The following is a 72,089-nucleotide window of genomic DNA, read 5'->3' on the forward strand; positions in this document are numbered from 1 at the left end:
CATTTCATTGATCCGATTTCTTTCGTAGGGTCATAAAATATTCGATGGAGGTCACCAGGACCGAAAATATGGTCAGATTCTGTGAATAGCCCCATAACTGACGGTGTAGCTACCCCTTTGACCGTAGTAGCAAAATTTCAAACGAGCCATGGGAAGTCTCTAGGGACATTTCAATGAACCGATTCTTTCGTAGGGTCATAAAATATTCGAAGGAGGTCGTCAGGACCCAAAATATGGCCAGATTCCCTGAGTAGCCCCATAATCAGTTTTTTCGAGCAAACGGTGAACCTACCCCTTTGGCCGTAGTAGCAAAATTTCGAGCGGGCCACGGGAAGACTTTTGGGACATTTCATTGATCCGATTCTTTCGTAGGGTTATAAAATATTCGATGGAGGTCGCCAGGACCGAAAATATAGTCAGATTCTGTGAATAGCCCCATAATCAGTTTTTTCGTGCTGACGGTGTACCTACCCCTTTGGCCGTATTAGCAAAATTTCGAACGGACCCTGGGAAAGCTATAAGGACATTTAATTGATCCGATTCTTTCGTAGGGTTATAAAATATTCGATGGAGGTCGCCAGGACTGAAAATATGGTCAGATTCCGTGAATAGCCTCATAATCAGTTTTTTCGTGCTGACGGTGTACCTACTCCCTTGACTGTAGTAGCAAAATTTTGAACGGGTAACGAGAAGGCTCTAGGGACATTTCTTTGATCCGATTCTTTAGTAGGGTCATAAAATTTTCGATGGAGGTCACCTGGACAGAAAATATGGTCAGATTTCGTGATTAGCCCCATAATCAGTTTTTTCGGGCAGACGGTGTACCTAACCCTTTGGTCGTAGTAGCAAAATTTCGAACGGGCCACGGGAAGGCTCTTGGGACATTTCATTGATCCGTTTCTTTCATAGGGTTATAAAATATTTGATGGAGGTCCCCAGAATCGAAAATATGGTCAGACTCTGTGAATAGCCCATAATCAGTTTTTTCGTGCTGACGATGTACCTACCCCGTTGGCCGTATTAGCAAAATTTCGAACGGACCCCGGGAAAGCTATAAGGACATTTAATTGATCCGATTCTTTCGTAGGGTTATAAAATATTCGATGGAGGTCGCCAGGACTGAAAATATGGTCAGATTCCGTGAATAGCCTCATAATCAGTTTTTTCGTGCTGACGGTGTACCTACCCCTTTGACTGTAGTAGCAAAATTTCGAACGGGTAACGAGAAGGCTCTAGGGACATTTCTTTGATCCGATTCTTTAGTAGGGTCATAAAATTTTCGATGGAGGTCACCTGGACAGAAAATATGGTCAGATTTCGTGATTAGCCCCATAATCAGTTTTTTCGGGCAGACGGTGTACCTAACCCTTTGTTCGTAGTAGCAAAATTTCGAACGGGCCACGAGAAGGCTCTTGGGACATTTCATTGATCGGTTTCTTTCGTAGGGTTATAAAATATTCGATGGAGGTCGCCAGGACCGAAAATATGGTCAGATTCTGTGAATAGCCCCATAATCAGTTTTTTCGCGCTGACGGTGTCCCTACCCCTTTGGCCGTATTAGCAAAATTTCGAACGGACCACGGGAAAGCTATAAGGACATTTCATTGATACGATTCTTTCATTGGGTTATAAAATATTCGATGGAGGTCGCCAGGACTGAAAATATGGTCAGATTCCGTGAATAGCCTCATAATCAGTTTTTTCGTGCTGACGGTGTACCTACCCCTTTTGCCGTAGTAGCAAAATTTCGAAAGGGCCACGAGAAGGCTCTAGGGACATTTCATTGATCCGATTCTTTCGTAGGGTCATATAATATTCGATGGAGGTTACCTGGACCGAAAATATGGTCAGATTCCGTGAATAGCCCATAATCAGTTTTTTCGGGCTGACGGTGTACTTACCCCTTTGGCCGTAGTAGCAAAATTTCGAACCGACCACGGGAATTCTCTAGGGACATTTCATTGATCCGATTCTTTCGTAGGGTCATATAATATTCGATGGAGGTCGCCAGGACCGAAAATATGGTCGGATTCGGTGAATAGGCCCACAATCAGTTTTTTTCTGGCTGACGGTGTACCTACCCCTATGGCCATAGTAGCAAAATTTCGAACGGGCCACGAAAAGGCTCTAGGTACATTTCATTGATCCGATTCTTTCGTAGGGTCATAAAATATTCGATGGAGGTCGACAGGACCGAAAATATGGTCAGATTCCGTGAATAGCTCCATAATTAGTTTTTTTCGGGCTGACAGTGTACCTACCCCTTTGGCCGTATTAGCAAAATTTCGAACGGGCCACGGAAAGGATCTTGGGACATTTCATTGATCCGATTCTTTCGTAAGGCCATAAAATATTCGATGGAGGTCGCCATAACCGAAAATATGATCAGATTCGGTGAATAGCCCCCATAATCAGTTTTTTCGGGCTGACGTGTATCTACCCTTTTGGCCGTAGTAGTAAAATTTCGAACGGGCCACGGAAAGGATCTTGGGACATTTCATTTATCCAATTCATTCGTAAGGACATAAAATATTCGATGGAGGTCGCCATAACCGAAAATATGGTCAGATTCGGTGAATAGCCCCATAATCAGTTTTTTCGGGTTGACATGTACCTATCCATTTGGCCGTAGTAGCAAAATTTCGAACGAGCCAAAGAAAGGATCTTGGACATTTCATTGATCCGATTCTTTCGTAAAGCCTTAAAATATTCGATGGAGGTGGCCAGAACCGAAAATATGGTCAGATTCGGTGAATAGCCCCATAATCATTTTTCGGGCTGACGTGTAACTACCCCTTTGGCCGTAGTAGCAAAATATCGAACGTTCCACGTGAAGGATCTAGGGATATTTCATTGATCCGATTCTTTCGTAGGGTCATATAATATTCGATGGACGTCGCCAGGACCGAAAATATGGTCGGATTCGGTGAATAGCCCCACAATCAGTTTTTTTTCAGGCTGACGGTGTACCTACCCCTATGGCCGTAGTAGCAAAATTTCGAACGGGCCACGAAAAGGCTTTAGGGACATTTCACTGATCCGATTCTTTCGTAGGGTCATAAAATATTCGATGGAGGTCGACTGGACCGAAAATATGGTCAGATTCCGTGAATAGCCCCATAATCAGTTTTTTCGGGCTGACGGTGTACCTACCCCATTGGCCGTAGTAGCAAAATTTTGAACGAGCCAAGAAAAGGCTTTAGGGACGTTTCATTGATCCGATTCTTTCGTTGGGTCATAAAATATTCGATGGAGGTCGCCATGATCGATAATATGGTCAAATTCCGTGAATTGCCCCATAATCAGTTTTTTCGGGCTGACGGTGTACCTACCGCTTTGGCCGTAGTAGAAAAATTTCGGACGGGCCACGGAAAGGATCTTGGGACATTTCATTGATCCGATTCTTTCGTAAGGCCATAAAATATTCGATGGAGGTCGCCAGAACCAAAAATATGGTCAATTTGGTGAATAGCCCCATAATCAGTTTTTTCGGACTGACGTGTACCTACCCCTTTGGCCGTAGTAGTAAAATTTCGAACGGGCCACGGAAAGGATCTTGTGACATTTCATTGATCCGATTCTTGCGTAAGGCCATAAAATATTCGATGGAGGTCGCCAGAACCAAAAATATGGTCAGATTCGGTGAATAGCCCCATAATCAGTTTATTCGGGCTGACGTATACCTACCCCTTTGGCCGTAGTAGCAAAATTTCGAACCGACCTCGGGAAAGGTCTAGGGACATTTCATTGATCCGATTCTTTCGTAGGGTCATAAAATATTCGATGGAGGTCACCAGGACCGAAAATATGGTCGGATTCGGTTAATAGCCTCACAATCAGTTTTTTCGGGCTGACGGTGTACCTACCCATTTGGCCGTAGTAGCAAAATTTCGAACCGACCTCGGGAAGGCTCTAGGGACATTTCATTGATCCGATTCTTTCGTAGGGTCATAAAATATTCGATGGAGGTCGCCAGGACCGAAAATATGGTCAGATTCGGTGAATAGCCCCATAATCAGTTTTTTCAGGCTGACGGTGTACCTACCCCTTTGGCCGTAGAAGCAAAATTTCAAACGAGCCACGGGAAGGATCTAGGGAAATTTAATTGATCCGATTCTTTTGTAGGGTTATAAAATATTTGATGGAGGTCTCCATGACCGAAAATATGGTCAGATTCCGTGAATAGGCTCATAATCAGTTTTTTCGGGCTGACGATGTACCTACCCCTTTGGCCGTAGTCGCAAAATTTCGAACGGACCACGGGAAGGATCTAGGGACATTTCGTTGATCCTATTCTTTCGTAGGGCCATATAATATTCGATGGAGGTCGCCAAGACCGAAAATATGGTCAGATTCCGTGAATAGCTCCACAATAAGTTTTTTCGGGTTGACGGTGTACATTCCCCTTTGCCGTGGTAGCAAAATTTCGAACGGGCCACGGGAATTCTCTAGGGACATTTCATTGATCCGATTCTTTCGTAGGGTCATATAATATTCGATGGAGGTCGCCAGGACCGAAAATATGGTCGGATTCGGTGAGTAGCCCCATAATCAGTTTTTTCGGGCAAACGGTGTACCTACTCCTTTGGCCGTAGTAGCAAAATTTAGAACGGGCCACGGGAAAGTTTTTGGGACATTTCATTGATCCGATTCTTTCGTAGGGTTATAAAATATTCGATGGAGGTCGCCAGGACCGAAAATATAGTCAGATTCTGTGAATAGCCCAATAATCAATTTTTTCTGCTGACGGTGTACCCACCCCTCTGGCCGTATTAGCAAAATTTCGAACGGATCACGGGAAAGCTATATGGACATTTCATTGATCCGATTCTTTAGTAGGGTTATAAAATATTCGATGGAGGTCGTCAGGACTGAAAATATGGTCAGATTCCGTGAATAGCCCCATAAGCAGTTTTTTCTGGCTGACGGTGTACCTAACCCTTTGGCTGTAGTAGCAAAATTTCGAACGAGCCACGGGAAGGATTTAGGGACATTTCATTGATCCGATTCTTTCGTTGGGTCATAAAATATAGATTGAGGTCGTCAGGACAGAAAATATGGTCAGATTCCGTGAATAGCCCTATAATCAGTTTTTTCGGGCTGACGATGTACCTACCCGTTTGGCCATAGTAGCATAATTTCGAACGGGCCACGAGAAGGCTTTTGGGACGTTTCATTGATCCAATTCTTTCGATGGGTCATAAAATATTCTATTGAGGTCGCCATGACAAAAAATATGGCCAGATTCGGCGAATAGCCCCATAATTAGTTTTTTCGGGTTGACGGTGTACCTACCCTTTTGGCCGTAGTAGCTAAATTTCGGACGGGCCACGGGTAGGTTCTAGGGACGTTTCATTGATCAGATTCTTTCGTTGGGTCATAAAATATTCGATGGAGGTCGCCAGGACCGAAAATATGGTCAGATTCGGTGAATAGCCCCATAATCAGTTTTTTCAGGCTGACGGTGTACCTACCCCTTTGGCCGTAGAAGCAAAATTTCAAACGGGCCACGGGAAGGATCTAGGGAAATTTAATTGATCCGATTCTTTCGTAGGGTCATTAAATATTCGATGGAGGTCGCCAGAACCGAAAATATGGTCAGATTCGGTGAATAGCCCCATAATCAGTTTTTTGGGCTGACGGTGTACCTTCCCCTTTGTCTGTAGTAGCAAAATTTCTAACCGGCCTCGGGAATTCCCTAGGGACATTTCGTTAATCCGATTCTTTCGTAGGGTCATATAATATTCGATGGAGGTCCCCAGGACCGAAAATATGGTCAGATTAGGTGAATAGCCCCACAATCAGTTTTTTCGGGCTGACGGTGTACCTACCCCTTCGGCCATAGTAGCAAAATTTCGAACCGACCACGGGAATTCTCTAGGTAAATTTCATTGATCCGATTCTTTCGTAGGGTCATATAATATTCTATGGAGGTCGCCAGGACCGAAAATAAGGTTTGATTCGGTGAATAGCCCCATAACCAGTTTTTTCGGGCTGACGGTGTACCTACCCTTTTGTCCGTAGTAGCAAAATTTGAACGGGCCACGGGAAGGATCTAGGGATATTTTATTGATCCGATTCTTTCGTAGGGCCATAAAATATTCGATGGAGGTCGCCAAGAAGGAAATATGGTCAGATTCCGTGAATAGCCCCACAATCAGTTTTTTTCAGGCTGACGGTGTATCTACCCCTATGGCCATAGTAGCAAAATTACGAACGAACCACGAGAAGGCTCTTGAGACATTTCATTGATCCGATTCTTTCGTAGGGTCATAAATTATTCGATGGAGGTCGCCAGGACTTAAAATATGGCCAGATTCCGTGAATAGGCCCATAATCAGTTTTTTCGGGCTGACGGTGTATCTACCCTTTTGGCCGTAGTAGCAAAATTTCGAACGGGCCACGAGAAGGCTCTAGGGACATTTCATTGATCCGATTCTTCGTAGGTTCATAAAATATTCGATGGAGGTCGCCAAGAACGAAATCATGGTCCAAATCCGGGTATAGCCCCACAAATAGTTTTTTCGGGCTGACGGTGTACCTACCCCTGTGGCCGTAGTAGCAAAATTTCGAACGGGCCACGGGTAGGTTTTAGTGAAGTTTCATTGATCCGATTCTTTCGTAGGGTCATAAAATATTCGACGGAGGTCTACATGACCGAAAATATTGTCCGATTCGGTGAATAGCCCCATAACCAGTTTTTTCGGGCTGACGATGCACCTACCTTTTTGTCCGTTGTAGCAAAATTTTGAACGGGCCACAGGAAGGATCTAGGGATATTTCATTGATCCAATTCTTTCGTAGGGCCATAAAATAATCGATGGAGGTCGCCAAGACCGAAAATACGGTCAGATTCCGTTAATAGCTCCACAATCATTTTTTTCGGGCTGACGGTGTACATACCCCTTTGGCCGTAGTAGCAAAATTCGAACGGGCCAAGGAAACGATCTAGGGACATTTCTTTGATCCGAATATTTCGTAGGGTAATAAAATATTCGATGGAGGTCGCCAGAACAGAAAATATGGTCAGATTCGGTGAATAGCCCCACAATCAGTTTTTTCGGGCTGACGGTGTACCTACCCCTTCGGCCAAAGTAGCAAAACTTCGAACCGACCACGGGAATTCTCTAGGGACATTTCATTGATCCGATTCTTTCGTAGGGTCATATAATATTCTATGGAGTTCGCCAGGACCGAAAATATGGTCTGATTCGGTGAATAGCCCCATAACCAGTTTTTTCGAGCTGACTGTGTACCTACCCTTTTGTCCGTAGTAGCAAAATTTCGAACGGGCCACGGGAAGGATCTAGGGATATTTTATTGATCCGATTCTTTCGTTGGGCCATAAAATATTCGATGGAGGTCGCCAAGACCGAAAATATGGTCAGATTCCATGAATAGCTTCACAATCAGTTTTTTCGGGATGACGGTGTACATACTCCATTGGCCGTAGTAGCAAAATTTCGAACGGGCCACGGGAAAGATCTAGGGACATTTCATTGATCCGAATCTTTCATAGGGTCATAAAATATTCGATGGAGGGCGCCAGAACCGAAAATATGGTCAGATTCGGTGAATAGCCCCATAATCAGTTTTTTCGGGCTGACGGTGTACATAACCCTTTGGCCGTAGTAGCAAAACTTCGAACGGGCCACGGGAAGGCACTAGGGACATTTCTTTGATCCGAATCTTTCGTATGGTCATAAAATATATGATGGAGGTCGCCAGGACCGAAAATATAGTCAGATTCGGTGAATAGCCCCACAATCAATTTTTTCAGGCTGACGGTGTACTTTCCTCTATTTCCGTAGTAGCAAAATTTCGAACCGACCACGGGAATTCTTTAGGGACATTTTATTGATCCGATTCTTTCGTAGGGTCATATAATTTTCGATGTAGGTCGCCAGGACCGAAAATATGGTCAGATTCGGTGAATAGCCCCACAATCAGTTTTTTCGGGCTGACTGTGTACCTACCTCTATGGCCATACTAGCAAAATTTCGAACGGGCCACGAGAAGGCTCTAGGGACATTTCATTGATCCGGTTCATTCGTAGGGTCATAAAATATTCAATGGAGGTCGCCTGGACCGAAAATATTGTCAGATTCCGTGAATAGCCCCAGAATCAGTTTTTTCGGGCTAACGGTGTACCTACCACTTTGGACGTAGTAGCAAAATTTCGAACGAGCCACGGGAAAGCTCTAGGGACGTTTCATTGATCCGATTCTTTCGTAGGTTCATAAAATATTCGACGGGGGTCGCTAAGACCGAAATCTTTGTCAGAATCCGTGAATAGCCACACAATCAGTTTTTTTGGGCTGACGGTGTACCTACCCCTTTGGCCGTAATAGCAAAATTTCGAACGGGCCACGGGAAGGATCTAGGGATATTTCATTGATCTGATTCTTTCGTAGGGTCATAAAAAATTCGATGGAGGTCGCCCGGACCGAAAATATGGTCGGATACGGTGAATAGCCCCACAATCAGTTTTTTCGGGCTGACGGTGTACCTACCCTTTTGTCCGTAGTATCAAAAATTCGAACGGGCCACGGGAAGGATCTAGGGATATTTCATTGATCCGATTCTTTCGTAGGTTCATAAATTATTGGATGGAGGTTGCCAGGACCGAAAATATTGTCGGATTCGGTGAATAGCCCCACAATCAGGTTTTTCGGGCTGACAGTGTACCTACCCCTTTGGCCGTAGTAGCAAAACTTCGAACGGGCCACGGGAAGGCTTTAGGGACATTTCTTTGATCCGAATCTTTCGTAGGTTCATAAAATATTCGATAGAGGACGCCATGACCGAAAATATTCATAAAAGGGTAGGTTCATAAAATATTCATAAAAGGGTAGGTTCATAAAATTTCGAACGGGCCACGGGTAGGTTCTACGGACGTTTCATTGATCTGATTCTTTCGTTGGGTCATAAAATATTCGATAGAGGACGCCATGACCGAAAATATGGTCAGATTCCGTGAATTGCCACATAATCAGTTTTTTCGGGCTGACGGGGTACCTACCCTTTTGGTCGTAGTAGCAAATTTCGAACGAGCCACGGGAAGGATCTAGGAACATTTCATTGATCCGATTCTTTCGTAGGGTCATTAAATATTTGATGGAGGTCGCCAGAACAGAAAATATGGTCAGATTCGGTGAATAGCCCCATAATCAGTTTTTTGGGGCTGACGGTGTACCTACCCCTTCGGCCATAGTAGCAAAATTTCGAACCGACCACGGGAATTCTCTAGGGAAATTTCATTAATTCGATTCTTTCGTAGGGTCATATAATATTCTATGGAGGTCGCCAGGACCGAAAATAAGGATTGATTCGGTGAATAGCCCCATAACCAGTTTTTTCGGGCTGACGGTGTACCTACCCTTTTGTCCGTAGTAGCAAAATTTCGAACGGGCCACAGGAAGGATCTAGGGATATTTTATTGATCCGATTCTTTCGTAGGGCCATAAAATATTCAATGGAGGTCTCCAAGAAGGAAATATGGTCAGATTCCGTGAATAGCTCCACAATAAGTTTTTTCGGGCTGACGGTGTACATACCCCTTTGGCCGTAGTAGCAAAATTTCGAACGGGCCACGGGAACGATCTAGGGACATTTCTTTGATCCGAATCGTTCGTAGGGTCATAAAATATTCGATGGAGGGCGCCAGAACCGAAAATATGGTCAGATTCGGTGAATAGCCCCATAATCAGTTTTTTCGGGCTGACGGTGTACCTACCCCTTCGGCCGTAGTAACAAAATTTCGAACCGACCACGGGAATTCTCTAGGGACATTTCATTGACCTGATTCTTTTGTAGGGTCATATAATATTCGATGGAGGTCGCCTGGACCGAATATATGGTCAGATTCGTTGAGTAGACCCAGAATCAGTTTTTTCGGGCTGACGGTGTACCTACCCCTTTGGCCATAGTAGCAAAATTTCGAATGGGCCACGAGAAGGCTCTAGGGACATTTCATTGATCCGATTCATTCGTAGGGTCATAAAATATTCAATGGAGGTCGACAGAACCGAACATAAGGTCAGATTCCGTGAATTGCCCCATAATCAGTTTTTTCGGGCTAACGGTGTACCTAACACTTTGGCTGTAGTAGCGAAATTTCGAACTGGTCACGGGAAGACTCTAGGGACATTTCATTATCCGATTCTTTCGTAGGTTCATAAAATATTCGATGAAGGTCGCCATGACCGAAAACATGGTCAGAATCCGTGAATAGCCTCAAAATCAGTTTTTTCGGGCTGACGGTGTACCTACCCCTATGGCCAAAGTAGCAAAATTTCGAACGGGCCACGAGAAGGCACTAGGGACATTTCTTTGATCCGAATCTTTCGTATGGTCATAAAATAATCGATGGAGGTCGCCAAGACCGAAAATAAGGTCAGATTCGGTGAATAGCCCACACAATCAGTTTTTTCGGGCTGACGATGTACCTACCCCTATGGCCGTAGTAGCAAAATTTTTAACCGACCACGGGAATTCTCTAGGGACATTTCATTGATGCGATTCTTTCGTAGGGTCATATAATATTCGATGGAGGTCGCCAGGACCGAAAATATGGTCAGATTTGGTGAATAGCCCCAAAATCAGTTTTTTCGGGCTGACTGTGTACCTACCCCTATGGCCATAGTAGCCAAATTTCGAACGGGCCATGAGAAGGCTCTAGGGACATTTCATTGATCCGATTCTTTCGTAGGGTCGTAAATATTCGATGGAGGTAGCCAGGGCAGAAAATATGGTCAGATTCCATGAATAGCCGCATAATCAGTTTTTTCGGGCCGTAGTAGCAAAATTTCTATCGGGCCACGGGTAGGTTCTAGGGACGTTTCATTAAACCGATTCTTTTGTTGGGTCATAAAATATTCGATGAAGGTCTCCATGATCGAAAATATTGTCAGATTCAGTGAATAGCCCCACAATCAGTTTTTTCGGGCTGACGATGTACCTACCCTTTTGCCCGTAGTAGCAAAATTTCGAACAGGCCATGCGAAGGCTCAAGAGACATTTCATTGATCCGATTCTTTCGTAGGGTCATAAAATATTCGATGGAGGTTGCCAGGACCGAAAATATGGTCAGATTCCATGAATAGCCCTATAATCATTTTTTTCGGGCTGACGGTGTAACTACCCCTTTGGGCGTAGTAGCAAAATTTCGAACGGGCCACGGGTAGGTTCTAGGGACGTTTCATTGATCCGATTCTTTCGTTGGGTCATAAAATATTCGATGGAGGTCTCTATGACCGAAAATATTGTCAGATTCGGTGAATAGCCCCATAACCAGTTTTTTCGGGCTGACGGTGTACCTACCCTTTTGTCCGTAGTATCTAAATTTCGAACGGGCCACGGGAAGGATCTAGGGATATTTCATTGATCCGATTCTTTCGTAGGGCCATAAAATATTCGATGGAGGTCGCCAAGACCGAAAATATGGTCAGATTCCGTTAATTGCTCCACAATCATTTTTTTCGGGCTGACGGTGTACATACCCCTTTGGCCGTAGTAGCAAAACTTCGAACGGGCCACGGGAAGGCTCTAGGGACATTTCTTTGATCCGAATCTTTCGTATGGTCATAAAATATTCGATAGAGGTTGCCATGACCGAAAATATGGTCAGATTCGGTGAATAGCCCCACAATCAGTTTTTTCGGGCTGACGATGTACCTACCCCTATGGCCGTAGTAGCAAAATTTCGAACCGATCACGGGAATTCTCTAGGGACATTTCATTGATCCGATTTTTTCGTATGGTCATATAATAATCGATGGAGGTCGCCAGGACCGAAAATATGGTCGGATTCGGTGAATAGCCCCACAATCAGTTTTTTCGGGCTGACGGTGTACCTACCCCTTTGGCCGTAGTAGCAAAACTTCGAACGGGCCACGGGAAGGCTGTAGGGACATTTCTTTGATCCGAATCTTTCGTAGGGTCATAAAATATTCGATAGAGGTCGCTAGCACCGAAAATATGGTCAGATTCGGTGAATAGCCCCATAATCAGTTTTTTCAGGCTGACGGTGTACCTACCCCTTTGGCCGTAGAAGCAAAATTTCGAACGGGCCACGGGAAGGATCTAGGGACATTTAATTGATCCGATTCTTTCGTAGGGTCATAAAATATTCGATGGAGGTCGCCAGAACCGAAAATAAGGTCAGATTCCGTGAATAGCCCCATAATCAGTTTTTTCGGGCTGACGTTGTACCTACCACTTTGGCCGTAGTAGCAAAATTTCGAACTGGCCACTGGAAGGCTCTAGGGACATTTCATTGATCCGATTCTTTCGTAGGTTCATAAAACATTCGATGGAGGTCGCCAAGACCGAAAACATGGTCAGAATCCGTGAATAGCCTCACAATTAGTTTTTTCAGGCTGACGGTGTACCTACCCCTTTGGCCGTAGTAGCAAAATTTCGAACGGGCCACGGGAAGGTTCTAGGGACATTTCATTGATCCGATTCTTTCGTAGGTTCATAAAATATTCGACGGAGGTCGCCAAGACCGAAATCTTAGTCAGAATCCGTGAATAGCCCCACAATCAGTTTTTTCGGGCTGACGGTGAACCTACCCCTTTGGCCGTAGTTCCAAATTTCGAGCGGGCCACGAGAAGGCTCTAGGGACATTTCATTGATCCGATTCTTTCATAGGGTCATATAATATACGATGGAGGTCGCCAGGACCGAAAATATGGTCAGATTCGGTGAATAGCCCCACAATTAGTTTTATAGGGCTGACTGTGTACCTACCCCTATGACCATAGTAGCAAAATTTCGATCGGGCCACGAGAAGGCTCTAGGGACATTTCATTGATCCGATTCATTCGTAGGGTCATAAAATATTCAATGGAGGTTGCCAGAACCGAAAATAAGGTCAGATTCCGTGAATTGCCCCATAGTCAGTTTTTTCGGGCTGACAGTGTACCTACCATTTTGGCCGTAATAGAAATATTTCGAACTGGCCACTGGAGGGTCTAGGGACATTTCATTGATCCGATTCTTTCGTAGGTTCATAAAATATTCGATGGAGGTCGCCAAGACCGAAAACATGGTCAGAATCCGTGAATAGCCTCACAATTAGGTTTTTCAGGCTGACGGTATACCTACTCCTTTGGCCGTAGTAGCAAAACTTCGAACGGGCCACGGGAAGGCTCTAGGGAAATTTCTTTGATCCGAATCTTTCGTATGGTCATAAAATATATGATGGAGGTCGCCAGGACCAAAAATATGGTCAGATTCGGTGAATAGCCCCACAATCAGTTTTTTCAGGCTGACGGTGTACCTACCCCTATTTCCTAGTAGCAAAATTTCGAACCGACCACGGGAATTCTCTAGGGACATTTCATTGATCCGATTCTTTCGTAGGGTCATATGATATTTGATGGAGGTCGTCAGGACCGAAAATATGGTCAGATTCGGTGAATAGCCCCACAATCAGTTTTTTCGGGCTGACGGTTTACCTACCCCTTTGGCCGTAGTAGCAAAATTTCAAACGAGCCACAGGAAGGATCTAGGGACATTTCATTGATCCGATTCTTTCGTAGTGTCATATAATATTCGATGGAGGTCGCCAGGACCGAAAATATGGTCAGATTCGGTGTATAGCCCCATAACCAGTTTTGTCGGGCTTACGGTGTACCAACCCTTTTGTCCGTAGTAGCAAAAATTCGAACGGGCCACGGGAAGGATCTAGAGATATTTCATTGATCCGATTTTTTCGTAGGTTCATAAAATATTGGATGGAGGTTGCCAGGACCGAAAATATGGACGGATTCGGTGAATAGCCCCACAATCAGTTTTTTCGGACTGACGGTGTACCTACCCCTTTGGCCGTAGTTGCGAAACTTCGAACGGGCCACGGGAAGGCTCTAGGGACGTTTCATTGATCCGATTCTTTTGTTGGGTCATAAAATATTCGATAGAGGTCACCATGACCGAAAATATTGTCAGATTCGGTGAATAGCCCCACAATCAGTTTTTTCGAGCTGACTGTGTACCTACCCCTATGGCCATAGTAGCAAAATTTCGAACGGGCCACGGGAAGGATCTAGGGATATTTCATTGATCCGATTCTTTCGTAGGGCCATAAAATATTCGATGGAGGTCGCCAGGACAGAATATATGGTCAGATTCGGTGAATAGACCCACAATTAGTTTTTTCGGGCTGACGGTGTACCTACCCCTATGGCCATAGCAGCAAAATTTCGAAGGGGCCACGAGAAGGCTCTTGGAACATTTCGTTGATCCGATTCATTCGTAAGGTCATAAAATATTCAATGGAGGTCGCCAGAACCGAAAATAAGGTTAGATTCCGTGAATTGCCCCATAATCAGTTTTTTCAGGCTAACCGTGTACCTACCACTTTGGCCGTAATAGCTAAATTTCGAACTGGTCACGGGAAGACTCTAGGGACATTTCATTATCCGATTCTTTCGTAGGTTCATAAAATATTCGATGGAGGTCGCCAAGACCGAAAACATGGTCAGAATCCGTGAATATCCCCAAAATCAGTTTTTTCGGGTTAACGGTGTAACTACCCCTATGGCCAAAGTAGCAAAATTTGGAACGGGCCACGAGAAGGCTCTAGGGACATTTCTTTGTTCCGAATCTTTCGTATGGTCATAAAATATTCGATGGTGGTCGCCATGACCGAAAATATGGTCAGATTCGGTGAATAGCCCCACAATCAGTTTTTTCGGGCTGACGGTGTACCTACCCCTATGGCCGTAGTAGCAAAATTTCGAACCGATCACGGGAATTCTCTAGGGACATTTCATTGATCCGATTCTTTCGTAGGGTCATATAATATTCGATTGAGGTCTCCAGGACCGAAAATATGGTCAGATTCGGTGAATAGCCCCACAATCAGTTTTTTCGGGCAAACGGAGTACCTACGCATTCGGCCTTAGTAGCAAAATTTCGAACCGACCACGGGAATTCTCTAGGGACATTTCATTGATCCGATTCTTTCGTAGGGTCATATAATATTCGATGGAGGTCGCCAGGACCGAAAATATGGTCAGATTCGGTGAATAGCCCCATAATCAGTTTTTCGGGCAGACGGTGTACATACCCCTTTGGCCGTAGTAGCAAAATTTCGATCGGGCCACGGGTAGGTTCTAGGGACGTTTCATTGATCCAATTCTTTTGTTGGGTCATAAAATATTCGATGAAGGTCTCCATGATCGAAAATATTGTCAGATTCGGTGAATAGCCCCACAATCAGTTTTTTCGAGCTGACGATGCACCTACCGTTTTGGCCGTGGTAGAAAAATTTCGAACGGGCCACGCGAAGGCTCAAGGGACACATTGATCCGATTCTTTCGTAGGGTCATAAAACATTCGATGGAGGTCGCCAGGACCGAAAATATGGTCAGATTCCATGAATAGCCCCATAATCAGTTTTTTCGGGCTGACGGTGTACCTACCCCTTTGGCCGTAGTAGCAAAATTTCGAACGGGCCACGGGTAGGTTCTAGGGACGTTTCATTGATCCGATTCTTTCGTTGGTTTTTAAAATATTCGATGGAGGTCTCCATGACCTAAAATATTTTCAGATTCGGTGAATAGCCCCATAACCAGTTTTTTCGGGCTGACGGTGTACCTTCCCTTTTGTCCGTAGTAGCTAAATTTCGAACGGGCCACGGGAAGGATCTAGGGATATTTCATTGATCCGATTCTTTCGTAGGTTCATAAAAAATTCGATGGAGGTCGCCAAGACCGAAAACATGGTCAAAATCCGCGAATAGCCCCACAATCAGTTTTTTCGGGCTGACGGTGTACATACCCCTTTGGCCGTAGTTGCAAAATTTCGAACGGGCCACGGGAAGGCTCTAGGGACATTTTATTGATCCGATTCTTTCGTAGGGCCATAAAATATTCGACGGAGGTCGCCAAGACCGAAATCTTGGTCAGAATCCGTGAATAGCCCCACAATCAGTTTTTTCGGGCTGACGGTGTACCTACCCCTTTGGCCGTAGTAGCAAAACTTCGAACGGGCCACGGGAAGGATCTAGTGACATTTCATTGATCTGATTCTTTCGTAGGGTCATAAAATATTCGATGGAGGTCTCCATGACCGAAAATATTGTCAGATTCGGTGAATAGCCCCATAACCAGTTTTTTCGGGCTGACGGTGTACCTACCCTTTTGTCCGTAGTAGCTAAATTTCGAACGGGCCACGGGAAGGATCTAGGGATATTTCATTGATCCGATTCTTTCGTAGGTTCATAAAAAATTTGATGGAGGTCGCCAAGACCGAAAACATGGTCAAAATCCGTGAATATCCCCACAATCAGTTTTTCGGGCTGACGGTGTACTTACCCCGTTGGCCGTATTAGCAAAATTTCGAACGGGCCACGAGAAGGCTCTATGTACATTTCATTGATTCCATTCTTTCGTAGGTTCATAAAATATTCGACGGAGGTCGCCAAGACCGAAATCTTGGTCAGAATCCGTGAATAGCCCCACAATCAGTTTTTTCGGGCTGACGGTGTACCTACCCCTTTGGCCGTAGTTGCAAAATTTCGAACGGGCCACGGGAAGGCTCTAGAGACATTTTATTTATCCGATTCTTTCGTAGGGCCATAAAATATTCGACGGAGGTCGCCAAGACCTAAATCTTGGTCAGAATCCGTGAATAGCCCCACAATCAGTTTTTCGGGCTGACGGTGTACCTATGTAAGGCCCCGTCACCGGTAGCCCTACTTTAGCGTCGGATTTACTCATAAACACAGTTCGTACAAATCAGAGTTCATTAAAACTTTCGCGGAATATAAAAACTTTCATAAAACATTTCATAACAAAACACGTCTTGTCTTAAACATCATTTTGTCTTTCAAAATAATCGAAACATTTAACTTAAACGTCTTGAGTCTTCCGATGCCAGCCTCTTATTCAGTGCCACGTGTCTCCTCAAGGGAGCTGCCTCATCCTACTCACCTGCGTGCATACTAAAAGTCAGCTACGCTGAGTGAGTTCTAGTTAATCGGACGCCACACAATACATACACATACATACATATCCGAAGATACATATCCATACTTAACTAGTTACCCTTCTGTTCTACATACATACTTGCTACCATACATACATACATATCTACAATCACTAACCTCAGTCTACCGAGAGTACGTTCATAGTCCGCCGTCTATACCTGTACTCACGATCGTGAACACGTTAAAGGTCCGCAGTCCTTACCTATGTTCACCATTCATGGTACGTACAAGGTCCGTGATCCTTCCCTATACCATCATACATCCACAACACGTACAAGGTCCACGATCCTTCCCGATGTTGCAACCTAATTCATAGCACGTACGAGGTCCGCAGTCCTCCCCCATGCTAAAGCACGTATAAGGTCCACAGTCCTTTCCTGTGCTGACGCCTATCTACATTACGTATAAGGTCCGCAGTCCTTATCTACGTTACGTATAAGGTCCGCCGTCCTTATCTACGTTGGCGTCTATCTCCTATAACACGTATAAGGCCTACCGTCTCTATCTACGTTTACATCTACATCACGTATAAGGCTCGCAGCCCTTAACTACGCCATCACCTGCCAAGTCTATGTCCAACAGAAGTTAGAGGGATTTGCCATCCTAACTTACTATGTCGAACGTAGAACTCACATACCATTCGTGTACCAGTATACACATACTTCACATATACAATAATTACATTATAGCATAAGAACACTCTAGGTGTTCTTTACATCCTTCATTTAACAACCATACCCCTTGTCGTTACGTGCAATATCCGAAGATCGTTCACGCCCCGACAAGTATTCATTTGTAATATTCATACATCTTCTATATATAATATTCGTACCTTTATTTTTAACCTGACAGTACGCGCAATATCCGAAGATCGTTCGCGTACCGACAAGCAATCATTCATATCCATCACATATATCACATATGGCATACACTTATCACTTAGGATAAATGTATTAACAACACATCGAGTATGCACACAGCCCCGAAAACATAACAAGGAATGGGCTAGAAACTCACCTGAACTCTGCTTCTTCCTCTGATAGTTGTAAATCCCTTCTTTAACTGAGCTCGGCTGACTGTATAAGTTACACGTATCAATACTCGTCTGATCTAATCTTATGGCCTAGTATTAGCTTACTTTTACTTATCGTTTTAATCTATTCTCCAATCGAACTTGACTTTAGGCGAAGTTAAACCTTAGGCGAACTTAGCTTTAGGCGAAGTTAAACCTTAGGAGAACTTAGCTTTAGGCGAAGTTGTCATCAGGCGAACTTGGCTTTAGGCGAAGTTGTCATCAGGCGAACTTGGCTTTAGGCGAAGTTGTCATCAGGTGAACTAGGCTTTAGGCGAAGTTGTCATCAGGCGAACTTGGCTTTAGGCGAAGTTGTCATCAGGCGAACTTGGCTTTAGGCGAATGTGTCATCAGGCGAACTTAGCTTGCAGGCGAAGTTCATCAGGCGAACTTCGCTTTAGGCGAAGTTGTCATCAGGCGAACTTGGCTTTAGGCGAAGTTGTCATCAGGCGAACTTAGCTTGCAGGCGAAGTTCATCAGGCGAACTTAGCTTGCAGGCGAAGTTGTCGTCTGCAGCTACTGTTCGTTCTTAAATCCCTTAATCACCTTCGTTTCTTAACCAAATAACTCGATTTAGGTACCCACAGGATCGTCTGACCAGCGCCTACAAACCCCAACCATCAAATCGACCTAACATAGATGTTTAAAGGGTGCGATTTAGGCATATAGGTTACGGGTTCTTTTTATCAATCGATTAACCCATAAAATCATAACCATCTTCAGTAAGATTAGCTTTGTTCGATTCGTTTTTACCATACAAACTCAGATCTATCATTTCTCAAATCACACCGAACCTATACAAACGATTTCTAACTATAAACGTACCTTGAACGAGTCGAACTACGAACACGGAAGCCTTGATGTTGTTTTGGTCCGTCACAACGTTCCAGCACCAACAAGCTCGGGTTTTCGTCTTCGGATCTTGGTTCGGGTCGTGTGTGTTTTGGGTGTGTGTGTATGGAATATGTGGGAATGAGGATTAAATGGTGGTTAATGGTATTTATATTTAGGGATCATGGGCTTAAGCCCATGGACTCTCCTTCCTTCTTTCATAACCCAAGTCCATAACCCATATCCATTACCCAACACTAGCCCGACCCATACCAACTCCTACTCTATTTATTTATTTCCCGATAATCCGAGTAAACTTTCCCTCTATTATTAAGTAATATAATTAATATCATTTTGGAAATTTCGGGATGTTACAAGTCTTCCCCCCTTAAAGAGGTTTCGTCCCCGAAACCTAACTTATTCCCTATAAAAGGAAAACTTCTTATATTTACACACTTTATTGAATCGTCTTTGCTTTCTGGGTTATCCTTCTTACTCCCGACTTTGCAGCCATCGAATGGTGGTCATGTGTATTAGCTATTTAAGGTAGCTCGTCCATGAGACCCTCGATGTACCAAGACTCATCTCATCCTTCCAAGGCTTCGATTAGTACTTTTAACACTGTTGTCTAAAACAACCTCTCATCATAGCATAATAATCATTCATAACCAAACTCAATATATTACACGTCACTGGTAAACATAAGTTTTAAACCTTAACACAAAACAAGTCCTTAAGCAAAAGTAACTTAATAAAACCATTGCATAAGCAATTATTCCTTCATCAAGTGTTCCTCTCTGCAGTTTCCCAAGTCTTTATCCTTTCGCACCTCCCGCCCCTGATTCCTTGCAATCCCTAGCCATGTGGTCAGCTTTTCCGCATTTGAAGCACTTTGGACGATCAGGGCATTATCGAGAATAATTCCAACTCTTTCCACACCGATAGCACCTGTCTGTCCCAGTCTTGCATTCTCCCCGGTGCACTCGCCCACACGTCTTACATGCATACTTGTTCCCAACCTTGGCCTTCCTCTCATCAGTTGTTGTCACCATCTCGCCAGACCGCTTAGCAGAGGTAGCCCATTTCTTCTCCTTCTTTTCCTCCACCACCACATCGTCCTCAGCCAGGTCAGCATAAACCACTTCTGCAAGTTCAACAGCAGAGTCAAAAGTAGCAGGTTTATTTGCCCTGACTAACATGCGGACTTTTTGTGGCAATCCCCTCACATAACATTTGATTCTCTGGACCTCGGTGTCAACCATATCAGGCACCAACCTAGATAGTCGGTTGAATTCAGTAGTATACTCACGATGCGTCATCGTACCGGCCTTTAAATTCAGGAACTTCATCTCCGTCCTTTCAACCTCGGCATCTGCACAAAACTTCTTCATCACCAACTCTTTCAGATCGTCCCATCTCAACGCCTTGATCTCATCCCTAGTCTTTCTCTGCTCCACACTTTCCCACCAATACATAGCTTCTTCCTTAAATGACTGAGTAGCATAACCCACAGCCTGGTCGGGATGGCATTCGCTAATGCGGATAATCTTGTCCATAGTGGTTATCCATTGGAGAGTAGCGATTACGTCTCCCAACCCAGTCAGCTTTGGCGGGTCGCATCCTTTGAAGGACTTATAGTTGCACCCATCTTGGCCTCTTTTCCTGTCATCGACCTTCACAGACTTATCCTCACTCGAGGCCTCTCTTTCTCCTTCCCCATCCTTCCTACCATCACCACCTGCCCCTTCAGCAGTTCGTTCACGGCTTCCAGCAGATCTTTTGGGATTCAGGTTCTTCACAGCAGCAACTACAGCTTGAACAATGGCTGCTTGAACTGCAGGGCTAAGTTGAACCTCTACGTTGTTGTTCTGGTCCCCTCCAGCTGCGCTTCCTTCATCTTCGGTGTGGGAAGCTTCTTCTACCGAGGGTTGCTAGACACGACGAGGCCTGCCGCGTCGTCCAGTGCGACCTCCAGCTCCAACAATGTCTCCAGCTCCAGCCATCGTATTCTAAAAGGGAAAACACAAACATCATCACTCAAGGAACTATTTAGTACAAGGATAGCAAGGCTAACAAGTAATAACAGTGGCCAGCTGTAACTAGCTGATCACGTTGCTTTCCGTGTCCTATACACTTCCCTTTATGAGTCTATTTGTGCTGGTTCTACTTAAGCAGTTAGTCAAATCAAACAATCAATTATTCCTATCCCTGTCGTTCACATATCTTTTCTTTCTCCTTAACATATATCATTTAATCATACACTTTACCTTTACTGATCTTGCTTGAGCGACACATAGCATTCTTGCACTGGCATCTTCTTTCCTTTCTTACTTAAATCCCATTCTCTGTTCGAGTTTAAGCATGTAGGATGCTTAAATCTCTCGAACTTTGCTCTGATACCAACTTGTAAGGCCCCGTCACCGGTAGCCCTACTTTAGCGTCGGATTTACTCATAAACACAGTTCGTACAAATCAGAGTTCATTAAAACTTTCGCGGAATATAAAAACTTTCATAAAACATTTCATAACAAAACACGTCTTGTCTTAAACATCATTTTGTATTTCAAAATAATCGAAACATTTAACTTAAACGTCTTGAGTCTTCCGATGCCAGCCTCTTATTCAGTGCCACGTGTCTCCTCAAGCGAGCTGCCTCATCATACTCACCTGCGTGCATACTAAAAGTCAGCTACGCTGAGTGAGTTCTAGTTAATCGGACGCCACACAATACATACACATACATACATATCCGAAGATACATATCCATACTTAACTAGTTACCCTTCTGTTCTACATACATACTTGCTACCATACATACATACATATCTACAATCACTAACCTCAGTCTACCGAGAGTACGTTCATAGTCCGCCGTCTATACCTGTACTCACGATCGTGAACACGTAAAAGGTCCGCAGTCCTTACCTATGTTCACCATTCATGGTACGTACAAGGTCCGCGATCCTTCCCTATACCATCATACATCCACAACACGTACAAGGTCCACGATCCTTCCCGATGTTGCAACCTTATTCATAGCACGTACGAGGTCCGCAGTCCTCCCCCATGCTAAAGCACGTATAAGGTCCACAGTCCTTTCCTGTGCTGACGCCTATCTACATTACGTATAAGGTCCGCAATCCTTATCTACGTTACGTATAAGGTCCGCCGTCCTTATCTACGTTGGAGTCTATCTCCTATAACACGTATAAGGCCTACCGTCTCTATCTACGTTTACATCTACATCACGTATAAGGCTCGCAGCCCTTAACTACGCCATCACCTGCCAAGTCTATGTCCAACAGAAGTTAGAGGGATTTGCCATCCTAACTTACTATGTCGAACGTAGAACTCACATACCATTCGTGTGTACCAGTATACACATACTTCACATATACAATAATTACATTATAGCATAAGAACACTCTAGGTGTTCTTTACATCCTTCATTTAACAACCATACCCCTTGTCGTTACGTGCAATATCCGAAGATCGTTCACGCCCCGACAAGTATTCATTTGTAATATTCATACATCTTCTATATATAATATTCGTACCTTTATTTTTAACCTGACAGTACGCGCAATATCCGAAGATCGTTCGCGTACCGACAAGCAATCATTCATATCCATCACATATATCACATATGGCATACACTTATCACTTAGGATAAATGTATTAACAACACATCAAGTATGCACACAGCCCCGAAAACATAACAAGGAATGGGGCTAGAAACTCACCTAAACTCTGCTTCTTCCTCTGATAGTTGTAAATCCCTTCTTTAACTGAGCTCGGCTGACTATATAAGTTACACGTATCAATACTCGTCTGATCTAATCTTGTGGCCTAGTATTAGCTTACTTTTACTTATCGTTTTAATCTATTCTCCAATCGAACTTGACTTTAGGCGAAGTTAAACCTTAGGCGAACTTAGCTTTAGGCGAAGTTAAACCTTAGGCGAACTTAGCTTTAAGCGAAGTTGTCATCAGGCGAACTAGGCTTTAGGCGAAGTTGTCATCAGGCGAACTTGGCTTTAGGCGAAGTTGTCATCAGGCGAACTTGGCTTTAGGCGAAGTTGTCATCAGGCGAACTTAGCTTGCAGGCGAAGTTCATCAAGCGAACTTAACTTTAGGCGAAGTTGTCATCAGGCGAACTTGGCTTTAGGCGAAGTTGTCATCAGGCGAACTTAGCTTGCAGGCGAAGTTCATCAGGCGAACTTAGCTTGCAGGCGAAGTTGTCGTCTGCAGCTACTGTTCGTTCTTAAATCCCTTAATCACCTTCGTTTCTTAACCAAATAACTCGATTTAGGTACCCACGGGATCGTCTGACCAGCGCCTACAAACCCCAACCATCAAATCGACCTAACATCGATGTATAAAGGGTGCGATTTAGGCATATAGGTTACGGGTTCTTTTTATCAATCGATTAACCCATCAAATCATAACCATCTTCAGTAAGATTAGCTTTGTTGGATTCGTTTTTACCATACAAACTCAGATCTATCATTTCTCAAATCACACCGAACCTATACGAATGATTTCTAACTATAAACATACCTTGAACAAGTCGAACTACGAACACGGAAGCCTTGATGTTGTTTTGGTCCGTCACAACGTTCCAGCACCAACAAGCTCGGGTTTTCGCCTTCGGATCTTGGTTCGGGTCGTGTGTGTTTTGGGTGTGTGTATATGGAATATGTGAGAATGAGGATTAAATGGTGGTTAATGGTATTTATATTTAGGGATCATGGGCTTAAGCCCATGGACTCTCCTTCCTTCTTTCATAACCCAAGTCCATAACCCATATCCATTACCCAACACTAGCCCGACCCATACAAACTCCTACTCTATTTATTTATTTCTCGATAATCCGAGTAAACTTTCCCTCTATTATTAAGTAATATAATTAATATCATTTTGGAAATTTCGGGATGTTACAACCTACCCCTTTGGCCGTATTAGCAAAATTTCGAACGGGCCACGGGAAGGCTCTAGGTACATTTCATTGATCCCATTCTTTCGTAGGTTCATAAAATATTCGAGGGAGGTCGCCGGGACCGAAAATATGGTCGGATTCGGTGAATAGCCCCAAAATCAGTTTTTTCGGGCTGACGGTGTACCTACCCTTTCGGCCGTAGTAGCAAAATTTCGAACCGACCACGGGAATTCTCTAGGGACATTTCATTGATCCGATTCTTTCGTAGGGTCATATAATATTCGATGGAGGTCGCCAGGACCGAAAATATGGTCAGATTCGGTGAATAGCCCCAAAATCAAATTTTTCGGGCTGACACGTGTACCTACCTCTATGGCCATAGTAGCAAAATTTCGAACGGGCCACGAGAAGGCTCTAGGGACATTTCATTGATCCGATTCATTCGTAGGGTCATAAAATATTCAATGGAGGTCGTCAAGACAGAAGATATAGTCAGATTCCGTGAATAGCCCCATAATAAGTTTTTTCGGGCTGACGGTGTACCTACCCCTTTGGCCGTAGTAGCAAAATTTCAAACGGGCCACGGGAAGGATCTAGGGACATTTCATTGATCCGATTATTTCGTAAGGTCACAAAATATTCGATGGAGGTCGCTAGAACCAAAAATATGGTTAGATTCGGTGAATATCCCCATAATCAGTTTTTTCGGGCTGACGGTGTACCTACCACTTAGGCCGTAGTAGCAAAATTTCGAACTGGCCACGGGAATGCTCTATGGACATTTCATTGAACCGATTCTTTCGTAGGTTCATAAAAAATTCGATGGAGGTCGCCAAGACCGAAAACATGGTCAGAATCCGTGAATAGCCCCACAATCAGTTTTTCGGGCTGACGGTGAACCTACCCCTTTGGCCGTATTAGCAAAATTTCGAACGGGCCCCGGGAAGGCTCTAGGTACATTTCATTGATCTCATTCTTTCGTAGGTTCATAAAATATTCGACGGAGGTCGCCAAGACCGAAATCTTGGTCAGAATCCGTGAATAGCCCCACAATCAGTTTTTTCGGGCTGACGGTGTACCTACCCCTTTGGCCGTAGTTGCAAAATTTCGAACGGGCCACGAGAAGGCTCTAGGGACATTTTATTGATCCGATTCTTTCGTAGGGCCATAAAATATTCGACGGAGGTCGCCAAGACCGAAAGCTTGGTCATAATCCGTGAATAGCCTCACAATCAGTTTTTTCGGGCTGACGGTGTACCTACCCCTTTGGCCGTAGTTGCAAAATTTCGAACGGGCCACGAGAAGGCTCTAGGGACATTTTATTGATCCGATTCTTTCGTAGGGCCATAAAATATTCGACGGAGGCCGCCAAGACCGAAATCTTGGTCAGAATCCGGGAATAGCCCCACAATCAGTTTTTTCGGGCTGACGGTGTACATACCCCTTTGGCCGTAGGAGCAAAACTTCGAACGGGCCACGGGAAGGCTCTAGGGACATTTCTTTGATCCGAATCTTTCGTAGGGTAATAAAATATTCGATGGAGGTCGCCAGGACCGAAAATATGGTCAGATTCGGTGAATAGCCCCACAATCAGTTTTTTCGGGCTGACGGTGTACCTACCCCTATGGCCGTAGTAGCAAAATTTCGAACCGACCACGAGAATTCTCTAGGGACATTTCATTGTTCCGATTCTTTCGTAGGGTCATATAATATTCGATAGAGGTCGCCAGGATCGAAAAAATGGTCAGATTCGGTGAATAGCCCCACAATCAGTTTTTTCGGGCTGACTGTGTATCCACCCCTGTGGCCATAGTAGCAAAATTTCGAACGGGCCACAAGAAGGCTCTAGGGACATTTCATTGATCCGATTCATTCGTAGGGTCATAAAATATTCAATGGAGGTCGCCAGAACCGAAAATAAGGTCAGATTCCGTGAATAGCCCCATAATCAGTTTTTTCGGGCTGACGGTGTACCTACCACTTTGGCCGTAGTAACAAAATTTCGAACTGGCCACTGGAAGGCTCTAGAGACATTTCATTGATCCGATTCTTTCGTAGGTTCATAAAAAATTCGATGGAGGTCGCCAGGACCGAAGATATGGTAAGATTCGGTGAATAGCCCCAAAACCAGTTTTTTCGGGCTAACGGTGTACCTAACCTTTTGTCCGTAGTAGCAAAAATTCGAACGGGCCACGGGAAGGCTTTAGGGACATTTCTTTGATCCGAATCTTTAGTAGGGTCATAAAATTTTCGATGGGGTCGACAGGACCGAAAATATGGTCAGATTCCGTGAATAGCCCCACAATCAGTTTTTTCGGGCTAACGGTGTACCTACCCCTTCGGCCTTAGTCGCAAAATTTCGAACCGACCACTGGAATTCTCTAGGGACATTTCGTTGATCCGATTCTTTCGTAGGCTCATATAATATTCGATGGAGGTCGCCAGGACCGAAAATATGGTTAGATTCGGTGAATAGCCCCGTAACCAGTTTTTTCGGGCTGACGGTGTACCTACCCTTTTGTCCGTAGAAGCAAAATTTCGAACCGACCACGGGAATTCTCTAGGGACATTTCATTGATCCAATTATTTCGTAGGGTCAAAAATATTGGATGGAGGTTGCCAGGACAGAAAATATGGTCGGATTCGGTGAATAGCCCCACAATCAGTTTTTTCGGGCTGACGGTGTACCTACCCGTTTGGCCGTAGTAGCAAAACATCGAACGGGCCACGGGAAGGCACTAGGGACATTTCTTTCATCCGATTCTTTCGTAAGGTCATATAATATTCGATGGAGGTCGCTAGGACCGAAAATATGGTCAGATTCGGTGAATAGCCCCATAACCAGTTTTTTCGGGCTGACGGTGTACCTACCCTTTTGTCCGTAGTAGAAAAATTTCGAACCGACAAGGGAATTCTCTAGGGACATTTCATTGATCCAATTATTTCGTAGGGTCATAAAATATTGGATGGAGGTTGCCAGGACAGAAAATATGGTCGGATTCGGTGAATAGCCCCACAATCAGTTTTTTCGGGCTGACGGTGTACCTACCCGTTTGGCCGTAGTAGCAAAACATCGAACGGGCCACGGGAAGGCTCTAGGGACATTTCTTTCATCCGATTCTTTCGTAAGGTCATATAATATTCGATGGAGGTCGCTAGGACCGAAAATATGGTCAGATTCGGTGAATAGCCCCATAACCAGTTTTTTCGGGCTGACGGTGTACCTACCCTTTTGTCCGTAGTAGAAAAATTTCGAACCGACAAGGGAATTCTCTAGGGACATTTCATTGATCCAATTATTTCGTAGGGTCATAAAATATTGGATGGAGGTTGCCAGGACATAAAATATGGTCGGATTCGGTGAATAGCCCCACAATCAGTTTTTTCGGGCTGACGGTGTACCTACCCCTTTGGCCGTAATAGCAAAACATCGAACGGGCCACGGAAGGCTCTAGGGACATTTCTTTGATCCGAATCTTTCGTAGGGTAATAAAATATTCGATGGAGGTCGCCAGGACCGAAAATATGGTCAGATTCGGTGAATAGCCCCACAATCAGTTTTTTCGGGCTGACGGTGTACCTACCCCTTTGGCCGTAGTTGCAAAATTTCGAACGGGCCACGAGAAGGCTCTAGGGACATTTCATTGATCCGATTCTTTCGTAGGGCCATAAAATATTCGATGGAGGTCGTCAAGACCGAAAATATGGTCAGATTCCGTGAATAGCCCCATAATCAGTTTTTTCGGGCTGACGGTGTACCTACCCCTTTGGCCATAGTAGCAAAATTTCAAACGGACCACGGGAAGGATCTAGGGCCATTTCATTGATCTGATTCTTTCGTAAGGTCATAAAATATTCGATGGAGGTCGCTAGAACCGAATATATGGTTAGATTCGATGAATATCCCCATAATCAGTTTTTTCGGGCTGACGGTGTACCTACCACTTTGGCCGTAGTAGCAAAATTTCGAACTGGCCACGGGAAGGCTCTAGGGACATTTCATTGATCCGATTCTTTCGTAGGTTCATAAAAAATTCGATGGAGGTCGCCAAGACCGAAAACATGGTCAAAATCCGTGAATAGCCCCACAATCAGTTTTTCGGGCTCCCGGTGTACCTACCCCTTTGGACGTAGTAGCAAAATTTCGAACTGGCCACGGGAAGGCTTTTGGGACATTTCATTGATCCGATTCTTTCGTAGGTTCATAAAAATTCGATGGAGGTCGCCAAGACCGAAAACATGGTCAAAATCCGTGAATAGCCCCACAATCAGTTTTTCGGGCTGACGGTGTACCTACCCCTTTGGCCGAATTAGCAAAATTTCGAACGGGCCACGGGAAGGCTCTAGGTACATTTCAATGATCCCATTCTTTCGTAGGTTCATAAAATATTCGACGGAGGTCGCCAGGACCGAAAATATGGTCCGATTCGATGAATAGCCCCAAAATCAGTTTTTTCGGGCTGACGGTGTACCTACCCTTTCGGCCGTAGTAGCAAAATTTCGAACCGACCACGGGAATTCTCTAGGGACATTTCATTGATCCGATTCTTTCGTAGGGTCATATAATATTCGATGGAGGTCGCCTGGACCGAAAATATGGTCAGATTCGGTGAATAGCCCCAAAATCAGATTTTTCAGGCTGACGGTGTACCTACCCCTATGGCCATAGTAGCAAAATTTCGAACCGACCTCGGGATGGCTCTAGGGACATTTCATTGATCCGATTCTTTCGTAGGGTCATAAAATATTCGATGGAGGTCGCCAGGACCGAAAATATGGTCAGATTCGGTGAATAGCCCCACAATCAGTTTTTTCGGGCCGACGGTGTACCTACCCCGATGGCCATAGTAGCAAAATTTCGAACGGGCCACGGGAAGTCTTTAGGGACATTTCATTGATCCGATTCTTTCGTAGGTTCCTAAAATATTCGATGGAGGTCTCCAGGACCAAAAATATGGTCAGATTCTGTAAATAGCCTCATAATCAGTTTTTTCGGGCTGACGGTGTACCTACCCTTTTGGCTGTAGTAGCAAAATTTCGAACGGGCCACTGGAAGGCTCTAGGTACGTTTCATTGATCCGATTCTTTCGTTGGGTTATAAAATATTAGATTGAGGTCACCATGACCGAAAATATGGTCATATTCCGTGAATAACCCTATAATCAGTTTTTTCGGGCTGACGGTGTACCTACCCTTTTGGTCGTAGTAGCAAAATTTCGAACGAGCCACGGTAAGGATTTAGGGACATTTCATTGATCCGATTCTTTCGTAGGGCCATAAAATATTCGATGGAGGTCGCCAAGACCGAAAATATGGCCAGATTCCGTGAATAGCCCCATAATCAGTTTTTTCGGGCTGACAGTGTACCTACCCTTTTGGCCGTAGTAGCAAAATTTCGAACGGGCCACGTGAAGGCTCTAGTGACATTTCATTGCTCTGATTCTTTCGTAGGGTCATAAAATATTCGATGGAGGTCGCCAGGACCGAAAATATGGTCAGATTCCGTGAATAGTCCCATAATTGGTTTTTTCGGGCTGACGTTGTACCTACTACCCCTTTGGCCGTAGTAGCAAAATTTCGAACGGGCCACGAGAAGGCTCTAGGGATATTTCATTGATCCGATTCTTTCGAATGGTCATAAAATATTCGATGGAGGTCGCTAGGAACGAAAATAAGGTCAGATTCCGTGAATAGTCCCATAATCAGTTTTTTCGGGCTGACGGTGTACCTGCCCCTTTGGCCGTAGTAGCAAAAGTTCAAACTGGTCACGGGAAGGCTTTAAGGACATTTAATTGATCCGATTATTTCGTAGGGTCATAAAATATTCGATGGAGGTCGCCAGGACTGAAAATATGGTTAGATTCGGTGAATAGCCCCATAATCAGTTTTTTCGGACTGACGGTGTACCTACATTCTATTTATAACATAGATATTTTTTTTTTGAACGACCAACTAAGTAACGCCGGGTACTCCGTACGCGGCCCCCATTGGCCAAAGGTAGCCCCTAGCGATCCCCCCCCCCCTATTGAGGGATAATTCACCGGATAAAACCCGACCCCCACGCCCGCCTAATGGCACGACAACGAGGAGCTGGTAAAACCGGGTGAGATCAGGACTCGAACCCTGGAAAGCCAGGGTCATCCCTGATCATATCTCTCATATAAATTGGTGAAAGTGAGGTTTGAACTCCTACCTCTCACTAGTAAAGTGAGTGCTCTATCATTGAGCCACATCCAATTTATAGATAGATATTTTTTTGCATTGTGATTTTTGATAATTTGGGTTGTTTTGATAGAATTTTATGTTGGTAAATACTTTTGTGGTGGAATTAGAAAGGTGATTATTCATTATATGATTCATGTTATATGAACATATTATATATTTTGGAGAACATATAATAAAGTGAAAGGTGATTATTCTTATGATAAATGGGTTTATCTGATTTGAGATTTGGCTCGTTAATCAAGTCAGTCATTCGTTACTAGAGTTGGATGGTAAATGTTTTTAAATATTTATGTGTCTTTGGATATACGTGTAATGTGTAAACATAAAAACTTAGAACAAAAACATAGTTGGTTTTAGAGCACCCACAACTTGAACAGGTGAAACCCGAGGTCTGGATCTATGTGGGCGTTGGCATACTTGAGGAGACAAACTTGCTTGCATTGTGTGGAGCTCAAGTCCATGAGCAAGGTTTGTGGCTACAAACTAGAGCCGGAGGAAAACAAATTTACATAATTCAAACATATTTTCAGAATAAAAATTTTAAAGTATCAAAATAAAGCAAGGTTGTAGATCACATTTATATTTGAATGAAAAACCGACTTTTTAAAAAAATTCATATGTTTACTGAACTCGTTAAAAACCTTCTAATAGAACTTATGAACTGTATATATTTTACAATATACTTTTTGGATATGACATTGCCCACATTTATATTTGAATGAAAAACCGACTTTTTAAAAAAATTCATATTTTTACTGAACTTGTTAAAAACCTTCTAATAGAACTTATGAACTGTATATATTTTACAATATACTTTTTGGATATGACATTGCCTTAAGTGTGAATATTTTCTGATAAGAAAAATATATTTGAAATTTTATACACTAACGGTATGACTTACTGACTTTAATCACTAACGATATGACATTGCTCGTCATATGATCTATTTATGACATTTAATCACTTACAATTAATGTCAATGTAATATCTTTAAAAAGATCACACATGCAATTAAACAAATAATTAAAGTAGACATTTTACAACTTTTATTGAATAAAATAAGTACAAATCTTGAATTTCATGAACCCTAACTAAAAAAACAAACCCTTTTCGCATCTAACCTAGGCATGTTCAAAACGGTTTGGGACGTTCCTATATTCAAAACCCCCTTTTAAACCGGTTCCAGGCTCGAACCGGTTAGGGAACCGAACCGGTTCTCCCACCCTCGGACCCCTAACCTATCTAACTGGTTCTTACCGGTTCCTAACCCGGTTCCTGTACCGTAACCGGTTCCAACCGGTTACAGTGTAAAATTTTTTTTTTTTTTCGTTTTTCTTTTGCGATTTGGATTCTAAACTACGATTCGTATTTGTATAACATTAAAAATAAAAAAACAATTAACATAAAAATAAACAATTAACTGATGAAGAAAAGACAACTACTGAAGATGTTTGCCACTGAAGACAACTACTGAAGGTTGCCACTGAAGACAACTACTGAAGGTTGCCACTGATGACAAGTTGACAACTACTGAAGGTTGCCACTAATGATAACTACTGAAGGTTGCCACTGATGACAACTACTGAAGGTTGCCACTGATCACAACTACTGAAGACTGCCACTGATGAGGAATACTCATCAGTGGGAACAGTCATCAGTTGAATCAGTGGGAAAGCTGCCACTGATGACAACTACTGAAGGTTGCCACTGATGAGGAATACTCATCAGTGGGAACATTCATCAGTTGCGACTTCTTCCTCGGAATTACTTGTAGAAATGCCTTCTTGTTCGTCGTGCACTCGAACATCAAGTGGTGTTTCATCTTCGAGAGTGGTTACGTGTTGAATACGATCGATTGAGTCCAAGTGATCCTTTAAGCAAATGCACATCTCCACCGACTCCGAATTTAGTCTTGTTCTTCTCACCGATATTACCCTGCCACTAAGAGAAAAGGCGGATTCCGAAGCTACCGTAGAAGCTTGGACGGTTAGTAAATCACGGGCCATGGTGGCAAGAATCGGAAACTCGGTTTCCTTTACCTTCCACCAAGCCAAAACATCAAAAGTTCCATATTCCTCTTCGGATAAACCTGTAGAGTAATCATTTGCACTATACCTTCCTAGTTCGCTTGAAGGGGTGTTACCCCTTTGTTTTTTAGCCGTTACATTGCGAACGGTGTTCATAAGGCTAATCATGGGATCTCGTACTCTAGTAGCACTTGAACTTGATGAAGACCCCCCCGGCATAGTCATGTGTATGTTTGACCCATATTTATTTAAATAAAAGTCATACATAAATTTAAAATTCAAGTTAAAATCATTTTTTGCCTCTGTTGAAAAGTTTGGGTCAACTTCATGCATATCTAAGGCTGAAAAAATTTCGTCTATCACACATTCAACCCCCGTAACATTTAACATTGGGTTTAAAGCGGCGGCGCAAGTAAAAACCGGTGGCAATTCAAGAAAATATTTTTTTAATTTAAACTTCATTGGTAATATGATGTTTGAAAACATTGGACTTTTATTTTCAAATTCTTTAAGATTGTTAACGATTAAAAATAACTCCGAAAGAACCAAGGGACTTGTCGGATAATACGTTCCCGATAGTTTCGTAGTTGATGTTTAAAAACTTCAAGAAAAGTCGATAAGTCATTGATAATTTCCCATTTCTCATTTGAAAAGAGGATTGCCAAATCATTCTCGGCAAGACTAGAATGAAACATTTGTAAAGTTTCTCTTTGTTTCAAAGCACTTTGAAACATTATGCAATTGGAATTCCATCGATGAGGTATATCCCAATTAGCTCCCAAAGCTTTTCTTCCCGTATCTTTACAAAATTTTCTATATTCCATTTGTCTTTTTTTACTTTTCTTAAAAACTTCATGTATCATTAGTCTAAAATCGTTTATAACCGATGTAACCTCATCCGAAGCAAGTCCGTCTTGCACGATTAAATTAATGATATGTGCAACACACCTTGAGTGAAAAAATACACCATTCCAAATCGGCGTATATTTTAATTTTAATTTATCAACCGCCGATGTATTATTCGACGCGTTATCAAATGCCATTGAAAATATTTTATTTTCTAGTTTATAAGTTTTTATAACATAATCTAAAATTTCAAACAAATTATCTCCCGTTTGTGGATACTCAAAGAGTTCGAAAGCAATGGTGCGTTTCATCATTTCCCACGATGATGGGTCTACCCAATGAGCGGTAACACAAAGATAAGATTCGGGTAGACCATGTGGAGCCGACCAAACATCACTAGTTAAGTTTATTCTCGTATTTATATTTTCTAAATATGCAATTAGCACCTCTTTGGCCTTCTTCCACAATTTTAAACAATAACGTTTAAGAGTATGACGACTTACGTGAGTGTATTGTGGTTGAAGCGTATCTCGAATCATGGCGGTTAAGCGAGGGTTGTCGAAGTGGCTAAACGGCAAAGCTTCTTGAATCACAAACTTCGCCATACGATCTTGAACTCGATCAATTTGGTATATAAATATTCCGCCTTCACTATCCATTTACGTTTGTTGCGAATCGACGTTCTTTTTCAACGCCTTGCAATACAGTTTTTCGATGTATTTCTTCAAATTTGAATTCGAAAGTGGGTTTAAATAAATCCCACAAAACTTGCACCGAGCCTTCAATGAATGGTCACTCAATTCAACCAAATCCCAATTGCACAAAATCTCTTGATTACGATTATGAGGTACAATACGAACGAAACTTGGTTCGGCGTTGGAACCTTGACCAACCGATGATTGTGAGGCAGCCATAACAACAAATATGAATATAGAAGAAGAGAAAACAAGAGATTAGAGAACTCAAAACGTTGTAATAGCGTTTTTTTGTATTTTTTTGCGTTCGGGTTTGCGTTTTGAGTGTTGTGATGAACCCATGACACCAAATACTATTTATACTAGTAGTGGGGTGCTTGGAGGAGCCAAAAAACGGCTATTTTTGACCCCAACGGTCAAAAAACGGCCAAAAAAACGATTTCCAACGGCTATATTCGATCAAACGGCTAGAACCGGTTAGGAACCGGTTCCGGATGGTTCGGTTCCAGAACCGGTTCCGGTTCGGTTCCGATTCCTACCCGCCCCCACTCAGAAATGCAAGAACCGGTCACGGATCATCGGGTTGAATCAGATAGGGTCCGTTCCTACAAAAAACGGGTAGGAACCGGTTCGGGTCCGGTTCGGTTCCAGGAACCGGTTTCGTTGAACATCTCTAATGTAACCTACAACACTCAATACATAGAATATTACTAGTTGCAAAAACATCAAAGTGTTTGAATCCCACAAAGCAATCATAAATGATTTATAAAACAAGCTCAATATTATTATTTTGAAAAGGATTAACATGGTTCGCCACCAGGAGCACCACCACCTCCATGTCCTCCGCTACCATGACCGTATGGAGCTGCTGTCGAAACTAATATTGGCTTCTTCTTCCTCTTAGCCAAGCAAAAGAGTCCTGCAGCTAAGAATGCTAGGAAAAATACACCACCTAATGATGCACACACTGCAATGACGACAGTGTGGTCTTTGCCACCACCGCCACCTGGTGGTGTCGGTGGTGTTAGGATGTTACTGGATGGTGGGACAGCATTGTATGGTTGTGGAGGTGGGACGGTGGGTCCATATGGCAGAGGAGGTTGTGCTTTAGGAGGCCAACCGCCTGGAGTACCAGGCTTAGGCGGTTTTGATCCGTTTGGTGGATAAGCTGGCCCACCTGGAGTTGGTGGTTTTGATCCTTTAGGTGGATTAGCTGGTCCACCTGGTGTTGGAGGCTTAGATTTACCAGGTGGGCTAGCTGGCCCACTTGGTGTTGGAGGTTTTGGGCCCTTAGGTGGATAAGCTGGTCCAGGGGTTGGTGGCTTAGGTCCCTTTGGTGGATAAGCATGTCCACCTGGAGTTGGTGGTTTTGCTTCTTTAGGTGGACTAACTGGTCCACCTGGAGTTAGTGGTTTTGGACCTTTAGGTGGACTAGCTGGTCCACTTGGAGTCGGTGGCTTTGGGCCCTTAGGCGGGTGAGCTGGATCGTGGGGTGGATAAGACAGTTTTGGTGGAGAAGCTTTAGGAGGGTAAGCTGGCGGTGTCTTCCCATGTCCTGGTATTGGTGGAGGAGGACATGCAACCGGAATTGGTGGGGGTGGAGGACATGGTACCGGTGGTGGTGGAGGCGGAGGACACACAGGTGGAGGTGGAGGTAGTGGTGGAGGCGGTGGTAGTGGTGGACATGCAGGGGTTGGAGGCGGTGGAGAAGGCGGCGGAGGAGAATGGTAAGGATAAGCCATGGTCAATTTCCTTGAACCTCCCATGCTCAAAAATGAGTTGGTGATACAATATGAGGATGAAACAACTTATATATACGGTTTCAAGATTATTTTTGTCATCATCATCATCATCATCGTACTCAGTATATCCCACCAATAGCAATGCTATGGTAGGGTCTGAGGAGGGTAAGATGTAGACAGCCTTACCTCTATCCCATAGGGATAGAGAGGCTGCTTCCGGTGAGACCCCCGGCTCGATAGTAGTTTTGCATCAAGCCTTGGACATAAGGCACATAGCACTCAATCATCGGGACACCGGCTGATCGGTGCATGTGCCCTTGTCTTTCGGCTATCAACGCCACCACATGATGCCTGATTAACCTTCCGCCACTTTTAACGTTATTTTCACGAGATTAGTAAAATAACGTCAAAATTAGTGCAATTTTACTTTTGCCCTTGTATTTTCACGAGATTAGAAGTAACGTCAAAATAACGTTACTTCAAGATTATTTTTGTGTTATGCATTATGTTCAAGACGTGCATATTATATAAACACACACATAAATATATATAATAATGATTAATATTAACACTTGTACATATTATATAAAAAGTTAATGTGCAATTAGCTGTTATATCATGTAAATGGAAGATTACTTTAGCTAACTACCACCCTGTCATGATCAACGAAATACAACTTAATAATAATTGAATTCATTCACTTCTTCCATTAAAAAAGGAATTTGGTTGAATTAAGCTACATGTGACCCGACCCGACCCGACCCGCATTGTAATATTGGAAATATAAAGTACTAACAACATGCTTGACAGCAGTCACATTTTATATGTTTATTTTCTTTTTATTAGTGGATTGAGGAGTAGCCGAGTAGGTGGAGGAGACATGCACTTTCCAAATAAGTAAAAGAAACATGTTTGATTTTATTTTGTGTCGTGTTCCAAATTTTGAATCCTTATTATTTTAGAGTTATGGATGAGATTTGTAGGGATGACATAATGAAAATGATATCGTAACGAGTATAATTGTTTCTTTTTCGTATTTGATATTTGTCCATCTTCTATAATAGTTATACTGAAGTCGGTGGACATATATACGAATTTAGAAGTATGATTAGCAAGTGCGCTATTAAGTAAATCCGGATAATAACACAAATATATGATTATAACTTACATTTAAGTAAATCCGGATGCATTGAACAATCTCTAAAGAATCTTAGACCTACACCTATATATTACAACGTTTTATTAGTGAAAATTGTTAAAAAAAAAAAAACTTTGTGATCACATGGCCAAATTATTGGTCAAAGTTTCTTAGAGTTATTGTTATTGCAACTTGTGCCATTAATAGAAAATTAATATTCCTATAATAACAACGCATAAATTCTAGATGTAACCTTACAAAATGTTTATTTAGTTAATTTAAACAATGAGTCTTTATATATATACGCGGGTTTAGGTCTTACATTAAAAAGTGTTATTTTAGCATTTTATAGAATGATGTTACTTGTATGATAATCATGAGTATATAAATAAATGCAACTACTTCTTTCCATTAAAAACTCACACATATACAAATGTGTATATCAGTTTTGTAACTATAATCTTACAAATGTAGTCCTTAGGTATAAACTTTTCAGAACATGGGATTTAAAAATTAAAAATAAAATTTCATCAAATACCCATATAATACACGGGTATCAAGCTAGTAAAATGTATAAATATTTGTATGATTCTCACCATTTTTATGAAAAAATGGATTAAAGCGAAGGGCGTTAAAATTAGTAATACCATACGTAGTGGTCACGTTTTTCTCCCAAAACGTGGTCCACAACGAGTTGCACACCGCCCCTTCCTTGTTTTCGTGCTTGTTTTGGAGGTGCTCATGGTGTACACAACGAGAGGTTGTTAGAGAGAAGGTTTGATTAGATAATTATCGTAAGAGGGTTTTCAGGCTTTTTACCACTAAACCATTTTTTAAAATACTCTCAATCGTTGACTGGGACACCACGTATCGCATAACCTCCTATGTGTTTACTCACACAACCTCCTATGTGTTTACTCACACCATGTGAAAAATAGAGTGGGTTTGGTGCTGGATCTTTCTATATATTTTTTTTTTTTTGGATAGGAATAGGGCCCGGGGGTTAGGTTGTTTATTTGTTAGGTAGCTTTTGTAACGTTGTATTACTTAAGAAAAAGTTGACTTATATTTTAATATATTTGATTAAATTGTATTCAAAAGTGTTAAATTATACATACAACATATCTATCTGAAAAATACCTTCATTCTTTCATTTATATGTTTTTTTTCCAGAAAAATAAGAAGTTTATGAGTATTCTAAGTCTTTTTTATATAATTTAAATATTTACGACCATTTATGTGATTGTAAGATACGAAACTAGTTTTAAGCATAGAACTAAATAAACCGCATAACACCCATGTATTTGATGTATAGTAGATAACTATATATAAGTAATCAAATGATAAACATACGTACTAGATTACTAATTATTGGATTTGCGGATACCATCTTGGTTTGGTCTGGTCTAAATAAAAAAAGAAGATAATTGTTAGACTTAATAGAGATTGAAGATGAGGGAGGCTTATAGGCTGATTATTATACTCTTTTTTGTTTGAGACTGTTTATTTATATTGTTTTCTAACTTATAAATTCTATACATCTGTCTCTGTATATTCATATGCAGCACTTGTAATTCCTTATCACGGGTGTTGAGAGACAATATTAAAGTTCTGGTTGTAGCATGTGGACGTAGGTTAGCTCAGACTAAACATAAATCTTTGTGTGTCATGTTCGTTTATTTCTTGCTTTTTGATTGTTCCAGTCTTAACGAGTCTAGTGTTCATTTATTTTGTACCCCTCTCTATTCAAATACATAAAAGTCAATTAATTTTAGATTTAAATTTTGAACTTTTTAACTCATATGGTACCGTGTGTAGTTTATTTTTCAAAGTTTAAATATCAGTTTTGTCGTTTTTCTTCTTTCTACCAAATATACTCATTTGCAAGAATTAAAAAATAGTATTATTACATAATGACATATGCGATTATATATTAAATATATGTGTGAAATCATGGATATTCAACTTGTACATTATAAATAAATATATATATATATATATATATATATATGTATATATATATATATGTATATATATTTTCAAAAATGAAGCTACCCGGTGGCTATTTGTTTACTTTTATATATCTTAATCTTTGTAAAACAATATAAAAAAAGACTATATAAGCTAACTTGTTTTATTTAATTGGATTAGTTGTGGAAGTACATAATTGCAACACATGAGTGGAGAGATGCTTCCTTCTATCATATTATTTATCCACTTAAATGTATTTTAATTTGTACTTATGAAGTCTATAATGAATTAAATAAATTACGAAAAGTGAAAAATAAGTAAATGAGATTTTAACATAAATAAATTAAAAATAACTAAAGTGTAAATTACATTTTTCGTTCTTTACGTTTGTACATTTTTTCAGCGTTTATCTTTTATCTTAAAAAGCGTCAGTAATCGCACTTTATGTTAACAATAGTTTTGCTGCTAAGGTTAAGCCCGGGTCATATAAAAGTGAGAATTAACACTGTGTTCTCGAGTTTCATTTAAAGGAGGAAATGAAAGAAAAATGAGGGATGAAAAAAATATGTTGTTTTCCCGAATTTCATTTAAGAAGGAAATGAAAGGAAAATGAGGGATGAAAAAAATATGTTGTGTTCTCGAGTTTCATTTAAGAGTTACTAGTTACAACTCAGTACTCACAACTAAAATATGTCTTCAATAAACCATGGTTTGTTCCCATCAAAAGATGTAGGGACAAGTAGACAACCTCCGTAATTTAATGGGCTCAATCAAACATATATTAGGGCTTTGATAGTCTTGTATAGAGAGTTGTATAAACCAAATTTTGGGCCGGACAGATCTGTTCTAAAACCGGTTTGGATTGGGTTAAAGGAAGTCAACACCTGATTAGGCCTAAAAAGCTTTGGGTTGAAACCAATTTCTAAAAGAAAACCAAATTTAACCCGGATCAGAATGGGCCCAATTATAAATAGGATTCAACGTATTACATAACTAGTTTTTCTCAAACCGGTTTCAACTTATACTATCAATTTCAAACTACGGATCAAATCTTATTGTTTTTAACAAAAAAAATGTTAAGGAGCTAGCAAGAGAAAACGATTACAAGATACGTAACCAACTTGGTGAGAACACCATTCGAACAATTACAATGCTTTAATCGGTTTTTTATCTAATTACACAAGAAAGCAAAATGCCATGTGCGGTTTTTAAATGGCGACAAATATCTCTCCTAATAAGGTCTGAGTTTCGAGCTTTCCAGGTCATCCAAACTGTAGAGTAAATTGAGGCAGTTCCATTTTGAATCACTAACAACACCTATAAAAAAATATTTAAAAAAATCATAAAACAAAAAATAATAAAAATTTTAAAAAGGTAAAAAAACCAAAATTCTTATATTTTATTCCGGTTTCATTAAAAAAATAAAATTAAATAAGATAAATAAAAAAACGTCGTATTATACACATATGTATAATTTTATATAATCTTTAGTTACGTAATATACACATATGTACAATATCATTTATCTTAAATTATACACATGTGTACAAAAAAAAACATGTAAATGTACATATATGTATATATTATACATATGTGTATATAATTTAGCTAAACCGAGTTTTTTTTATGAAACCGGGATGATAAAATAAGAATTTTGGTTTTTTTACTTTTTTTATTTTTGTGTTTTTTTTTATTTTATAATTTTTTTTATTTTTGGGTTTTTCGTGGTCCAAAATGGTTCTCATAGTTCTCAATTTTAAAAAAGTTCTCTCATGATCCTGATCATATATATATATATATATATATATATATATATATATATATACTATATATAATACATCAAAAAAGGGTAAATTAAGACACCTTGATTTTAAGGGATTCACAAATCAATTAACATATGGTACAACCTTTAATACATCTAGGATAAGGGCAAACTTGTCAACAACTAAAAGAGGTTATTAAATAGTTACATAATTGATCCCTTAACTTTGCTTAACTTTTGTAAATTTTAAAAATTGTTACAACTATGATCCTTGATCTTTCACTCTTATATGATATTTATTTTCATTTTTAACTCAACCTATCTCATTATTTTTAAAAATTAATAACTTTTTCATGTGCTTATACTTTTTTAAGGAAATTATACTATAAAAACGAGCATGTTTTTATCTTTAATTTGAGTATCATATCGTTATAGTTTTTTCATTTAAAAAATATCATTTTACGTAGGGGCGTTTGCTGTCTGATTTTAATAGATTTTAAATTAACCGTGGGTCAAACCATTAGTAATCGGTTTTGTCGTCGAAAACCGAAACAAACCTTTGAAAATTGAAAACGATCGGCCAAAAGTTAATGAAAAAATCAATGGTGAAATCAAACCAATGACCGGTTTGAACTTTTTTCGGTTTCAAATCGAACAGAACATCCATAACTTGTTACATGATTACAAATGTAAGTGTTTCCCGCTGCATCGCGCGGGCCCTCGTCTAGTACATATATATATTGGTTTGTATATATATTTTATTATGTTTTGTGCAAATACGTAACATCTAAGTAAATATATTTTAAACATGTTTTAGTATGTCGAATAATAAAAAAGAACGTGGAATACAAATGCATAATATTTGTTTCTTCGTGTAGTAAATGGACTTAATTATATATGACACATATGGTTGAAAATTAAACCCAAAGTTTTCAAATTACGCTTAGTACGTCGGCCAAAATATTTACAAAAATAGGCAAGGAAAAATAACTTTTAGAAGATCAAAACTGATGAAACAAAAACACATATACAATCTCGTTAGGCAACACTTTAGACTAACGCTGAAACCCGTGAAATTTTTTTTAACAGCAACAAAATTGACGTGTGCCGGACGTGGGCTACATAGGAGCCTAAAGATAACAATGAGACGAAGAAGGTGCCGTTTACAGAAGGTAAGGCTTCAACAGGATCTTGTTAAGCTCGGAGCTTGCTTGTTTCTCCGTGTGTTGGCAAATATCAAATATGGTGCCTGATTGGGTTGGTTCCAAAGGAGCCTATCTTGAAATAACGTAACTTCGGGTTAGAAAAGCCTAACCCGAAGGACAAGAATTACAGATGGAGCAAAGGGTTTCTGAGTCACTCTACCCAGTTCAAATGTAACTTAACATTACAAGATGAAATCCATAAAAAAGAAACCGAAACAATGGAATCAAAAATAAGATCTTTATCACCTTCACGAGAGCCAAAAATAACCTCGTTTCGAGTTCTACAAATGAACCACCAAGCAGTACACACAATCGCATCGGCTACATCTTTTTTTCTTTTTAAACTATATGGCGGAATCCAACCAATCAACGATGCTTTCCGGACCTTTATTGGATGGAAATACCACATCCAACCACGTCCAATCACGTCCCAAATCTTTCCAACTTGAAGACAACCACCGAACGCATGATCCAAGTCTCCACCGAGTTCGAACAAACCGGACATAAGATAAATGAATATATATATACCTTTAAGACGGAGATTTTGTCTAGTAGGTATACGATTCAAAAGCAAACGCCAAACCAAAATATTTACCTTTTTAGGCACAAACTTATTCCATCTCGTCAGACGCGAAGCACTGGGGAGCTCCATCCGATCAAGGTATCATTTTTCATGCGTTTTAAACTTTAGTGAGATTAGAGGTCTTTTTTTAAACCATTTAAAGATTTACAATATGACCATTTAAAGCACATAAATTATGCATATCGAAAAAGACATGATATAGATTTATAATCCAACATGTGGGGATCGTTACATTAGTGGTCACACTATTCAAATGACCAACCACCATGTGATTCTCACATAGCCATAGGTTATAAAGACATGACATCCTCAAACTCTTGTCGTTGAGAATTGAAATGGAAGAACACAACCGCCAGCAGCCTCTCTTAGCACCAATCTCCGACCACAACAACGAACGACAATATTATTCGAACCTCGAAGATTCAGTAATTAAACGAACATGGGTAGAAACGAAAAAGATTTGTAAAATCGCTGGTCCTTCAAGTTTCTCTCGGCTTTCTTTATACTCCCTTGCTGTCATTACACAATCATTCGCCGGGCACCTTAGTGACACTGACCTCGCTGCCATCTCCTTCGCCACCACCGTCATCACCTCCATCACCTTTGGCTTCTTGGTAATTCAAATAAATTTACTTTGTCAAAATAATATTTTTTTTATACAAATAAATGAATATCTTGTCATTGGGGTTGTGGTCCAATGGTAGAGGCAAAACTTCTAATACACTAAAGTTTAGGGAGGTTGTGGGTTCAAAACACACTCCCAACAAGGGATTAAGAAATTCACCTATAAAAAAAAATAATAATAATAATTTTATTGAGCTTTGCTTTGGTTGCAGTCTTTCTATCTTTAAAGGAAAGTAGAAGATAAAAAGATTGCATAGGTCAGTGTGGGCGTGTGGGCTCATATCAAACCAATAATGGAAATTTGGTTTTTGTTTTTAGTTTTTATAATGGGTTTTGTTAAATTTTGGTTTTCTGGTTTTATTATTTAAACTTGAATATATTGAGCCCAAAAATGTCCAAAATAATGAAATTAGGCTTGAAAATAAGGCCTCTTTTTTTATTTTTTTTTAATTAATGATCAATCAATTATTACACATTTGAATCCAAAGTAACTTTTCTTGGGTTACACCATTTATTTATTTATTATAGATTACTTAAAATCGTTTTCGGTACAATTCGGGCAACCCACCCCTCCCCCCTCGAATTTTTTTTTTTTGGTTGATTCAAAATTGAAATTTAACTGAAAAAACCAGTTTCCTTAAAAACATAAAAAACCAAACCTTTGGGTTTTTATTGGGATTGTTATTTCAGTTTTCTACACATACCTAGCTAGAGGAAACTGTCTTTATCATACGCTCATGAACCTTGTTATGAATGAGATTTTACTGATTACGTTTTATTTTTTATAGTTAGGTATGGCAAGTGCGCTAGAAACTCTTTGCGGCCAAGCTTACGGCGCAAAACAATTTCATATGCTAGGAATATACTTGCAACGATCATGGGTTGTCTTACTAATAGGTTCAGTTTTATTGCTACCACTATTCATATTCACAACACCAATACTTAAACTAACCGGACAACCAGACGCGGTCGCAGAGTTGGCAGGAACTGTGGCAATGTGGTTGATTCCTATGCATATGAGCTTTGTTTTTCAGTTTTCTTTGGTGAGATTCTTGCAGTGTCAGCTAAAGACGGCGGTGATTGGTTGGGTGTCCGGTTTAGCTCTCGTGATTCATCTTTTTGCTAATTGGTTTTTCGTTTACAAGTACGAGATTGGTGTTGTCGGGGCTGCCATCGTGCTTGATGTGTCGTGGTGGGTGTCGGTTTTGGGGCTTTTTGTGTATGTGGTGTTTGGTGGGTGTCGCGAATCTTGGAATGGTTTGTCTATGCAAGCGTTTTCAGGGTTATGGGAGTTTTTTAAATTATCGGCGGCTTCTAGTGTTATGCTTGCGTAAGTTGTGTGCATAAAAGTTGTACGGTATTTTATTTTTGGGTCATGCTATAGCTACGCCACCCCCATTAAATTTCACACAATCAAACGATTGTTTAGACAAAAACAAAAAAAAGTCAAACTTTGAAAATTATTGGTTAGAACGGTCGTTTTAACAAAATTTCGACACATATTCTAACCATTAGGGGTGAAACTTAAAAATGGTTAGAATGGTCATTTGCCCATGTATGGATGGCTGTACTTACCATAGATGGTCAAACTTTCAAAATTTTTTTGGTAAAAACAGCTGTTAAATCTCTATCCTGATGGCTATTTTAAATAATGTGGGATTAGATATTTAGATGTCACACGGTGTGTGTATAGCTAACCACTTTAATTTTATAAACTTCAATGAGCTTAACTCTAATGTACAATGTATGATATTTTAGGTTGGAGAGCTTTTACTATCGAGTGTTGGTGATCGTAGCTGGAAGCTTGGGGAACAATGAGATCGATATTGATGCGCTTTCGATATGGTTTGCTTTCGTTTTCATTTTTTTATTTGTTCAGTTGATAGAATCTTATGGTTGGGAACATGTTTTGTTGCAAACTATATGTCATGATTGTTGATTCAATGTTTTGTTCTCTTATCTACAGCATCACTTCTTATGGTTGGGAGATCATGATTCCATACGGATTCTTGGCTGCGACTGGGTGCGTTTGTGGTCCCAAACTACCTTTTTCATAATTGTTACATCGATGAGAAAGCAAAACGCAGACGTGTCAATCGTGTATTTGATGAATTTATGGGTTAAATCATTGGACCCGACTCAATTGTTAATGAGTTAGAATCAAGTTGTTAACATGTTAAATAAATGGGTTTAAACGGTTGACACCTAAAAGTAAAACTATATTTAAACAAGTCATGAACTTGACCGGTTATGTTAAGTGAGCTAAACAAGTTAAACTAAATACGACTTGCGTATTAAATGAATTATATATGACAACTCAAAGCCTGATTATATATATGCCATGTTTCGAGTAGCAATCATGAAATTTTATCATTTCTATTTGGGAAGATTGTCTTTAGAGTTTATCAACATGATTTTATTCTATAGTTTTACATTTTTCATTTAACTATCTGCATTTTGCTAATCACAAATAAATGAAGTTTTGTAACATAATTTTAACTTTTTTATGAGAACAGTGTTCGTGTTGCAAACGAGCTTGGAGCAGGCAATGCGAAAGGAGCAATATTTGCCACCAAGATATCGTTGCTAACGTCTATCATTATCGGTCTGTTGTTTTGTGCACTAATCCTTGCATTTCCCGATAAACTAGCAATGATCTTTACATCAAACAACATTGTGATTAGCATGGTTGACGAGCTTTCGGTGTTGTTAGCGCTCACCGTTCTTTTTAGTTGTATTCAACCGGTTTTTACAGGTGAGGAAGGCATTCATTTAGTGTCCTATTTGACAAATTACTTGATGTTTTTTTTTATTTTTGTAGGAGTTGCACTTGGGTGTGGTTGGCAATCCCATGTTGCCATTGTTAATCTTGGAAGCTACTATGTTGTTGGACTTCCTCTTGGTGTTGTACTAGAAAGGTTTTTTGGTTTTGGCATTAAGGTTCGGCATCATTAAGATTTTTGTGTTTTTACATATGTTTAACGGACTAAGGTTTAACTCTGACTCGTTTATTGGTAATTTAATCAGGGTCTTTGGGCTGGAATGTTGGGTGGGACAGTCGTCCAAACGTTGATACTAGCCATCATAACTATTAGATGCGACTGGAATAAACAGGTACCATAGTATATAAAAAATATAATGATGAATCATTGGAAATAATTTAGTAAAATAGATTGATTTATGTTATGTTATGTTATATTATGTTGTATAAATGTAGAGCATGCATACTTTGATAATTTTTTTAGAGGAAAAAAAATAGACACTTATCATTCTTGCATTATTTGTTTTATAAACTATATTTTTAACTTAACTTGCACTACTTCATAATCATCATCACATTTAGCTTATTTTTGGTATTTGTCATGGAATAATATGTGTTACGGTATGTTAACATAAACTCTTGTTCTCTATGAACTCATGAAACTTGTTCGAAGGCAAAAGAAGCATACTCCCGAGTAGTAAATCGAGAAATATCAAGTTAGAGTTCGTGTTCGTTATCAACAAAGAGAGTACTCTTGTCACTATGATACAAAGCAAGCAAGATCAAGTCTGATTTTATTAGCTCATACGGGGCGTGGTTTTTTCTATTTTTGTCTGATTAATATCATAAATGCTAATTAAGAAAGAAGTTATATAATTGTTGTTAATACCTAAAATACTATCCATTAAAAATCTTGTATTTGATTATCATATATGTTACCCGACAATTAAAATGATATTAATAGACGTGTTGTATAGATTTCATCTTTAAGTGATAGTTGAGTATTTGATGCTTTTATTTATAAGTTTACGAGTAAATAGCGGTGTCTAAAAAGTTAAAAAAAAACCAGGCATATACGTGTTTAAAAATTATGTTGCAATGATAACAAAAAACTTATGCTTACACACATACACGAAATTTTTTTTTTATGAATATCACTCATAAACACCAAGCTTTCTCTTATTATCTTTTTCCTTTGAAGTCATCAAGTTTGATATAGTGTTATACTGTTGCGTAATTATCATATTACGGTGTTAGCATGATGATGTGATAGGTCATAACAATTTTTTTCAATATTGTATGTTCTTATTATACCAACGTAATTGTTGTTTTTTCACTCCAATTTGAGTGTTTGATTTCTTTTTACTCCAACTGTGAAGTGTATTAGATATAATCAATTTAGACGTGCACAAAAAAACCGGTTCCGGAACCTAACTGGTGGAACCAAACCGGAACCGGTTCCAGTTCCTACCCGGTTGGCCCAATACCCGGTTTGGGTATTTTTGTACCCGAAAATTGTACCCGGTTCTCCTATTTGTATGTCCCCATCGGTTCCAACCCGGTTCCTACCCGGTTCTTAATTGTAACCGGTTCGGTTCCTACCCGAAAAAACCGGTTCCGGCGGGTTTTTATTGAAAAGTCAACACAGGTCAAACTAGCCGTTGGAACCGGTTCCAACGGTAATATAGCCGTTGGAACCGGTTTTTGATACAAAATATAGCCGTTGGAACCGGTTTTTAATTCGGGAATACTTATTTTTGGGTTGTAGAGCCAGACGATTCTCCCACTTCCGCTTTTTTAGCATCCAAACTTCTTTTCTCTCGACAATACTTATTCGTATGTTTTCGTAATGTAGAGTTGGACACTGCTTTAAGAAACTTCGAGCAATATTTGCAACGTGCCATCTCATGTGAGTCGGTCATTAGACACAAATCGTAATGAACCCAAACATCGGGGCATCTTGTTGTTTCGATCACCATAACAACGTCGTCATTAGTTGCCATTTGTTGTCGGTTTAAGCTTAAATGTGTTTTGGAGTGTGTTTTATAGTTTGGAAGTGGTTTAACAAGTACACACTCATACATTGGTATTTATAAAATGAAAAATGGCTAAATATAGTAATAAAACCGGTTCTATCGGTCAAAAACGGCTATATAGCCGTTGGAACCGGTTTCTAACGGCTATATTGTTTGAATTTCAAAAAAAACCGGTGGAACCGGTTTTTACGTAATAACCGGTCCGGTTCCAACCCTACCGGTTCCTAAAAGTTTGCATTTCTGGCATCGGTTAGGGTCGGGAAGCGAACCGGTTCTTGACTGGAACCGGTTTCATTTTCTACCCGGTGTGAAAAAAACCGGTTCCGAACCGGTTCGGGTTTTCAAGGTGAACCCGATTTGTGCACCTCTAAATCAATTAGTTAGAATTAAACTCGTGATACTAATTAGTATTTAATATGTATTTACGGTTAATTCTAATAAAATTTGTAACAATAACTAGAAGTTAGTGTTTTCATAAAATAAAAATAATAAAAAAAATAGAAAAAAAACTCACAAAATTTAAATGAAAGAAACTTGCTACCAAAAGTTGTTTTTTTTCAATTTCAATTATTCACAACGGTCACAAAAAAATAATTACATTGGCCCTATCAACTTTTGAATAATCATGGCTCTCTCAAAAGTGCAATTATTCACAACGGTCGACTTACCATACCACGAGTTGTTTTCTCAACTGAGTTGACTCGGGTTCGTACTCGATCATCTTCCAACTCACTGAGTTCACGAGTTTAGCCATTAACTCGGCCTCCAACTCCCAAAACAACTCGTTTCGTCGCCTATTCAAAAACAACTCGGTCAATCTCTCCTTACACCCCTCCAATCGTTCCAAACACCGAGTCAACAAGTTCAACTCGTTTGTGCTAAACTTGTGGATCCTATAACTCAACTCGGTGAGTCGACTCATTGTATGATATTGTATCATACGGTAGTCTTCTCCCACTAGTCTTGTTACCTCATAAATAATATCATTTTTTTGACAATGTAACGTTTTTGGTACTTTACATATCTCTTCAACTGTTGACACTAGTGCTTCAATTTCTTTAAATAAATCACTATATAAAGAAAATTTTAATTTTTCTTTCTTTTTATCGAGTTCGGATTTCGATAACGATACGTTACAACCTAGGATCACGGATGTTGACAAATTATTTTCCAAAAAACGTGCATACCACTGGGCCCACAAGGAAAACTCACGTCTCTGCATGTTAGTGTCATCTACGAATCTCGAGAGGTTTAGAAAACCAAAGCTCGTGGTTGACATTGACACGACTTGCTCATTAATCACAAAAGAACCGTTAATGATCATGTGGTGTAGTGTTATGAGAGACTTAAGTGTTACATACACGTCTGGTTGGTGGTGATGGTGTAGACGGTGGATAATTGTGGATACACATGCTAAAGCAGCGTGATGCGTTGTATGACTGAAAGCTACTAGGGCGGATATGAGGTGGGGTGGTGGTGGGGATTGGGGCCGAGCGAGTGGTGGCGCGGAGGACGGCTATTTGGATGGAGGTGGTTGTGTGATTGGTGATTGAGAGTCTTGCTTTGATGATTTTGGCTTTGTCTTTGAAAATTGAATGGAGGGTTTTGAGTTTTTTTGATTTGCCCATTGAATATGATGGTTTGTGGATGTACATAACTAGATGTGTTTGGTTATATAGTGGTGACAGCAGGAGTTGGAAGATCTCCTTCAAGGGGTGGTGATGGTTGACCGTGAAGATTCATGGTCTTGGGCGGTTGGTAGCTGCAAAGAGTTTGAGGTTTCGGCGATTAAAAGATGGATGGTGCGGTCCGTTGTGGACGCTGGGAGTTCCAGTTTCCAATGGAGCGATTGGGTCCCGAAAAAATGTAATATTTTTATGTGGAGGGCCGTTCAGGATAGCCTTCCAACCAAGCAGGCTTTAGCTAGACGTCATTTGTATTGTGATGATCATAGTTGCGCTTTATGTGAGAGTAATGAGGAATCGCTCGAGCACTTGTTAACCGGGTGTTCCATTTCTATGGCCGTTTGGAATGCGATTGGTTCATGGTGCAACATCCCTAGACTATTTGTTTTTCATGTCAATGATTTGGTGGAAGTGCATAAGGTTTGTGGTGCGACGGGGAATAAAAGGTTGATTATTCATGGAATTGTCATCATTACTTGTTGGAGGATTTGGCGGGCTAGGAATGAAAAGATTTTTTCGGGCAAGAGCACTAACGTGGCAGAAATGGTTGCGGATATAAAATCTTTGGGTTTTCTTTGGTACAAAAATAGATCTAAGATAGGGGTGGTGGATTGGAAAAATTGGTGTTTATTTGATGTAACGTGATTGTTGGTTTTGGTTTTTGGATTTCAGCGTCTTTCTCCGTCTTGGTGATAGTCGTTGGTTGTGTCTTTTTTTAATGAAAGTCAATTTTCAAAAAAAAAAAAAAAAATATAGTGGTGACAAGTTTGATAAATTCAACACGTATAGAAATTAATTAATTGTAATAATAATATTTGTGAATAATGTGAATGAATTGAAGATTCTAAAGATAAAGGTGTTGTGATTTGTCCAAATGCGATTAATGTGTGACACTGCAATTACACGGAGAATTAAAAATAGAAAAGGACAAATGTTTAGATAGAAAATATCAAAATATTATGGGAGTTTCAAAATTGGCCCCTAGACTATAATTAACCAATAAGTTAAAGAATTGATTTGGTCTTTTGATTTTCAATATTATCAAAAGAGGGGGGGGGGGGGAGTTTCGAAAATGGCCCCTAGTTTCTTTTGATTGCCAAATTCCGTCAAGAGATCCAATCAAAAGGCGACAACTTAGACGATATCTAAAGAAAACTGTCGGCATTTTTTTCCCAACAGTATACAACGATATTACCCGTTGTTTTCTCAGGCAACTCATCTCTCTCTCTCTCTCTTCAACAAGAAAGTAGCCAAGCCACATTGTCGATTATCATACCTCAAGAACTAACTGGCACTGGTGTAACTGAGCAGCAATGGGTTCCCAATTTGGGTTTGCAGCATGTGCCTCAACCACCTAAGGGTAAACTACTATTTTCGTCTATGGTTTGCAGGATTTATTTTGAGCTATCGGGATTTTCGAATAAAAATAGCACTATTTTCTATGTGGGTACGCCTCTGCATGAGTTAGATTTTTTCATTGTGTTTGGGTGGATTAAGTGTTATAATTAGAACTATTAACTTTCAAACAATATATGTATCATGATAAGCAAAACAACTTTATTTTTATCTTCTTAACTATTTTTTGTATCTAACAATTTAACTATTAGACGTTTTAAGACACGACCCTAATAATAAAAACTCTTGTTAGTTGTAGGGTTAATGTGTCACCAACCCCTCTAATTTCTTTCTTCATGACTCTAAAAATGAATTTCGTTTATTCGAGTCAACCTACGACTTTTGTGTCCATTTTATTAAATAAGCTGTGACATTTTAATATTTATTTTTTCTATTTTAATAATATGTCAACTCCCAAGACATTTAGCATCACTAAAGTGTTTAAACTTAACTATTTAGACTATCAACTTCAATTATTTGATTCATTGATCTGTGACAGTAAAAGGTCATATAAACTATGTTTGTACATGAATGTATGACGGTTGAAATATGCTTTTATTTTTTGAGTCATCCAAAATGTTTATTTAGAGAATTAAATTACTATACGTTCTAATATTGCTATTGTCAAATATTTTTAACCCAATATTTTTATACTTAATTACTTATCAAGTATCTTGCTTATACTTAAATCTATGTATAGTTCTAATTTATCATTGAATAATACAAATTCCAGTTTAGGTTGATTTGAACTAATTAAATAAATCTTTTTAATAATACAATTATTCTTACAAAACAATAAATTCAGTATAACTTTATATATAAATTTGAATATATATTATTCTGATGTGTGTATATTAAATCAAATCATACAAGTGGTATAAATAATGAATGAAATAAATGAAAATATTATTTTATAGCTTTAAAAACAAATTTACCATATTGGGTTTGTAGTTATTTTACAAGGGTGGACAAGTGGAAGTAAAACGGATTCGGGATAATACCGACGAGAACATCACCGACCCCCTAGGTGCAAAAAAAAGCTATATTGAAGCGGGATATATGTCTCAAGCAGTGACGAAGTTTGGACTAAGACACCCACCCGGAAGGGGGTGTTAAAATTCTAGGCCCATTAGATGGTTCTTCGGTGGTGGATATTCCAATGAAGCCGAGGTTTACAAAAAGAAAGAGGGAGTTGATCCAAGCGGTTTACATTTGCCACCCCTATAGTTCTTTTCTTTGATGTATTTTGGGACCCTTGTATACATACGTCGGTATTCCTGGTTTTTTTTTTTTTTTTTAAAGTTGGCTTTAAAAAAGAAATGCAATGCATCTTTTATTCGTCTTAAACTTGGATGCTGACATGGTCAAAGTCAACTGTTTTACTTATGAAATAACATTATTTAGTTAGGCTAATGACTAAAAAACAACTAAAAACTATATCTTAAGAGTGGATTCTATGGGGTTTTGTTTTAAATAAAACCCAAATTGGTAATTTATAAGTGAATAAGTGATTCTCTTGTTTGATGAATATATTTCACAAGTAGTGGTGTGAATGAGTCGAGCCACTCGCGAGCTATTCAAGTTCAGCTCGATAAAAAGTTTGAAACAAATCGTGCTTTTTTCCATCTCAAATGAAAGCTCGTTTAGTTATCGAGCCATATCTCAAGTGTTGTGTATTTTGAAGTTTTACTTTTATTTTTAACTACGTGTAATGATTTTATATTGCATAGTCGAGCTCGAGACGATTTTTGGCTCGTTTAAGGTACTAGGACGAGCTCCGGCTGAGCTTAGGCTTGTTTAATTAAAACAATATATAAATTAATTAATAAATAATAAATCAGCCGAGCCTAATCTTGAAGAAACAACTCATTAGCCAGGCTCAAGCTTTAGTAAAAAAACCTCAATAGGTGTTGAGCTCGAGCTTTAGTAAAAGGGCTCGAAAGGAAAGCTCGAGCACTCGTAAGTTAAAACGAACCGAACTCGAGCATAATCAAGCTCAGGTTTGATACGGCTCGTCTACACCCCTAATTACATGCCTTCAAATCAGAACTTATAATTCATACGTTCATATTTGAAGGCTCATAATAGTCTATTAGAAATGACTTAATATCAAAAAGATATTTTCAAAACTTTCATGGGCTAGGCCTACAAACTATCATTACCACTTTGTTTGTGGGCCTGATGGCCTAATGTAAACTCCAGTTTAACTTATAGTCTATAATATAATCACGCATTCACACAAACTGTTTAATGGCCTACAACATGTATTTATAAGAATTAACAACAGGATAGTTTATCAACGTTTTAAAAACTAAACCGGACCGGTTGGTTGAACCAAAAACCCATAAGTGAACCGGTTTACAATCATGCCGGATATGGTTAGGTCAGCCGGTGAGACGAGCCGATTTCTTTTATAATAAAGTGAGGGACCATTATAAGGTTTAAAACCAGTGATTTTGTAAAGAAGTATGGATGGACCATTGGTTTGTCAACTAAACTAATTGAAGTTGGTATTACATTTTGTGATTATATAATGCTTGGGATAGTTGTTAATTTTGATAACAAGAGAAGTCACGTCTAATGAACTAAATAGACTATATTTTATTATGAAGTTGGTGTTAAAGTTTTCGATAATTATATAATGAAGTTAGATTATGTTACACCATAAAAATGTTCTAAGTTTTTAAAGATTTTAAATTCATTATGTTGATATCTGGTTTATAAGACCGGCCGATCCGGTCAGTGGTATGTAAGGCGGCGGTTCGATAATTGGTCTAGTTATAAAAACATTAGACCTATGTTCTTTATATTATGGCTTTGCTTCATGAATCATAAGCTTGAGAAATTATACTTCATTTAGTTACTCAATTAACCTCACTACAATTTAATATGGTAACTATCAAGTTTTAGTAATTATTAACCCCATGAGTTTTTAATATAGTAACCCTTAAGTTCATTACGTTATATAAACAACCCCACAAGTTTTTAATATGGTTCCAAAGCCATATAGATCGAAGTCCCGCCACATGGCCCACATCACCACTAGTACGAGCAGGTTTTCTTTCACTTTACATATACATGTTTTTTAATCGTTTAGTTATCACGTGGTATGGATGGTTAGGACGTTGGGGTGGGGAACCGGTGGTCACAGATTCAATTCCCACCTCCTGTGTATTATTTTGTTTCTAGTAGGATTGACTTTATTATTTAAAAGATGGTTGCGACACAACTTGCTGACTTTTGCCTGTCACTTTGTTGTAATTATTTTGAGTTTAATTAAAATATAAAGATTTTAAACTAATATATATATATACAAGTCCTCGCCTCAACAGGCATTGGAGAGGCAACAGGTTATAATAATATTGGACCTATGTTGTCTATATAATGGTTTTGCAGACTTTTGCTACATAAGTCTGAGAAATTTTTGTACGGTTGTCGATAATACATTTTGATCCTTGACAAGAGCATACTTCTAAAAATATGCAATTTCATATAGTTAATAACTATAGTTTGTTTTGTTGACTTTTGTTTTCTGATATATTTTGTAATTTTTCATATGAAAGTTAGAAATAATATATTAATTAAGTCATAATAGATATGATTTATGCCACTTTCCATATCAATGTCATAAATAATAAACGGGACTATAATATTATATAAGTTTTTTTTTACTTTTTTTGAATCAATCAAGTATATGGGGTGGTGGTTAATTGGTAAAGACAAAACCTTTAAACACCTGAGTTTGAAAATGAGAGGTCTTGAGTTCAAGTCTCATAGACAACAAAGATTAAAAAAAAGTTCACTATTAAAAATAAAGTATTTAGATATGGAATATTGAATCAATCAAGCATACGCTTAGAGGTGGTCAAAAAAACCGGTCCTCGAACCGGTTTGCCGGTTTAAACCAGAAACCGGTTTTTAAGAAAACCGGTTTTTTGTAAACCGGTTTGACCGGTTTACAAACCGGCGGTTTGTATATCGGTTACACATTTTAGAGCCAAAACCGGTTTTATAACCGGTTATAAAAAAAAAACGGTTTTTTTTAATAACCGGTTATAAAAAAACCGGTTAACCGGTTTTTTTATAAACCGGTTTATGACCGTTATAAAAAAACCGGTTAACCGGTTTTTTTATAACCGGTTAACCGGTTATAAACCGGTTTTTTTTTCCGTTGAATAACGGCTATATAGCCGTTTTTTTTATTTTTTGACCGTTTTTTTCCCCATTTTACCCCCACAAACATCTATATATAGCTTAGGTTGGGTATTGGTTAGATCACACTCGATTATACAACTCCAAACGCTCTAAACGTTTATTTCATACGCGATTATTTTGTTATCTCACGCTCAATTATACCACATTACCACTCCATACGCTCTTATTTCGTAGTCGATTATCATGGCCTCTCAAAGTGCTGCTTCATCCGTCAACATGGGTGCCTCGAACACGGGAGAAACGGTCGTTCGGGTCATCCCCACGAAACGAAACCATGATGTTTGGCAACATTTCGACCTATGCGAAATGTCTAACGGTAGCCAAAAAGCTCGATGCAAACATTGTTTGAAGTTTTATGGCAAAGATGCAAACTCCACTTTAAAAGCGCATGTACAAAGGCCCTTTTGCAAGGCCTTGAAGGACGAATCGGGAAGTAGTTCGCAGCCGGAGATGACGAATCAAGGAACGGTGTTTACGTACGACCTTGAAGCGGTACGTCAACAGTTTTCAAACTTTGTGATTCAACAAACACTTCCTTTCAACCACTTCGACAACCCTCAATTCACGGAGACGATGCAAAAGTATGTTCAACCACGCTACCAACACGTAAGTCATTCGACCCTTAGAAGAGATTGTCTTAAAGCATGGAAAAACGCTAAATCCGAACTAATTTCATACTTTTCAAACTTACAAACTGGTGTAAACTTAACAACGGATGTGTGGTCGGTACCTAATGGTTCGCCCGACTCATACATTTGTGTGACGGCTCATTGGGTTGACCCCGAGGTCGTGGCAAATGATGAAACGAACCGTTGCGTTTCAATTGTTTGATTACCCGCACACGGGTAGAAATATTTTTAAACTCTTGGATAAAGTCATTCGACAATACAAGATTGAACATAAAATCTTTTCAATTTCGTTTGATAACGCGTCCAACAATACGGCCGCGGTTGGCCATTTGAAATTAAAGTATAAACCTATTTGTGATGGAGCGTTTTTTCATAGCCGATGCATTGCACATATTATCAACTTGGCCGTGCAAGATGGGTTAAACGTGATCGAAACGCAAAGAAACAATTTTAAAAGAATGTTACGAGATGTTTTTAGCAACAATACAACATTTTCAAGATACAAAAAATTTTGTGTAGAAGCTAATTGTCAATGGTTGGGGCCAAATTAGGATTGTCCAACAAGATGGAACTCGACTTGTGATATGTTTGAGAAAGCCATCCAACAAAAAGAATCATTAATTGCGTTTCATCAAATTTTGTCAAATAGGGGTAAATGTGCACCGTACGATCCTAGAAACTGGTTATTGATTGAGATCGTTACGGAGGTCCTTCAAATTTTTAAATCTTGCACAACTAGTTTATCCGGGGTTTACTATCCAACAAGCCCCATTGCTTTACCAAAAATTGCTGTCATGTGCACAAAGTTGAGTGAACTTCATTGTAGGGGTGCACCTTATTTTGATATGGGTGTAAAAATGAAAGAAAAATTTAGAAAATATTTTCAACAACTACCCACTGTTTTGACATGTGCTGCTGCGTTAAACCCTTGCATCAATGTTGGTGGTGTTGAAGCTTTAATAGAAAAAATTTGTGATGAGCTAGAGTTAAACGACGATCAAAACCCCTATTATAACCAAACTTTAAAGAATGCTTTCAACACCACCTTGTCAAACATGTATGATGTTTACCTTACAAAATACGGGTCGTCTTCCCAAATTCATGACTCGTTAAGAGCTGTTGCCCAATTCCAATCCCAAACCGACCTTGAAATGGGGATGTACTACATGATTTGGGAAGACGCCGGTAAACGTTAAAAGGTAAACACCCCAAGCAGTGAACTTGGAAGGTATGGTGGTACCAACTTTGTGAAACACATGACTCCGGATGAATTTAGAAGTCTTGATTTGCTGGCTTGGTGGAGAGGTAAGGAGGATGAGTTTCCGATCCTCGCCGCCATGGCCAAAGATTTACTAACGGTCCAAGCTTCCACGGTAGCTTCGGAGTCTGCTTTTTCTGCTTCTGGCAGGGTTATATCGATTAGGAGGACTCGACTCACTGCACCAGCTATAGAGATGTCGATTTGCTACAAGGATTACTTGGACTCTTTAGATAGGGCACAACATCAACGCTCACTCGAGGGGGAAATGGAGTATGAAGCGGGCTTGTATGAAGACGAGGTCAATGAAGGACACACTCAACCAATGACCGATGAAGAAGCCGCGTACGACGATTACCTAAGAAATAGCTCGGGATCGGGTAGCGAAGAAAATTAGTTAAAGAAACAGCAAACATGGAGGCAAATCATGAGTAAGAAACAGCAAGTTGTTCATGTAATCGTGTCTAAGCATTCTTTTTCCTAATATGTGCTCTTATTTACTTGTTGATTTGGATTTTTCTAATTTAGTTAAAGAAACAGCAAACATGGAGGCAAATCATGAACAAACTGCGATTGGGAACAACAGGAGCATCTGCTAGTTCACGATTTAATGTTTGTATTTTTGAGTTAAATCATGAACAACAGTTCTTGGCAGAGATTTCTTCAGTGTTAATGATTTAATGTTTGTATTTTTGAGTTACGAATATGCGATAACGATTTAATGTTTGTATTTTTAATGTAAAAACTATAAATGAAAGTTATGTGTTTTTAATCTTTGGTTTGTTGAAAACACATTCACCAACACACACTCATACTCATCTTCCAAGCAAAGAACCCTAACAACGAAAGCAAAGAATGGCTTCGGTCAGTCCGTTTTGCCTTGTAGTTACCGTTTTACCTTGTAGTTACCGGTTTGTTTATACTGTGAAAAAATAATGGTCTTCATTAAGTACAAAATATAAAAAACAAATATTCGTATTTGAAACCGCAAAATTTAAAAAAAAAAAAAAAAACCGGTTAATAAAAAAAACCGGTTAATAAAAAAAACCGGTTAATAAAAAAACCGGTTTATTAACCGGTTCTAACCGGTTTCTAAACCGGTCCTAACCGGTTAGACCGGTTAGGGTTTTGACAGCAAAAAACCGGTTATTAACCGGTCCGGTTATTAACCGAACCGGTTTTTTTCCGGGCCAAAAAAAACCGGTCCGGTTAATACCGAACCGGTTTTTTTAAAAAAACCGGTTTGTGCACCTCTAGTCGTCGGCGATGCATTATGTGTGCAAACGCGGCGTTGAATTAAGATAACACGTCGCCGATGACGTGGCTCAATAACATACCGCCGTCGATTAGATGGGCTGGATAACACGTCGCCGACGACTACTTCCGACCACATGTCTTTCTCTTATTGGCTTACTAACACGTCATTGGGAATATCTAATCACGTCGCGGACGACGAGATAGGTTAGGGACAAATCTGTAAACTCGAAAAAAAAGACATTTTTAGAGATTTACTAACGGTACAAGCTTCCACGGTAGCTTCGGAGTCTGCTTTTTCTGTTTCTGGCAGGATTATATCGATTAGGAGGACTCGACTCACTCCACCAGCTGTAGAGATGTCGATTTGCTACAAGGATTACTTGGACTCTTTAGATATGGCACAACATCAACGCTCACTCGAGGGGGAAATGGACTATGAGGCGGGCTTGTATGAAGACGAGGTCAATCAAGGACACACTCAACCAATGACCGATGAAGAAGCCGCGTACGACGATTACCTAAGGAATAGCTCGGGATCGGGTAGCGAAGAAAATTAGTTAAAGAAACAGCAAACATGGAGGCAAATAATGAGTAAGAAACAGCAAGTTGTTAATGTAATCGTGTCTAAGCATTATTTAATGTTTGTATTTTTGAGTTACGAATATGCGATAACGATTTAATGTTTGTATTTTTAATGTAAAAGCTACAAATGAAAGTTATGTGTTTTTAATCTTCCAAGCAAAGAACCCTAACAACGAAAGCAAAGAATGGCTTCGGTCTTCCAAACTAAACCCTAAACCCTAAACCCCAAAAAAAAAAAAAAAAAAAAAAAAAAAAAAAAACCGGTTAACCGGTTAATAAAAAAACCGGTTTATTAACCGGTTCTAACCGGTTTCTAAACCGGTGCTAACCGGTTAGACCGGTTAGGGTTTTCAGATGCAAAAACCGGTTATTAACCGGTCCGGTTATTAACCGAACCGGTTTTTTTCCGGGCCAAAAAAAACCGGTCCGGTTAATAACCGAACCGGTTTTTAAAAAAAACCGATTTGTGCACCTCTACATACGCTTTTGTTGAGTAGTGAAATTTTCAACTTACGAAAAAAGACACCAAAGCCAAAGTAAGTTTTGTTGCTGCATTAAAGGCGTAATTTTGGTCTCAGCAATAAATTATAAAAATGTTATGTTTAACATAAGCCAACAAGGTTTACATAAAAATAGTTAATAGATGTAGATATTATTAAGAGCAAGTCGTTTTGAAAAAAGTAACGCTTATTTATACAAATTAGAAAATACCTTTTAACACCATAATAAAGGATTAAAATTATAGTGTTAATGTTTGTTTACATGATCAGCCCTTTGTGTAAATGTTTATGATAAAACTAGCATTTTAAATAAATAGTTAGAAGGCTTATTTTTTTCATATATTATATAAGATGTTTATTATTATTATTATTATTATTATTATTATTATTATTATTTCTTAAAATTAAAAATAAAGAAACCAAAATAGCCACCGCAAATTGTCGAACGGTTTCATCCGCAGCCGTTGTTTGCAGCAACAAACATGATCGGCGGGCCCTTTAGTTGATAATTAATAAGTGTGAATTACCAAAACCAGACAATTATATTAATATTTTAATGAATAATGATTTTAAACAAATAAATAATAGCAGAAGAAATATAATATATACCTTTTAGTACAATTATGAAATCACATTTATATTTTAAAGGTTTTAATCAAATACAAATTAAATTAATATGCTGACAATTAAATAGTATAATTATATATATAAAACATAGTGTAATTATATTGTAATGTAATTACAACATCAAAAGTGTAATTACTTACATAATTACATTATTATATATAAGTACCTACTTAATTCATGCAGTTAGCACGTTAATTTAATTTGCACGTTAACTTTCTTCTGTATTTTAATTAGTATTGATTTAAAAAACTTGCAAATATGAATTTGATAAAAAGTTGGTTGTGGCTCAATGGTAGAGCACTCACTTTACAAGTGAGAGGTAGGGGGATCAAACCTCACTACCACCAACTTATATGGGAGATTTGAGAGATGACCCTGGCTTGCCAGGGTTCGAGTCCTGATCTCACCCGATTTTACCGACTCCTCGCTGTCGTGCCGTTTGGCGGGCGTGGGGATCGGGTTTTATTCAGTGAATCCCTCAACAGGTGGACCGCTAGGGGCTCCGTCCGTCTGGTCTAATGGCCGGCTCGGGCTACCTTTAGCCAATAGAGGCCTCGTACGAGGTACCCGGCGTTACTTAGTTTGTCGTTCAACAAAAAAATATCATTGATAAAGTTTTTGAGCAGAGATTTGTTGTCAAATCTATCGAATTATAAAAGCATGTTGGTGTTGTATTATTGGCTATATTTAGGACCCATTCAATAGTTTACAACCAATAATATAATATAATGCCCTGTTTTGAAGAATAATTATGTACCTTTTTTTTAATGCTATTCTACATATAGAAAAATATATGATGCAATAAATAACACAATATAATGGACTTATAATTTATCTTTCAGCAAGTATTTTCAAGTGTAAATTTTACCATGCTTTGTTACCTTATATCTAGTGGAGCTGGAACTTCATCTAAAGTTATGGTTTCTATTATATAATACCTTTGGTTTAAGCATTAAAGTATAAAAAAAATAGAAAATAATGAAAACATATGGTTAAACACTCGGGTTAACTGAGCAAAATTTATGAGCTAGATAGTAAAGAAAGTGAGATACACCCATGTCTTCTGTTTAACATGTTAAACGACGGTTGGTTTAAGAAAAACTATATTGTAAATTTTTATATTTGTTGCAAGGGAAGCTACAGGGACCTAAAGTGACAAGTGATGATTCTATAGTTTGGTTACTTTTTGTAATATGTGTAATTGAAAGGACTAGTTGTGTCAAATTATGAAGTTAGCTGATTAATTACTCGTTGATAACAGTTGTATAATAACGAACTCGACCGATGTAATGGAATGAATAGCTAAGAGTTTGACGATTTTCTCTATGTATCGTCTTTTCGATTTCTATCAGTTATCAATATTTATGCATTTATATGAGTACTATAATCATAAGTTGTCATCGGCATAAAACCCCTACAACAGTGACATGTCGTTGCAATAGGGTGCTACATATCCCAACGACATGTTGTTGCAAAAGGTTAGACGGGATAGGCAAAATATTAAGCGTCATATAGAAAACCAACATAATTAGTGGACGCCAACTGGTAACTTTTTTACGACAATATGTCATTGCTAAACAGAAAATAATATTTTTTATTTTATAAATCAATAACGTGCTATAGTGACGCTCACTTTCACCGCGCCTACTATGATCAAGCAACAAAGGAAACAGACCATGTGAAAAAATTGCAATATTTGGTTCTCAAACTATAATGATTACCAAGTTTAAGTTCACGTTTAGATTAGTTTTGATGTGGAAAATATTTCAATTTTGTAACATGCGTTTGTATCTAAATGAAAATAGCCGCTCATCTTTCTTTCTTTTACATCATCTTTTCTTTTTTTACAATTTTCCAAGTTTTAACCTTTTATCTTACTGTAAATAATAAAGTAGCACCCATGTTGGGTTTTTAGTTGACCATTGATGTCACACCCCGACCAAAGGCGGCGAAACATGCCGGGGTGCAACGATTGCTCATAAGCGCATGACACTATTTAAAGCGACAATATTTAACAAACTCATTTCATTTCACAACATCGAAAATGTCACATAACCAAATATTCATAAGTCAAATACATCAAAATATAACAAAATATAGCAAATCAAATATTGATTCATTTTTGCTAATATCCTAACGGTATTTGTGACGTTTTCTTCACCGAACTCCAAAATCAACCTAGATGCAAACATGTAACATTTCATAAAATAAAGTTTATCAACACAAAGGTTGGTGAGCAATTCATAAGTTTGAAAAATAGATATAAAGTATGAAAAGCCACAAAACTAGTATACAAAACCATAAATAATAGCTATAAACTTGGATAAATTGACAATCGCTAATAGAATTACGTTAGCGCCACCTAGCTACAAGGGATTGCCAAGTAGTCTAGGATTTAATAGAATATCGTTAATTGCATTACGTTAACGACACCTTGCTACAAGGGGATGCAAAGTAGTCTAGGATTTATAGATTCCACCAACCGAAAGCGATAAACACATAGACATATAAGCATAGAACACCAAATCGAGAAATTATTCAAGTAAAGTATACAACAACGTTTGTGGTTTAAGACTCAAGTATAAAGCATTTGATTTGAATAAGTATGAAATGTCACCCCAAAACAAAAGATAGAAAACGGGGTATGAAGTTACTCACGTTCAAGTATAAAACTTGATCGGTAAAAGATGAATAACCGGATGGATGAAGTTTAACGAGCAAGGCCTGAGAATAAAATCTAGGATTTAGAATGACTGTCTTGAAGATCTTTAAATAAAATAATTGTTGCAAAGAGTAAACAATTAAAGTTCAAGGTTTAAAATGTAACTATTTAAGAATTTAAAATAACAATCCTTTAAAAATGTAAGTTTGCTCGAAACCGGGTTAAAGTATCTAACCTTAATATTTACTTAACCAATGTTGAGTAATAAGGTGGGAAAAATGCTAAAATGCAAGTTCCTTTGGGACAAAGATACTAAACGGGTTTTTAACGAGTGTTCGGGTTGTCGATTCGGGTCTTGACAAATGATCAAACCCAAAGTCAACTTTCCAACATATTAATTGTTATGAGATAACTCATTAAAATATACTAACACTTAACCAAGTTTGTAGATCTATTGTTTAGAACTAACAACGCACGTTAAGCGAGTGTTCGGTTTTGTCGGTCCAAACTATGTGATGAGATCAAGTTGGATCCAACAATTCCAAGTACTTAAGAAAATAATTAAAATCAGTTTGTAAACTATTTTTAAAGAAATATACAAGTCTTGATAGCTAAAAACACACTTGTGTGTCTTAAGCGAGCAAAAGTCGGTATAGTTCGGTTTGGTTCGGTCTCCATCTCACAAATAGTTCATAGATGGTTTCTACATGCCCAAATATCATAGAACTTGTATATTGGTTTATAAATAAAGAAAACTTAAATTTTACAACTAAAAAGTTAACTACAAGTCTTTTAAGCAAAAGTTTCGGTTTAGTTCGGTTTCCATCTCCCAACGAGTTCATAGATGGATTCCATATGCTTAATATCAAATAACTTGTAAAAATGATTTTTAAAACTCAAATCTAGCAATAAACATGTTTAAACAACTATTTTAACAAAACTAGTAAACAAAAGTTCGGTTTCCGGTTTGGACTAGTTTCGGTTAAACCGAGGTTAGTCTTATACAAACCCACACCATGGAACTTGTAAATAAGATGAACAAACTAAAATAGTTAGAAGTTAGTCATAAGTGATATATATAATAAGTTATGTGTGTGTATATATATATCAAGAATACGAAGTCCTCCATGAAGCCTTGCCTTATGACATTCGAAACTTAACCAACCGAAGTCGGTGAAGTAACAAATAAAGGAAACAAGGGGTGTGTATTATATATATGTTGTAACACCATATTCAAGTGCTAGTAATATTAGATGAACAAGTTAAAATGAAAGACTATAGTTAGTTGACTTTAAGAAATCAAAATAACAAAATGTTGAAGATGAATATTTGGATTTGAGAGAGATTTTGGAGAAGATGAACAACCAAAATGGTGTATGGAGCCTTGCTTTTATAATGGTAAGAGTATGGTTCATACAAATAGGGTAAAGATGCATGTGATGGTTGAAATGGTCAAACAAGTTTTTGGTAAATGGCATAATAGTCCATAAAGTTTGGTTTAAGTCATTTTAAGGAGTTTTAAGGACCAAAAAGAATGTTTTCAAGACCCAACAAGTGTAAAACAATATTGTAACATAAAATCCTCATTTTGATTATATCATAAGCTTTGGTTTACAAAATGGGTCGGTTTACATGATAAACGAATACAAAAACGAATACAAACGAGACCCGAAATTGACGAATGTCACAATTGATCTACTATTTATCTTGCTTGGTGTTTTAAATATGTTCATAGTGATTTAATGCATTTTTTGTTTTTGCATGTTATGATTTTGTAGTTATATACATAATGTTATTAGATGTACAAAGACATGTTAATATCCATAATATACGGACCGTGTCTAATTGTCTAGTAGGTTTAGGGTTTGAATTGATTGGGATTGGAATGTTAAAGAATTGTAAATATTGATTGCCATGAATCTCTCAAGATTGTGACATATATGAGTACTTACAAAATATGACTGATAAATAATCCACTATTTCTTGTTATTTCTTACAGAAATATATTCTAGTTGGATTAGTTTTATATGTTATTTATGTTGAAATTCCTCTGATTGAATTTAAATTAATAATTGTCAATTATTGATGTGATTAAATAAATCCAAACAAAAATAGGTTAGATCCGATCATTTGTGATAAGTTATTCATATACAATTTTAGATAAAAAAAAAAAATTCCTGACCAAAGACCCTATTGTTATGTTAATCACAAATTAATAACAAAACAAACAAGCCTAAAATTAAGGAAATATGCATTTTTCTTAATAGATCGATTACACATCAGTTTAATTTGTGTTTAATTAATACGGACTTAAAACAAAAACCATATGGTATATTGTTTGTCACATTTCCTTTTAGAGATTCTATTCTTGATGTTATTGCCTAGCTAGTCAACTAATGTGTTTCGTATTCATGTTACATACTTTAAAATACCATCAGGTTTCATAGCTGTCCACCCTAATTGATCCTTTACATAAAACTTAGATGAACGTTACATTATTTTTCACCGATCTTCCCTTGGTGAGGACGTGATTTCCAGTGCCCACATTGTTATTACTACGCATCATCTTTATTTTTATTCATATTTGATCCGCCATACACACACTCTCTTGTATGCGAGGGGTGTGTGAATGTATATATATAATAAAAACTCATTAAGTTAATAAAATTACTATGTGAAAACCCAAAAGAAATTCAAATTCTTTTTTTTTCTTATATGCATGACGTTTAAAAATAAACTATGTTTGAAAAAATCGATCACACATGTGATATTATATATGTTACATATACAGAAGTTTCCTTTACATAGAACTTTATATTTTTATTTTTCATAAAGCTTAGTACTATATATAATACTAGTTTTTGTCCCCCGTATTACGAGGGTGTTTTATATTATTTGTTCTAATATTTATTTATTTTAAAAATTTTTATTTTTTATTAATTGAAAGTTAATAATATACTTACGGTTTGATAATAAATTTTTTCACAAATAAATGAGATGTTATAACTCGGTTTAAAAGCTATATGGTTTTGATGAGACCTAAGACCCGTTTATTTTTTTTACTATAAAATTGGTTTTTTTTAATTATAAATAATATTTATGATAGCTAATAATATACTCATGGTTTGATCAGACGTTGTTTTATATTGTTTGTTCTAATATTTATTTTTTTTAATTTATATTTTTTTATTGTATGAATATTAATAATATATTTATGGTTTTGATGATAAATTGTTTCACAAATAAATGAGATGTTATAACTCGGTTTAAAAGCTATATGGTTTTGATGAGACCCAAGACCCGTTTATTTTTTTTACTATAAAATTGGTTTTTTAATTTAAATAATATATATATATATATATATCTTTTTAAAATAAATAAGATATTAATTTTTAGTATATCCTATTTTATAGGATTTTTACATCTATAATTTGGTGAGAATAATTTTTTATTTAATGAGATGTTATAACCCGTTTAAGGAATATCTGGGTTTGGTAAGACCCATACCCATGAATTCGGGTCAAATGCATGAAAAGTCTTCATTTAAAAATCAAGCAAATTTGGTGACTCCAAAAAAAGGGGGAGCGGCCACATCGCGACACATAAGATTTTTATGTTTTCGTCTTTATATATTACAGATAGATACATATAAGAAAATAAACGAATTTGAATTTTTTTTTTTTTTGGTTTTTCACATAGATTAATTACACTTAAGATACTAGAAAAAAAAACTGATTATTCTTTTGGGTTCCACATAGTAATTGACTAATTTCTCATATATCTGATCAAGTTGGTTTCCAACTTTTCATTCTCTATATATATTAATTAATAAATTAATAATAATTAACTATGTTTTCTAGTTTTCTCTATTTTGTGTCTAGCTAGCTCCTTACAAAGTCACGTGTATTTGTACTGTAGATTCTTTTGTTTTAGGGTTCATCTTTATAAGAACAAAGAATAGGTTAACATATACACTCTCAAAAACTTGTTCTCTACCATCAATATATAGATATATATACAAACATCAAAAAGCCATATTTGTTTTGATCTTCCCATCACTATACTCTTCTTCTTATATGACACTTTAGTAGTTCACAAAAAATGGCATTAGAGACAATAATATATCCACAAAACCAAATTGGTAACTTTGGATATAATTATCACCATTTGTTACAAGAAGATGATGATTATATTTTTAATGGTCTTTTGGAGGCTAATTCCAATAATATTAATAATCATCATCAAGAATCAGGAGATGTCCATGCATGTTGTGACATTAAGATTGAATCATCTGTTGCGGCGGTACAAACCGCGGTTGGTCGAAGAAAGCGGAGGCGGACAAAGAGTGGGAAGAACAAAGAGGAGTTGGAGAATCAAAGGATGACTCATGTTAAGGTGGAACGAAACCGTAGGAAACAGATGAATGAATACCTTGGTGTTATCAGATCACTCATGCCATCTTCTTATGTTCAAAGGGTAAGTGTTACATTATTTAATAATATTATTTAGAGTTGATGACCAAAATGTCCTTTACTGGTAGGTTGGTAGGTCAGAGTAAACAAAATGTCTATTTGATCAGTTTTTTGTCATAATGTTTATCCTCAATCTCATCGACTGGCACACTTTTTAATTAATCATAGTTGACAAGATTTTCAGCAAATTAAAATGATTCGTCTCGTGTTATAAAATCATTAGATCGCTCTTTTATTTTAAGTATCGTTGGAGCTTATGGGATTATTTAGTCGTCGGATCGACAAGATATATATATTTTGAAGTCTGACGAGATATTTTTGGCTTCCGATGTGGGTTAGTTAAAAATCTCGAGTATGATTAAAAGTGATCGGGTCGACGCGTTTTAGGATAAACCGTCTAGAAATTGATTAATTAAATGGATGTTTTGTCGATATTGGCCGGATAAATTTACATTTTGATGATTTTCCTGGTTATTTATCGAAATAGCTGATTTTCTTTTACACTAGCTCGTAGTTCTTTTATATATACGGAAAGAAACTAGCTAGGTGTACAATCAAATGAACTTTTGAAATTAATCATCACAAATCAGAAAGTGACATAAATTAAAAAAAAGATGCTAAAATAGTTAAATGTACACAAATAAAATCATAAAAGGTTATATGTCCAAAAAGATACATGCTTTGTTTTAAAACTTGTAGCTTTATTAACTTATACCTTTTTAGGGTGATCAAGCATCAATAGTTGGAGGAGCCATAAATTTTGTTAAAGAATTGGAGCAACAACTACAAACCCTAGAGGCACAAAAAAGAGCCAACATCAAAAGTTATAGTCCTCTACCACCACAACCCTTTAGTGATTTCTTTACATTCCCACAATACTCAATATTCCATCGTGCTAGAGGCGGTGTCGGTGGTGATCAAGCCACCACGTCCAAGAATCGGGCACCGGCTATGGCTGAGATCGAAGTGACATTGGTGGAGAGCCAAGCAAACCTTAAGATATTATCAAAGAAACGGCATAGGCAGCTGTTGAAACTGGTGGCTGGTCTAAAGTGTTGTTGGCTCACTATTCTTCATCTTAATGTCACCACACTTGAGGAAATGGTTCTCTATACTATTAGTGTCAAGGTTAGTGTTTATATCCTTATATCTTAATATTTAGTTTTTTCTGCATTAGACCAAATATATGAATAGTAAATGGTGACAATATTAATCTTCCCACACAAATTTAAAATTTAGATTCATCTAATTTCATTGGTTAGCAAAGTATTTACGAGATTTCTTAGGGTTTCGATAACAGGTTCTCATAATTATCGAGAAAATCATAAAATCATTTAGATAATTATTTATTTTACCGGAATACATCAAGATTCCCATAACCATAATTAATTTCTCAAACTGGTTTTGTATGATAGTGAAAAAAGAATAAGGGGACAAAACATGTTTTGGATTTTCATGACTATCGTTTTCAATTCTCATTCAAAGTAATAGTTTTTCTTTTGTAATTTAGTGTCATGCTTTACTCAATAAAATTAAGCCGTTCAGACATAATATATAAATGTTTCAAGATTAACATCGATATTTCTGCTAGTGATTTAACAATAAAACTATTTAAAATTCAATTTATCTTATGACAACAAAAGGTCAGTACTGCGTCAGTGATACAAATTGCCGTTCAAAAAGAAAACAACGACATTGAGATAATTATAAACAAAACAATTTTTATTTTTTAAATTAATTAGGATGTATAGATTTCTGTTTGTTGCTTCACAGGAAATATATCAAGATTCAGAGACTTATTTTCATCCAAAAATTAAATAAACTAAAAAGGAAATAAACCTAGGTTTTTTTATAAATAACTAATTAAAAATTATAGTCTATAGATGGTCTATATATTTCTTTATTAATTTACTGTAATTTGGTGTTATTGTGTTGACAGCTTGAGGATGGATGCAAATTGAATACAGTGGATGACATTGCAGATGCTATAAACTGCTTATTATGCAAAATTGAAGAAGACTCCCTTTGTGCTAATTAATATTAATTTTTTTTAATAGTATTATGCCATTTTGATCAACTGCCATATCTTAAATTTATTACTTGCAGTAAAACATAATTTCCATCTGTTTTTGTTTTGTTTTAGTTTTGGTGTAGAGAGAGGTAGTGCTAGCTAGTTGAATTCGACTTGTAGACCCTTTTGACAAATAAAACTTATGGAATTCGTTTAAAAATTTAATTGGTTATAATGAACACACGTGCGCGTATTTGTGTGTGTGGGTGGGTGGAGGGGGAGGGGGTTGTCTATGTACAAGAATTTTCTTTCGGACAAATAAAACATTCAACTTTTAAATTTTAAAAGATAATATATGAATAAATCATTTATTTATAAAACCTACACATGTATAAAGAATAAACTAGTTTAAAAAAAAAGAATCATTTGTAGGTATATATACTTACTACAAGCGTGCAGTGTTAAAAAAAAGAATAAACTAGTTTAAAAGTTTTTGAATACACATATAGCAGTTTTCTAAAAAATATGAACTACTATCGAAAAAGTTGGATGATTTATATTTGTTCTTTTTGTTCTATAGTAAATAATTTAGTCAACTGTAATAAATCTCTTACACTCGCATCACATCTTCCGGTTAGATTTCGGCTTTTACTTATACCTATCCAGTTGAAGGATGTGACACGGCTTTTTCAATATTCTTGTCAACTGTGGTCTTTAAACATTTGAACACCAAATCATTTCTCGCTCTTCTTAAGAACCAGTATTTAGTATAAATGATCGAAGCTAGTCAATTCCCTACTAAATCAAAACCGCACCATGTCGAAGCTAGTCAATTCCCTACTAAATCAAAACCGCACCATGTCGCCATGTATATATAGTTAATATTAATTATTAAGCATGTATAAAATAATTTGCAACAACGTAATTACTAGTTTAATTACTAAATACTGTAAATGCAGGAGAAATTGCATGCCCATAAGAAAATCGTTTTATCAAAGTATATAATATTTTCGGTCTTAATATGTTTGACCAGTATATTTAATTAATTTATTAATATATAAATTTTATCAGTTCTTTGTCACTATATATCTAACCCTTTTCACAGCTGTTGACACATGAAACAGTGTGAATAACAGTGTCTGCACATTAGTTCGTGCATTAGATGACAATATTTGCTGGCTGTTTTTTTTAGTTGTTTTTTATATTGCTAATAACCTTTTTTTATTAGTGTTAACCGTAACAAAATTACTTATGCAAATTCAAAGCGCTTACAATATAGTTATAAAAGAGAAAGTTGAATGTGTTAAGTGAACGAGTTTAATTAACTAACTAGTATGTAATTAATAGTTTGAATGTTTAGAGTTATCAATTAGTTATCTTATTAGGTTGAAAGTATAGTCGTATAGAAAGTAGGACGATAGGAGTTTGAGTTATAGTATGTTTATGATGTAATTAGTTAGTATAAATAGATGGTTAGGGTATGTAATTAGTGTCATGAAATATTATAAACGAATAGAGTCGCTTTTGGTTGAGATCAAATTATGTGTTCGGGTTCTTGGGCCTGATTTCCAACAACAAGGTGCTTACTCCTTCAAAGCTCGAGTGTTTGAGTCTCGTGATAAACATTGGCATAGAATTATCATGAGTAGATTATATTGTCGTTAAAAAACCATGAATTTTTATATGTATATAAATTGCAACTTTATGATGGCTAACTGTGGTATTTATAGGATGTGTATTAATTTAAGTATAGTTTGATTATTTAAGTTGGATGATAAAGTATATATATGGTTGTTTAGTAGTCTTTTAATGATTTTATTAAGAGATTATTTCTAAATCAGTCAGTATTAAGTGCTTTTGGTTCACTAGAATGACGTTTTTGAATCAATCAACAAACATCTTACTTATAAGGCTTCAAAATAATACTGAATAAAAGTTTACTCTTTTGCACTCTCTTTTGCACGTTTTCATAATCATCAATCTGCCACTCACGCACCACCTCCAACACCACCAATCAACACCATATGGGCGTATTCGATCAACACTAATTCAGTATTTACTGACTTGGAGTCTATTACTGAAGAAACACCAGTCGAACCCGGTCAGATTACAAGTAACCTGAGGGTTAGATAGACGTTTCCCACGAGGGGTTAATTCCGGCAAGATGGTTCTTCCGATAACCTGTAAAACAGACACCGTGAGCTCGTCACTAAGAAAGGGGGGGGGGGTTCCTCCTTGTGACCACCCTCCGGCGTGAGAATCAGTCTATATTACTCTTTGATTATAAAAGTATATTATTAATACTAGAGCAGTTATCAGGTAAATTATACAAGATATTAGATGATATAAGATGATGAAATGATAATACCATTTGATGTCTTTTATAGCCGAAGGTGGGTTTCCAAGGAGGTTTAGCCGGCCTACTACTCTGCCAACTGTGGCCTACACACGTGCTCTGCTGGTAATTGGTGGATAGGCAGCGGCTGATAGTGACCAGGCGTGCTGTTCACTTTTCCTTTTCCACCAACTACAGGCTAGGCACGTGGTATGGCAGGAGTTGGTGAGCAGGGGGCGGCTATTGGTCACAGTGCTGTGGCGTGTTGTCTGCCATGCTGCTGTCAGTGAGCTGTCGTATCCTTGGTCAGATCTTTTGTCCATACCTCGTCAGGTATCACACAAAAGATCCTCCATTATTATACGGACTGGCTCATTTAGGCGGGAGTTTTCCCCCTCCCGCCTTTATGCGGGAATGTTCCCGACTTTGCTCATTCCTTCTTCAGGTGACTGCTGAATTATTATGAGTGTTAAGCCTTATGCGTGTAGCCATGCTGCGCGGGTGGCCAGTCCCTAATGGCGGGTACCCACGCCTGCGGGAACAGGCGGGTTACTTGGAAACCATAGGGAGGCATTTCCTGCGGGACCAGCTTGCGTACCGCATGTGAGGTCGTCACAACTCTGAGCGTGGTGGGTCCTGCGGGTCTGGTAGGTCGCGGCGCAGACGTCCCTATGGTGAAGTCTGCGTGTTCAACTGCGCAGACGTCCGTTTAAGGAGTCTTGCGTGTTCAACTGCGCAGACGTCTCCTTTTAAGGGAGTCTTGCGGGTCCTAACCACCTCTGCTGGGACCTACCTCTTCAAGTCCCCCCAGTCCAATGTTCTTCTCATGAATGTTTAATAAAGTGAGGTGAACTTTTGGACTTAAGCAAGGGGTTTTTGAAAAGGGTTTAGTTTTATGGGTTTTCCGCGGGAAGTCTTACCCGCGGGTTTCCCAATGTCACGCAGAATTTCCCAATGTTCTGCTTGATCTCTGGGATGATGCGGATAGGTCTGTAACCTCCCCGCA

The 72,089-nt window shown here is 38.5% G+C and overlaps 3 protein-coding genes and 1 pseudogene across 5 annotated transcripts; 2 read left to right on the forward strand and 2 right to left on the reverse strand.

Annotated features, from left to right (window-relative positions):
* Positions 1 to 34,347: 34,347 nt before the first annotated feature.
* Positions 34,348 to 35,482, reverse strand: LOC143595702 (uncharacterized). 2 transcript variants are annotated; one of them, XM_077074655.1, is made up of 3 exons: positions 35,247 to 35,482; positions 35,054 to 35,177; positions 34,348 to 35,008 (listed from the first exon to the last, which is right to left on the reverse strand). In XM_077074655.1, the coding sequence occupies exons 1-3, from the start codon at positions 35,397 to 35,399 to the stop codon at positions 34,434 to 34,436; spliced, it is 852 nt and encodes a 283-aa protein (XP_076930770.1). In that variant the 5' UTR covers positions 35,400 to 35,482; the 3' UTR covers positions 34,348 to 34,433. The 2 variants fall into 2 exon arrangements, with proteins under 2 accessions (XP_076930770.1, XP_076930769.1); XM_077074654.1 differs by having other exon boundaries at positions 35,217 to 35,482.
* Positions 35,483 to 42,182: 6,700 nt separating this feature from the next.
* LOC143595703 (protein DETOXIFICATION 27-like) lies at positions 42,183 to 46,297 on the forward strand. 2 transcript variants are annotated; one of them, XM_077074658.1, is made up of 8 exons: positions 42,183 to 42,648; positions 43,447 to 43,988; positions 44,417 to 44,503; positions 44,625 to 44,681; positions 45,175 to 45,413; positions 45,480 to 45,598; positions 45,686 to 45,772; positions 46,093 to 46,297. In XM_077074658.1, the coding sequence occupies exons 1-8, from the start codon at positions 42,370 to 42,372 to the stop codon at positions 46,138 to 46,140; spliced, it is 1,458 nt and encodes a 485-aa protein (XP_076930773.1). In that variant the 5' UTR covers positions 42,183 to 42,369; the 3' UTR covers positions 46,141 to 46,297. The 2 variants fall into 2 exon arrangements, with proteins under 2 accessions (XP_076930773.1, XP_076930771.1); XM_077074656.1 differs by having other exon boundaries at positions 45,175 to 45,598.
* A 1,654-nt stretch (positions 46,298 to 47,951) lies between these two features.
* Positions 47,952 to 49,100, reverse strand: LOC143595704 (putative clathrin assembly protein At4g40080; annotated as a pseudogene).
* Positions 49,101 to 66,288: 17,188 nt separating this feature from the next.
* On the forward strand, positions 66,289 to 68,834 carry LOC143595705 (transcription factor bHLH94-like). Its single transcript, XM_077074659.1, has 3 exons — positions 66,289 to 66,741; positions 67,461 to 67,865; positions 68,677 to 68,834. The coding sequence occupies exons 1-3, from the start codon at positions 66,367 to 66,369 to the stop codon at positions 68,773 to 68,775; spliced, it is 879 nt and encodes a 292-aa protein (XP_076930774.1). The 5' UTR covers positions 66,289 to 66,366; the 3' UTR covers positions 68,776 to 68,834.
* The last annotated feature ends 3,255 nt before the right edge of the window (positions 68,835 to 72,089 follow it).

Source organism: Bidens hawaiensis, unplaced genomic scaffold (assembly GCF_021521415.1).
Source record: "Bidens hawaiensis isolate Kalapana, Puna unplaced genomic scaffold, B.hawaiensis_p1.1 tig00045479_1, whole genome shotgun sequence".
Lineage (NCBI taxonomy): Eukaryota > Viridiplantae > Streptophyta > Magnoliopsida > Asterales > Asteraceae > Bidens > Bidens hawaiensis.

Bases quoted from the DNA above. Each gene is read 5' to 3' on its own strand.
- LOC143595702 (XM_077074654.1), bottom strand. From the start codon at position 35,399: ATGGGAGGTTCAAGGAAATTGACCATGGCTTATCCTTACCATTCTCCT. The intron at 35,178-35,216 runs GTTGCATGTCCT...GGACATGGGAAG, and splicing joins CTCCACCCCCACCAATTCCG to ACACCGCCAGCTTACCCTCC. The intron at 35,009-35,053 runs GTCCAAAACCAC...GTCCACCTAAAG, and splicing joins ACCAGCTAGTCCACCTAAAG to AAGCAAAACCACCAACTCCA.
- LOC143595703 (XM_077074656.1), top strand. From the start codon at position 42,370: ATGGAAGAACACAACCGCCAGCAGCCTCTCTTAGCACCAATCTCCGAC. The intron at 43,989-44,416 runs GTAAGTTGTGTG...ATGATATTTTAG, and splicing joins GCTTCTAGTGTTATGCTTGC to GTTGGAGAGCTTTTACTATC. The intron at 44,504-44,624 runs GTTTGCTTTCGT...TCTTATCTACAG, and splicing joins ATTGATGCGCTTTCGATATG to CATCACTTCTTATGGTTGGG.
- LOC143595705 (XM_077074659.1), top strand. From the start codon at position 66,367: ATGGCATTAGAGACAATAATATATCCACAAAACCAAATTGGTAACTTT. The intron at 66,742-67,460 runs GTAAGTGTTACA...ATACCTTTTTAG, and splicing joins CATCTTCTTATGTTCAAAGG to GGTGATCAAGCATCAATAGT. The intron at 67,866-68,676 runs GTTAGTGTTTAT...TTGTGTTGACAG, and splicing joins TCTATACTATTAGTGTCAAG to CTTGAGGATGGATGCAAATT.